This window comes from Phalaenopsis equestris, unplaced genomic scaffold, assembly GCF_001263595.1.
Source record: "Phalaenopsis equestris unplaced genomic scaffold, ASM126359v1 Scaffold233663, whole genome shotgun sequence".
In the NCBI taxonomy this organism is placed as follows: domain Eukaryota; kingdom Viridiplantae; phylum Streptophyta; class Magnoliopsida; order Asparagales; family Orchidaceae; genus Phalaenopsis; species Phalaenopsis equestris.
Window position 1 is genome coordinate 82,849 of NW_018251603.1, and position 51,138 is coordinate 133,986.

A 51,138-nucleotide genomic window follows, 5' to 3' on the forward strand; every position below is an offset into this window, starting at 1 on the left:
AATGAGAATGTAGTTCATATGATTGAGTGCAAATAAATAACGAAATATTCATTGATGGGTGTAGAGTTAGAGGACTTTAAAGTGACATATTAGTTTATTGTTTTAGTTTTATTGTTTTAGTTTCTGATACGAGAATGTTAGCCGCCATGTGGAGGCAATTGAGGGAACTCGAGAGTGAGAGCTAGTATCTTCCATCCCTACCTGGTCTTCAAGTTTATTCAAACTATAGATTAGCCAATGTTCTTTATAGCATCTTTAGTAAGGGTAAAGAATATTATTTCACAACACAATTTGCATACTTCCATAATAGAATTCATATACTTATTATTGACTCATGATAAGAAGAAAGATATTTTCATATTAAGTACTTTTCTTGTACAAAAACTTTAGGTATTATTTTAAGTTGTTACTGCTTTGTTAAAATATCAAAAATACCAAAAATATTTAAATTTTAAATTCCTGCAAAAATCATTTTTTGTTTAAGTAATTATCTTTTTAAAAATAGAAAAACTTTTTAAAAAGTGTCTATTGCATAATCTTCCCTGTGGGTTCGATATTCAAGTCTTAATCAAAAAGTCTTATATTACTTGATAACGATACGTATAGTTGCGTAGTATCTCAATATAAATATATATAAATTAAACAGTTAATTCTTATTTTTCTTCAGGATCAAGTTTTTTGTTTTGTTGCAAAATAATGAAAATATAAGTGAAAAATACCATCAAAACTATTGTTATACTGTGAATAAGCATTGTGTATGGGATCAGGTCCCCTACATAATAATAAAGCAAGATATAAACTAAGAGAAAAATGAGTCTAATTAATAAGGAGATACACTGCATACCCAACCATAGGCCCCCTCACCTTCTTGAAGACTTTCATGTTGGCAGCCTTACAAAGATTCACTAACGTGAAATTATAATCACCCACCATGGCGTTGCAAGGAACTGAGTGGGTAGCACCGTGAAAAGACAGAGGAAGATGAATAAATCAATGTCCTCATGCCCTATTTATAGTAGTCCACTGCCAAGGAATTCCAGAAAATTTATTTATTGTACCATTAAGTAATCATAAATGTTGTTGGTTATCATAAATAAGATTCCCTTATTCTTATTACAATTGTCACTTTCAAGAAGCAATAGAATAAAAAAATTAAATATGTACATGGAAAACATGTCAACATGAATCTGAGAAGAATCCAATGCTCAGAAGACGTGACATGACAATATGGGAACCACTAGGAAACTAATTGATGTGGGACTCTGACAGCTAGTTGTCGACTCAAAGAAGTTGACTTAAGAAGTTACAACCCACAAAGAGATAAATTGATCTGTATCAGAAGTCGTGCAAATGAAGCCAGTAAGCTTCTCTAGTAACTCAAGTTCACTGGTGATGTATATACATCCACCAGGCAATTTCTCTGGAAGGTAGGTCATCAGCATCCAACTAACTTCATAATAGCGACCAACAAACTACACCCATGTCGCTTGTTAGTCAGATGGTCCCTCTAAAATAGATGACCGACAAGATTGGTCGCCTCATCCATGTCATCCAACTCAACAAGTTGTAGACACCCAAGAGATCCCTGAATCAAAGTCAAATATCTATCCATAGAGTAGGGGTTTCTTTGTAATTTTATGAGTCATACCTCATTTGTCTATAAATAGGAGACTATTTGGAAAATAAAGGTAGCACAATCTTAGCCAAAAAGGTCGAGAATGGTCAATATACTCATTCTAACTTACTGTTTATTCTCTCTCTCTCTCTCTCTTTCTCTCTCTCTCTCTCTCTCCCCTCCCTCTATTTGGTTTTTTGCTCTTTTCCTTAGGTGTGACCCACAGAAAAAATTCGGATTCAACAATTTTATTAATGCAAACTTCATACTTGAAAATTTTTTGAAAAGTCAATTTTATCACTTCAATGAGAGAAGGCTTTTCTTTGACAGCTAATATTGCCAAGACATATGGAGAGACTGGATTCTCCCAACAATCAATTGATGATAGAGACCATGCCTATTTTTAGCCTTGACAATTCCAACTTGGTCTTCACCAACATTCACTAAATCCAACACATATCTTCTCATCTCAAATATCTCATTTAATCGTTTGATTGACACCATATATATTGTCATCTTCTTGATTTATGAACCAAAGAAAGCTATGCATAAGTATTCCAATTATTGGCATGGGGAGAAAAAGAAAGAGGATTTTCTAATCCAATTCTGATTAAAATAACTTTTTAAATATTCAGTTAATTTATTTTTATGTAAACATAGTATATGAGTAATTAACTCTTGTATTCTAATCATTGTAAAGCAAACTAAAGAGATGTAAAAATTATCTTCTCTAAATTTTGTTAGAATATTCTCACATAATTTATATTATATCTCATTTCAATTCTTGAAGTTATATATATTATATATATATATATATTACATTGTTTTAAATTTTGTTTTGCTCCAAACTAGAAAAAAAAAATCATAAATTTATTTACAAATGACCCAACAAATCGAAATATTTTAAATAACATATTTATTCCAGAGACATTTGATAACCAACCAAATTCCAATCATTTAATTTACATTGCATTATAATAGGCATACATTTTTAAACACTTTCAATCAAACAATCCATTTAACAAACTAATAAATACAAGCGGAGCATGAGATAGTCACCGCATCATTTTTCTTGAATTTCCAATCCACGCTCCATCCACCAATGCTCGAACTTCAACACCAATCCAATTTCAAATTGGAAAAACATAAAAGGAAAAAAAATCCAAATCATCCATAATACAAATTTATTGACAATTACAAATGACTAATCTGCAATGCCAATCTCTCATGCTGTTTGATTATAACAAGCCATTCTTAGAGGAAGATGAGGATCAGAGAAAGTCCCTTCAGATATTTGATCAAAAATCCATTTGTTAGCAGCTTCAGTGTAATGAACTCCATCCCAGTTGACGCGCTTAAGGGGCTCTTTGCATGAGTTTGCAAGAACAATTTCCGTTCCATTTACCACAGTTTTGGATCCACAGCCTATTGTCTTGTTGTAGTTGTAAGCTCCACCATGGCCACAACAAGCCATTAGTGGGTGCTCAAATCCTATACATGGCAAAAATAAAAATATGAAGAAAAACATGTGAAAAAATTTAAAAGGTTAAATTAAGAAGACATAAGTTTTTCAGAATGATTGGCAACAAATATATTCTATGTTTCGAGCAATAGTTAGACATGAACAAATGAAAAATATGAATTCATAAAGCTAATACAATTAATTAGGTAAGTTTAATGATGATTATGTTTTTTAATGATAAAATCATTCAAATATTTAGTATTATTGGTATATCAGTGTTATCTACATATGTTAATTTTATAACAACTAGTCAACAATCATTATCTTACGGAAAAACTATCAAAATGTTCCTTAACACTTTTTGCATATTTTTTTAGTAGGACGTGAAATTCAGCCCCAATTTAAAGTATCTGTCGTCAAATTTGGCACTTTAATAGGCTTTGGGACTAAAATAACCCAACATAAATAGTTAGGGCACTATTTAACACTTTTACTCGTTATCATATAGTAGGTTTAGATTAGTATGCTGATGAAGGCCTATACAAGGAATGGAGATAAGGATTCACCAAACCTACAGTTTATATTTTTTAACAAACTAGTTGTATTTATTTTTGATGTTCATGCATTATACTAAACCCAAATACAAGAGCCGAAGGAGATGCCTTCAAATTATAAATAAATGATTAGATATAAAATAAAAAGTTAGTCTAGGTGTGAAATAATGGCCAGACACCAAGAAAAGTACAATAGGCCTAAAAATTAATCCAAATTCAGTATAATCTGATTTGCACATAAAGGGTGAAATAAATAGCCCGCTGTATACATAAATGTAAAAAATTTACAACTACTAAACAAAAAAAAATTAATCTGACTTACCATACTTTTTTGCATAGCTAATGAGCCTGTACTTGTTGGAGTAGATATCAACATAGGTGAAAGATGCAAGAGGAAGATCCTTTCTAAGCTGTATTACAGTATCATTTAGCATTGAATTGAATAGCTGAGCCACCTCATTGAAGGGAACTCCACAGCCCTTATCATCTACCTCAGGAGCTCTCAAGGTCAGCCTATCCAAAACATAAGGAAGACAGCCAAAAGGACCTGTATTGTGGATCCAAAAGTATCTCCCACCTTGCCAATAAATACTCTACAGAAAGGAATTGATCATAAATATTCCAAAGAGATGAATTTTGTTGCTTATAAAATTGATGTGAAGTAAAATGTGGGTAAGATAATGTTTGGTTGGAAGTGAGCTAAAATGTTCTGAAAGATGGATGGTATACTTGATGTCTATCTTTGGTTGGAAGTTGTTAGAATTTAAGTTTTTATTTTTTACTCATAAAATGAATTAATAACAAAATATAATTTTTTTAAAATATAATTTCTTTTAAAAAATCAATCAAATGAGCCCATATGTTTAATTGGTTTGGTGATTGGACGTACACTGCATAATTTTCTAGGGCTTATTCAGTGCGTTGATCGTTTTCTATTATCCAACCGGAAGTTCTTTTATGGACAACATATTCTTTAGGCTGCTGTAAAATATCACAACTTTTTTTGAAGCAAAAGATCATTAACTCGCACCCAAACTATAAGTGCATGCTTTCTGAAATTTTTTCAAACAGAAAAGCAAGCAAAAAACTAATGCGAACCACCGGAGTTGCCTCATTTGTACATCTTTTATGCTAGCTTTTCAAAATTAAGTTTTGTTTTGTGCAAAAATGCACTTTATAAATCCCAATTTGCATGCGCACCCTCTCTACAGCTTCGCGGACTAAGTAAATACACTACGGAGCAGCACACTGTGCCCCTTTCATTCTAAAAAAAATAAGTCCATAACAAAAGACTTAACATTTAGGAGGTAAATACAGCATAACCTAGAGATATAACCTCTTGAAAGGATTTAAATTTCTTTGTTAGAAAGATTTCCATTGAAGGCTTGCTCCAGGGTTCGTCTCTCCCTTAAGGGAGAGAACATTAGATTAAAACTGGTAGCATGACATTTCTTATAAATTGGTCATTATAATAGTTCTTTTGGGAGATGAGAAGACAATACACTCAAAGTGCTCAATGGTTTTGGTTTGGGAATTGAAGAGTAGCCAGATCAAGAATTCAAGGTTTCATTATCCTGAGGAATCATGGATCCTAATTCACTTAAATAGAGGAGATAATCGACCAAATCTAATATAAAAATCCTTATTAGCAGTCATAGGTTACTTAATTTCATAAAAATGGGGGTGAAAGCTGACTAAGTAGCAAAGTTTAAAAAGACAAGAGTTAATATGAGAGCTTTATACTCTATCAAATGCATCAAGCAGAACTAAAAGCTTAGATGTATGACAATACACACTTTTTGGGCTGTAACTATATGATGGTAACATCTTTAAAATTAGATTAACCACTCAGGCCAAGAGCATGTGTCACATCCTTATTGGAGAAGAATTTTGAGCTTGATTTGGTTGACCATAGTGATATGGCATGACTCCTTTCAAAGCTTAGTGATATTAGAGTTAACCCAAATAATAATAAACAAATAATAATTCTTACTGAAAATACAAATAGGCGGTTATAACCAACACAATGAAATAAAAAAACAATAGACACTAGATTTTTATGCCATAGGGGAGGTGGCTGGTGGCAGTTGGGTAGGCTGGATGGTTTGGTGGCAACAAGGGGGTGATGATGGCAGCGAAGGAAAGGTGAGAAAATGTCGGAATAGTGAGAAGGCAGGCTGTTATGAGCGGTGGTAGCAAGGACGAAGGCCTGACAGCAGTAAGGCGACACGGGGAATGGTTTTAGGCTGCCGAAAAAGTATTAGAACAGCCAGGAACGACAATTTGAGGCTACGTCGGCGAGGGGGAATGACGGAAGAAGAAACAAGGAATGTGTGCACTTCGAGATAGCAAAAGAATGGTTGTCCTGGCGGTGCGGTAGCATGAAGGTTGACTAGACAACGATGAAATGCAGGAAGAACAACAAAAGGATTGCTGTCAGGTCTGGCTGCAGCAAGGATGAATGTGTGGCAGTGGAGCGGGAGAGATATAGAGTAGGGGAAGGCTAAATCACTACCTCTAGAGCGAGATACAGTTGGAGTATACTCAATCCTTGGAAAGTAATCACCACCTTGGAACTAGATATAGTCGGAGCACCACTCTCCCATTGATTTAACCCTAGAAGAGAAAATAAGGATACTGATAGTTGTACTAAAAAAAACACAATAAAAGTTGAAACCTAAGAACAACAAAAACACATAGATAGCACTGGGGTAATTAGAAGGAATGTGTGGCAGTGAAACGGGAGAGATGTGGAGGAGTTGAGAAAGGCTAAATCACTACCTCGAGAGCGAGATACAGTCGAAGTACTCTCGATCCTTGGAAAGTAATCACCACTTTGGAACGAGATATAGTCGGGGCACTACTCTCCCATTGATATAACCCTAGAAGAGAAAATAATGATACTGATAGTTGTCCTGAAAAAAAACACAATAAAAGTGGAAACCTAAGAACAACAAAAACACATAAATAGCACTAGCGTAATTAGGAGTGCACACCAATCCAGAAGTAGTGACGCTTTCCCGAATCTGGTCCAGAGGAAGTGAAGTTTCCCACACCGAGCCCAAAAGAAACAACATGTTCGACCTCATCATTCAAAGCTTCTGTCTCTTCATAGTATGGAATTAGATCAGGCACGTTGAAAGTGGCAGAGCTATTGCAATCTCACGATAAGTCAATCCTCTCTCTGTCATTTCAAAGCACATCGTGTAGAATAAGTATCCATCAACTTTTGGCGCAATTGGAGCTGGCACTATATATAAATGAGTATTCTCACAAATTAAGTCTACAACCAATATATCAGTAAATTGCTTCTCCCACCTCTAGTACTATGGTGGGTGCATATGATAAACAAAGATGTAATGTGGAACCAATTATAGGATGAAATTTGTGGTTGTCTGGGCAACTCTTAATAGTAACCACTCGAAAGGGACCTCTTCTTCTCTGGTAAGACCTGGATGCCATTGTAGGACGTTTTTTCTCACAAAGCTCCTAAGGCGATTCGCAATGTAGTGGTCCATACATCCTATTTGATCACATATCGGGGGGTACACTGCTGAATTGACTTTAATACCCAGATAACTCTAATAGTCTTCCCGAAATAGTACACAGGGTTCCATCTTTGACATGTTGGACTACTTTTAGAGACAACCACGCAATACGTGAACTGTCATACAGGATGTCTGGCAATTACATCAATAACAATAAGAGAACAAATATTATTATTGAAAAATAAAATGGGCGGTTACAACACACAAAGAATTGGAAAAACAATAGACACAACACTCAACTAAATTTGTATTCCATAGGGAAGGTGATCGGTTAGCGGTTGGGAAAGCTGCATGGTGGTGCTGTAGCAAGGGGTTGATGATGGCAGCAAAAGAAAGGTGAGAAACTGTCGGAACAACAAGAAGGCTGGCTATTATGGATGGCAGCAAGGATGAGTGACTGGGAAACGGTAAGGCGGCACAGGAAACGGTATTGGGCGGCCGGAACAGTAAAAAAACAGCTAAGAACAACTGTTCGAGGCTGCAGCAAAGAATGAGAATGACGGAAACAGTGTCGGGGAATGCGTGAAACTTCTAATTCCATTGAGGTTGAACTATGTTTTGGGGAGTTAAGGGATAGGTTATGATTTCTTCGATTGAATTGAGGTAGAATTGAGTTTGATTAGCCATTTTATCATTCCAAGAAGTTGTTTTAATATGTTAATGATGGTGAAACTTCTCATGAGCTAGGCATTTCATGCGATGTTCAATGTCTTACATAATAACATTTTCAATTTTCTTCGTTTGTGGGGCATGTTAGAGGTGCCTTGGTGCTAGTATACTTTGTTTCATCGCCCGTTAGAAGCTTTCCAAGCCATGAATTAGTTTTTAGTTTTTTTTTTCTTTTTTTTCTTTTTTTTTAGCGTCATTAGAGACGTTCATACTAATCTGGAAGGTTTATTTTTTTTGTATCAACGTATCATGGTAACATTTTTTTATTCATATTTTCATTTTATGAAATTGGTTATCTTTAGAGATAGGAACGAGTTCAGTCCATTTTGCCCCATTAGTGATCAAAGGATTGTTAATGGAGTTACAGAAACATATTAGCTTAGAGGTCTCTGCATTCTCATGAATCTTGACATGACTTCATCGTTGACCTAGGTTAGGAGGTGGTTTGAAACTTAAAACAGCTTATGGTCAACGGTGTGGTGGGTGATGAGCAACGCTAGGACATTTTTTGAAGATCAATATGCACCACTTAAATAACTACTTCTCAAGGCAATAATAACTTTATTCTCCATCAAGGGTTGATCATGTTTAGATTATAAAGACCTCAAGTCATATTGTCCATGTAGAAAACAATATATGTTTTAGGTTAAAACTACCCTGGACATTGGTAACTTAAGGTCAGAACTACAACATCACTTAGCTTAGGGGTCTCCATGCATATTACTATGGCCATAAGGTGTATTATGCTTCTTGACGATGAAAGCACTTCACAGAAGCATTAAAATGGTAAAATATGAGGTAATCTCAAGTCATACTGTACATGTATAAAACTATATATGTTATAGGTTAAAACTATCCTGAACATCCGTAACTTTATGTCAGAACTACATCACTTAGCTTAAGGATCTCCATGTATATTACTATGTTCATAAGATGTACTATGCTTCTTGATGATGGAAGCACTTAAGAGAAGCATTTTACCAAGGGTATTTCAGTCAAGAAACCTTTTTAACCTTCTCCCTGTAGGGATTTCCTCCTAAGTCATTGTGCTACATATTTTGACAAGGCTTTATTGTGGAGGTGGAATTGTCTTTCGCTTGAACTTAAGAGGCCTAGTTTTGCAGAGAGAGGGTGGGGAGGCTCCTTTGAATTGGATAATCTGTGGAAGTCAAAATTGGGTTTGGGTCAAGTTGAAATTAGGTAATCAGACAAAAATTAGTCTGCTCAAAACTTCAAGACGACATGTGAAATAGTTATGGGTTTGTTAACTTAGCTGAGGCCTACTAAGACTCAGTGGAGGTTCATTAAGCTGTTTAATAAAAAATTACAAAAAATTTTGCTATTTTGTGAAAGTCAATTTTAGAGTTGGCAAGGATCTGTTGAGTTAGCAATGTCTCACTAGCCTAATCGAGATGGTTCACTAACATCATCTCTTACTGATTGCATCGTGGCCAACTTCCATGCTTTTACAAACTTAAGCCAACACTTGGTTGATCAAGAATCATTCTAGCAAAGCTGTTTGGTATATTAGTGTATTTGGTAGGTTTGTTAGATTATTGTTTGGCTAAGTAGGCTTGTTGACCCTTTGAGTTAAAAGTTTATGAGGAAATAACCTGTGACACGTTTTGTGTTTTTCCCTAACTACTCTCACCCAAAAGCATCAATGTGGAATCCCTTTAGGCAACACTATATTGATTTAAACCCAGTTTATGGAGCTCATTTGTAATTAAAATGTTTTAAGCAGGTAAGAAATTAGAGAATGATGGTTACATTTTATATAAAATAGCAAGTGTAAAACAGAAATACATTAGTAGCAAATCAGTGAGTTTAACTACAAAGGCTTCATTTTACACTAAATAAAATCTTATTGTATCAAACTTCACCATTTTCATTGGATTAATTTCCTTGAATAAAAAAGCAATCAAATGTCAAAAAATGATTATTTCATTCACTTAAAAACCATGAGAAAATAAGGTCATTATAAAAGAAAATTTTAAACTTAAAATTTCAAGTTGAGTGCTAATTCATTCAACCAAATCATAGAAATTTAGCAAAATTTTTTATGCAGGGAATCTCCTGCTTATGAAGAGGATGCGGGATCGCGCAATCTCATGACCACGCACGTGCCAGACTCATTCAAATAGCCCAGAGACAAACTGAGCGGCCCTGTTTCGATCCCTTTTCAAATTTTAGCAAGTTTCCTCGTTTGTTTTATTCAATGGAGTCCTTTCCTATAAATGTGTTTTATTAGGGTTAGAATGCAGTTTTCTGTGTTTTCTTTTAGGACAGCCGCTAATGTCTAAGATTTTCCCTTCTAGGGATGTGTCCAAAGGCGAGAAAGTGCTTCGACTGTAACTCGGCCAAGGTGGTGATCTCCTTCTAAGAGATAAAGTGGTGCTTCGGCTGCAGCTCATTTGCGAAAGGGTATTCATCCTTCCCTAACACCTCCACAATTATTCCAGTCGCCTCCATTTCCTTTCCCTCCCTCCTCTTCGCTTTCCCTAGTCCCAACCCTCCACCTTCGCCAGCGCCACAGTTTTCTCCCTCGCCTGGCGGTTTTAGCTGCTATCCAGCTCTCTGTACTTGCTACAGCCTCTAAGGACAGCTGCTTTCTTGTCTATTCCCTGCAGCCTCGCCACCCAGCCACCTCTTTCAGTCATTCCACCCACCCCCTTCGCTGCTACAATCCTCAGACAAACCTCCCTTCTCAGTCCTGCAATCCAATGCCTTCCCCCTTCACTGCCCTTCGATGTCCCAACTCTGCACTTTGCTGCCCCCTCGCTGTCTATTTCCTGCAGCCTCGCCACCTAGCCAGATCTTTCAGTCATTCCAGCCAGCCCCCTCACTTCTACAGTCCTCAGACTGACCTCTTTTTTCTGTCCCACGGTCCAATGCCCTTCCTCATCACTACCCCTCACTGTCCCAACTCTCCATTTTTCTGCCCCTCGCTGTCTCAACTCTCCACTTTGTTGCCTCTGCCATTCCAAGCACTCCACTTCGCTTCTGATGCAATGCCAGCCCTCCTTTTGTTGTTCCAGCAACCCACAACGCATGTCAGCCTCCTACCGCCACTCCCACACCACCTAGCTGATCTCCGCCACAGATCGAGCCCTAATGTGCATTTGTGTCGTGTTTGGTATCATTTTCCTTTCAAGTGTGTTTATTTGTAACTACCTATTTGCTTTTAGATAATATTTATTTTTTCTATTATGGTTTGAGTTCATTCTAGTATCATTTGGTATCAAAGTTAACCTAAACCTAGTCTTATTATAGCGTTTATAGCATCTACCATGCCCAAACCTATCTCCACCCTCTCCACATTTTTTTCCGCATCCAATATTACCATTACACACCTCCTTGCAAATACCCACCCCAAACCCTAATCATGCCTTCGAGGAGAAAAGCGTCAGACGCCGATCAGGAGTTTATCATAGAAGAGATACATCGACAACTCCATTGAGTGTTACAATGACCAGATGAAATTGGGAAAGAAGATCATTCAGAGTGGTCACACAAGTTCCATTCAATCCCCGAGATGAAGAATCAACATCTCGAAGATTTACCATGAAATATTGGAGAAGCCAGAATGTTAAAGTCAAGGTGAATCTACCTTATTATGGTCAATTGGATTCGAACTAGGTCGTCTAGTTGCTTCAGACTGTGGAACTTTTCATTGAGTACCAGGACATCTCATCGGACGAAATGGTGAAACGAACCGCCAACAAGTTAAAGAAGAGTGCATTATTTTGGTGGCAAAAATTTGAAGCACCTACGCCAGTGCAAGGAAAAAGATAAGACCATTACTTGGTCCAAGATGAAATGGGAGATGCAACATCAGTACCTACCAGCTCATTATAGACATGATGTGTAAACCCTAGCTTCAAAAATGGAGAGAGAGCATTATCAAATGACCACCACATCTTGCAACTTAGTTCAACCCCAGCATCTTACAACAAGAGTACTCAAAGGAACATCCAAGCAAACCACACCAAAGAAACCTCTAGATCAGAGAGGAGAACAGGTGGAAGTAATCCGCAATCCCAAATCTTCACACTAGGATGTATTTCAAGTGCCTAAATTTGTGCATACCGAATAAGATTGCACATCCAGAAGAACGATCTATTTCATGGATCAGAGAGTATTAGAAGAAATAAACTGTGATCCGAATAAAGATGAAGATTTCAATGAGGATCCTCAGCTTCCAGCCGATGAGAAAGAGACGGCAGAGATTCCAATTGAACCCAAGAGAGATACTTTGGCAGAGTTGACAGTAGCTATCCTAGAAGGTAGTTAGTCTAAGATAATGGGCATCATATAAAGTATGAGATTGTGGTGCCTTGAGCTACTGTTTTGCTGACGATGAGAAGATCACCAACAACATTAAATGTGCAAATGGAAAATGAGTTTGAGGAGCCAATATTAGACATAGAACAACCATAGATAGTACAAATTCAGACATTTTAGATCTATATATTACTTCCTGAAATGCCCCTGTTTAGAAAGGTTTAGTATCTCCGAGAAGAGACATTTTTGTGCCACTTCTAGAAGCTCATAGAGAGTCGTTGGGGTATTAAATTTATATCAACAGCATACCCACCGACAAATGATCAGACATGAGAGATGACTTGTATTATAAATTGCCTTAGAAGCTTAGCAGGAAGGAAAATTCTACAGTCGAATGCATACCCATTAAAAGAAGACGAAGAAGAGGTTTTTTAGAGTTGTTGAAATTCAGTGTGGTTCAGTCTATCATAGATTTTATTTTAGAGTTGATCCCTTCTGATAGACTTGTCCATCAGATGAATTCAACAGAGTACAAGAAGTGAGAGATGAAGGTTATAGATGTAAGGGCCCGAGAATAACCTTGCGAGAATCTACAACTATATGCCGCTCCATCTCAGTTTGTGCCAAAATGTAATAGATTTTTTTTCTATCAGAATGTGCTTTGGAATGATAACACATGCAGAAGTGATTTACCAGGAAGTTACAATAGCTCCATCACCTTCAACGTGGCCGATTTGACGCCATACCATGAGAAGTTAGAAGCTTCGACATATGAGGTCGAAGCTCTCCCAACCTCGGGAAACTGAAGTTGGGCACTTCCCGCTTACGAAACGAACATGGAATAGTGTGATCCCATGACCGTGAGCATACCCCATCCACGCAAATAGTCTAAAGGCAAACCAAGTGGCTTTGTTTTACTTTCCAATTTATAGCAAGTTTTCCCCTTTCCTTTCATTTTCATATAGTGCTTTCCTCTATAAGAGTTGTGTTATGGCTTGATTGCAGTTTCCTTGGTGTTTTCATTCAGGACAAGCACTGACGTCCAGGGCTTTGCCTTCTAAGGTTGCATCAAAAGGCGAGAAGGTGCTCCAGCTATAACTGTCCTAGGTGGTGATTTCCTTCATAGGAATTGAGTAGCGTTGCGGCTGCCTCTCATTCCCGATGAGGTATTTATCCTTCCCCAACACTTTCACAACCTTTCCAATCGCCACCATCGCCTTCCCCTCCCTCCTATTAACTTCCCTCGCAGTACCAACTATTCATCTTCACCACCGCTAATGTTCCCTCCCTCGCCTAGCTGTTTCTGCCGCTGTACAGCCCTTCGTATTTGCTGCAGCCACCCAGGATAGCAGCCATGCTGTCTTTTCCCTGCAAGCCGTCACCCAACAACCTCTTTCAGTCATTCTAGCCATCCGCCTTGCGGCCTCAGTCACCAAACAGCTCTCCCTTTTCTGTCCCGCAGTCCATACCCTTCCCCTTCGCTGCCCTTCGCTGTCCTGACCCACCACTTCACTCCCGCTGCCATTCTAGGCCTTCAGCTTCACAGCTAATGCAATTCCAGCCCCTCATTTTGCAGTTCCAGCATCCCAAAGCCCATTTCAGCCTCTAAACACCACTCCCCAACCACCAAGCCAATCTCCACCACCGGATTGAGCTCTAATGTGTGTTTATGTCGTTTGTTGTAATTTCCCTTTCAAGTATGTTTAGTTGTAATCACCTATTTGCTTTTAGTAATACAGTTTGTTTTCTCTATTGTGTTTTAGGATAACTCCGATATCAATTGCTCATATTGTAAAATATAAATTTTTTATTTCAATTTATAAGAGCATCCAAAATCAATCCAAACCTTTATTGCAATAGTGAACTGATCGAGAATGTCAGGAATATTTGCTTTAACTTCCTCAGTTGTCATTCCAAGGAAATAGCCTGCTGTGAGATCATTCTGACCAATGTCAAAAGTGTAAAGCGCCTTCGAGAAAAAATCTTCACTAGGCAACAAATCTCCAAAAATTCCCCCTGTATGTTTTTGAAATTGCAAATTTACAAGAACCAATAATAAATTGATTGTGATGGGAAACATAGAACTTTAATAAATACAAAATGGATAATGCTTACCTTGTGAATAGAAAAATTGGGATCTGGACTTGAACTGAGTAAACTGCCAGGTTTGAACATCCAAGGAGAAGGGACTATAGCCACTTTGAAAAAGTGTTGTATTTTGTCTCCTTATTGTTGAACCAGCAGTAGCAAAATTGGCTCCATGTGAGAAATTAGTCCCAATTGAGTTAAGATAAGCACTTAATAAAGGAAGGCCGAGGCTTTCAGCTGAGAAATTTTATATAATATATTGATTAAATGGTTGTTCTCAAATATATAAAGCTTCTACATAAAAGTCTGGCCACTGATTTCAGAAACTAAGGTGCAGACTAGCAGAGCTCGTGCGGGGTCAATCTTTATTAGGTTCAGTTTGTTAGGAAAACACACAAAGATTCATTGTAATTCAGCTTATTTGCTTAGTGAGTCAAACACAAGATAATCGCAAAAAACAAGAATAATTAAAATAAAGATGGCAAACATGTACGGATATATTATATAGATAACTTTCCTTCACCTAAAAGGAGAATCATTATTCTCACTTTTTAGCTTTAATGTTATAATGTTCAAACAAAACATCAAAACTGCTTAATTTTGTTAACGTCATTAAAAGTAGAGAGATGCATGATTCAAAATCCTTTAAATTTGCTTGATGGCTAATCAAACGCTTCAAAATTATTTCAGCTTATAGTTTTGGTTGTACAAGAAGGCCATTTCATGTCAATAGGTAGAGACTGTCAAATAATTTAGAATTAAAGATATGGCCAATAAATGATACTTAAGGTGTATTCGGTGATTTCGATAATTTGATTGGTGAAATACATTAGTAAAATTAGACTTTTAAATGACTTTCTATTTTTTGACATTATTCTTGGTTGATTCATCTTTTAACTAATATATAAATGATGAAAAACAATAACTTTCAAATCATAGGCCACAAACAATACTGTGAAGTTAAGATTGAATATTGTTAAAAATGGCAGAAGCAAAAAGGAAAAAAAAAAAATAATAATTTAAGTTGAATGAGCATATTTGCTTAAAAAAGAAAATCAACTATTTCTTGCATATATATTTTATATTTTAGCTCTTTAATTCTAATCTATTTAAAATTTATAATTGATAGTGAAGGATGTGTGAGATGAAATAACGCTTCTTCTAATGGATGATGGTATAATTCTCTCTCTTATATTGATATACTAACATCATCACGAATCTATTAATGTTAGGATCAAAGCGCCCAACAGAGTGCTCCAACCTAGCACCACATCCTTTTCTAGATATAGTGATTGGACGTTCTACGCCTTGAATGGGTGCAGTTGCGCCGTGGTCTGTTCATTTTCATATTTGAAAACAGAGACACTGGAAAATTGAAGCTTGGAATGGGCGATCTAGTGCTCAAAAGAACGACTCAAGACGGAGCGTGTAGAAAGACGACGCCCAGGAGTGGCACTCCAGTGCCAAGGGCAGTTTCTCTTCTGATTGAGATTTAAGTACTCGACTTATATATGAGGAAGGTATCTCTCTCGGTATTGTGTAATAAGAGTGGGATTGAGCTAGCGATGCTGCAAGTTATGTGTTATAAATTTTTGCAATCTACTCTTGCGCGATCAAGAGAGGAGCATTCACGAGTTTTAGGCTTGTAGAGAGGAACTCTGAGTGTGATGTAATATGTATATTTCTCCTCATTTCATAGTTGAATCGTTGGTTTAGTTTGACTTCTTAATTATTTCTTGCTCTTAGGTGTTTTTACATTAAACGATTGTTCACATGCATAGCACTCAAAAAATTGCTATTTACAAATCTAGCACTCTCTTTAATCCGTTTTTCAAATTCTCAAATATTAAAATTCATGATAAAGCTTCACCCCACATTTTCTTTTTTTATCAAATTATCAATGGTTTGATCGTGGCATGCATAAATACATCCATTCGGTAGTTCAAAAATATTACCTAGGTGCTAGATTTTGTAAGTAGCAATATTTCAGATGCTATTTATGTATTTATCCACATTAAATCTTCTATGCTTTTCTAGATTTCCTATGTTATAGGCTTCCATTCAACATTTGTTCCAGATCTCTCGAATCGTTGTGTTTTTCCACGATGTGATTTGATTGTGAATCAATTGAATCCAATCTCTCCATCCCAAGAAATGGTATCAAAGCAGGGTTTTCTGAAGATCTTTGAATCGAGTGAAGCAATGGTCGATGAAGTGAAGTACAATATGGAAAGGTTCAATGGTTTCAACTTTTTGTTATGGAAAATGTAAGTTGAAGATTTATTATATACAAAAAATGTAACTGACGCTGGTGGAAGGAATCATCAAAAAGCCTAAATTAATGACAATAGAAGAATAGAAAGTGCTTGATCGAACAACAGTAGGTTTGATCCATTTTTCAATTTTCTGAAATGTTGCTTTCAATACTGTCAATGAGAAAACTACGGTGGATTTAATGGCCGCACTGAAAAAGATGTACGAGAAACCTTCTGCTTCAAAAAAGATTTTTATGATGAAGAGATTATTCAACATGAAGATTATGAAAAGGGAATTTGGTGGTTGGACATTTGAATAATTTCAACATGATGACAAACCAATTGTGTTTCGAGGGCATTAAATTAGATGATGAGGTCAGAGCATTACTAATTCTATCTTCATTGTCTAACAACTAGAATTGACTAGTTATTAAAGTGATTAACTCTTCAGGCAAAATGATGTAAGACTTTGATCACATCGTTAGGTTAGGGGTGAATGAAGAGTTTGCAAGAAGGCAAATGGTGAAACTTCAAATATTATGTTGATGTTGAAAACTAGGTAAGGAAATCAAGACAGAACTATATGCAAAGAAAGATTAAAGTTAAGGAGAGAAAAGTCCAGGTTAGAAAGAAGAAATGGCATAGGTGAATGTTGAAATCGCAAGAAGAAATGTCATTTTAAGAACTGTAAATTTCCGAAGAAGATTGGTGGTGGAGGTCAAGACAAAATCTCTCTACAAATGTTTCCATAGTCAAAATACAACTTGAAACCCTAATTTTATTCATAGACAGAAACTTGGATAATAGATTTAGGTGTGTCTTTTTATGCTTGCAAAGAGGTTTAAGAACTACACTCAAATGGATATAAGAAATGTGCATTTGGGAGATAACAAGACTTGCAATATTGAAGGAAAGAGAGAAAGAGTGATGTTAATATCACTTTGTCAAATGAAATAATCTGGAAGCTTGGTGAATTTAAACATATTTCATGTTTGAAAAGAAATGTTGATGTGAATGTTCGATTGTTCAACAAACTAAAGATGTTTAATTATTCAATATATATTCATATTGATGTAGGATATATAAGTTTGACTAAAAATTTATCAAATGCACATTCGTTAGATATGATTCAAATGCATTTGGGTACAAATTTTAGGACTATCAGAATCAGAAGTTCATCTGTATCAGAGATGTGATATTCAATAAAATGAAAATGTATAAGAGCTAGTACAAAACTCAAAATTATCAATCAGCTACTTTTGAAGAGTCCGCCAAATATGTTGAGAAAAAAAATAATGGTGATTAGGAAGATGAAGAAAGGAGATGTGCTCAATCTAATGAAACACTAAAAGTTTCCAGATACTTACTCTTAATGTTAAAAGGCTCAATAGAGTGACACAATCGATACAAAAGTAGTCTCATTCATTCTACTATCTTTTGCTAACAAATGGTGAAGAAATAGATTACTATGAAGAAACAACTCGAGCTATAGATTCAAATGCGTGAGAGTTTGTTATGGATGACCAAATGCACTCATTGAGGTCAAATCGGACTTGGGGTTTGGAAGAATTGCCAGATGGCAAAAGGACACTACACAACAACAGATCTACAAGCTGAAAGAAAAGTTAGATGGTAGCAGATGCTTCAAGGAAAGACTTGTTGTGAAAGGGTTTCAACAGAAGAAAAGAGTGGACTGTATTGAGATATTTTCTTCCATAGTGAAGATGATAAGCATCAGAGTTATGTTGAGCTTGATAACAAAGAAAAATTTGGATAAATGTAAAGATGACCTTTTTATTTGGTGATGTGAATGAGGAACTATATATAGTGCAACCACAATGTTATGAGGTTCTGAAGAAAGAAGTCATTGTCTGCGGTTTGAAGAAAAGCCTTTGTTGTTTGAAGTAGGCCACAAGGTAGTGATACAAGAAGTTTCACAAGTTCATGTCAGACAGTGGGTACATGAAATGTAGTGCATATCATTGTGGCTTCATTAAAAAAAATTGATAATTGATATATCTATTTCTTTTATATGTGGGTGACATGCTGATTTTCAAAGCAGATAAAAGAAGATCAAAGACTTGAATAAGCAATTGTTAATGAAATTTAAGATGAAAGATTTATGCTAAATCAAGAAGATCCTTGGGATGAGAATTACATAAGGGTGTGAGTTAAGCCGACTCGTGAGCCGGCTCGATAAGTGGCTCATGAACTAAACTCCATGAGCTAACAAGCCAAGATCAAGCCAGCCCCGACTCGACTCATTAGCTCGTGAGTCATCTAATTTAAACAAAAAAATTACTATAAAATATACTCAAAATATATTAAATTTCAAGATTTAATCTTTAAGGTATTAAAAATATTAAAAAAATAATATTTTGTGTTGTACATTAGGAGATTTCTTATTGTTTATCTCCTAACTGAGTAACTATTCATTCTATTTGTCACATTATTATAAAACTAGCTTAAATTATTATTACTTTCTCTCTTTAATATCAAACAAGTCGGGTCATAAGCCGGCTTGAACTTGTAGAATTAAGCTCAAGCTCGATAAAATTAGTCAAACTCAAGCAAAAGGTGGCTCGAGCTTGACTCGACTGATTTACACCCGTAGAATTAGCAGGACAGAAGTGCAGGTACAGTGAAGTTATCTCAGAGAGGGTATATTTATAAAGCCCTGCGAAGGTTTAACATGAACGAGATAAAACCAGTGTGCACATTTTTATGTAGTCACTTCAAACTGAAAGAAAAGTCAGATAGCAGCAAACGCAACAAAGCAAAATTTATTGTGAAGGCGCGTTAGCAAAATAAAAGAGCGGACTACACTAAAATTTTTTTTTCTGTAATGAAGATGACAACCATCAGAGTTATGTTGTGCTTAGTAGCAAAAGAAGATCAACATCTGGAGCAGATGAATGTAAGGATTATCTTCTTATATGGGGGTCTGGAAGATGAAGTATATATGGTGCAACCACAATGTTAGGATGTTCAAGAAAAAAAGACATGGTTTGCAGGTTGAAAAAGAACCTTTATGCTTTGAAACAAACCTCAAGATAGTGGCACAACAGGTTTGACAGGTTCATCTCAAATAGTCGGTACATGAAGTGTCAGGCATACCACTGTTGCTTCATTAAAAATTTTGACAATTAATATATCTTACTACTTTTGTATGTGGATGATATACTACTTGTCGAAGAAGATATGAAAAAGATCAGAGACTTAAATAAGCAATTGTCAAAAGAGTTTGAGAAAATGATTTAGGTCAAACAAAAAAGATCCTCGATATGAGAATCAACAAGGATAGAAGTGCTGATACAGTGAAGTTATCTTAAGTAAAGTATGTTGAGAAGGTTCTACAAAAGTTCAACATTAGTGAGACAAAGCCAGTGTGCACCTTCTTATGTTATCAATTCAAGCTATCTAAGGAACTATAATCTAAGCCTGAAGCAAGCAAACAAGATGGGAAGAACCCCCCATGCTTTAGTTTTTGGAAGTTTGATATATGCAATGATTCGTATAAGATTAGATATTGCATATATAATGAGAGTGATTTGTAGGTATATAGCTAATCCATGCAAACATCATTACAAAGCGGTCAAGCATATTCTCATCTTTTTAGAAAAACAATAACAAAGTACTTTATTTTGAAAGTGCAGCGGCTAATCTACAGGGTGATCTACAAGCATATGTACATTCAAATCTGGTAGAGGATAAAAATTGTTTAAGTACAACAAAGTGTATCTTTAATTTGAGGAACAAATCAGTGCGTTGGGTTTAGGCTGTAGAAGATTGTTTTACTTTCAACTATAAAAGTCAAGTATATTGCTATCACTGAAGCTAGCAAGGAGATAATTTGGCAGCAGAGCTTTATGACAGAATTAAGAAAAGAGCAAAAGATTAAAAAGTTTCGTAGTGATAGTATGAGTGTTATTCTTATAACTAAGAATATTATTTTTCATATCAGGGAAAAATATATTCATCTAAGGTATCACTTTATTTATTATCTTTAAGAAGATGAATGATTCTTGGAGAATATATACACAGTTTAGAATCTTATAGATATATTAACTAAAATGGTGGCTATTAAAAAACTAAAACTATGCTTGGCTTCGTTGGGAGTTCAGGAAGAATTAGACTATAGGTGAGTCACACTACAAAACTAACAAGATGGTACAAATATAGAGGTGTACATATGGAGGGGATTAATTGGGTGCAATTGCCTCCAAGTGAAAGATTATTGTGTGTTGAGCCTGATTGGGCTTGGAGAAGTGCCATGCGACAAAATCCAACATGCAAGGGGGACGAACCTGCGCCTGGCAGAGTGCACCCCAGTTCTAAAGTGGGCAGTCCAACGCCCAAGGTGTGCATCAGCATCCAAGGGAGTGCTCCAACCAAACATCAAATCCTTTTCTGGACAGAGTGATTGGAAGTCCTGCACCCTAAATAGGTGCAGCTATATCGCGATATGTTCGTTTCTAAGTTTTGAAACAGATCCATCAAAAACTCGATGCTAAAGACAAGCAATCAAATGCCCTGAAGAATGGCCAAATAGAGCGCATGAGAAGGCAACGCTCGAGAGTGACGCTCCAATGTCATTAGTGGTTTCTCTCTTGATAAAAATTTAAGTCCTCAACTTCTATATGAGGAATGTATCTCTCTGGTAGTGTGTATAGCAGCAGTGAGTTTTGTGTTGGATTTCTACAACTTATTCTTGTACGCGAGAGAGGAGAAACGTTTATGAGTTTTAGGCTAACAGAGAGGAGCTCTGAGTGTGGAATAATTTGTATATTTCTCTTCATTTGATAATGAAAATTTTTATGTGCTGTGGCTTCATAGTTTTTTTCCCATTCTAGGGTTTTTCCACTTTCAATCTTATGTGTTTTTCTGGATTTCTTATGTTGTGCACTTATTTTAAATTTTTGTTTTGGATCTCTTTAATCAGTGTGTTATTTTGTGGCGTTATTTGGTTGTGAATCCATTAAATCTGGTTTCTCCATCCCAAAATTGTCATCCCATGAAAATTGTGTACGATTGATTACTTCTTAGCATCCATAGTTGCTTGAAACTTGTCAAAACTAAACATCTGAATTGCATGATATCCATTATACCTCGATAAATGTCAATGCTCGACAGCTATCATCCCTATTTTTTACCTCTATTTGATATCCACAATATTTGTTCATAATTCTTGGATATTTTCATCATTAGACATTCATCATTGCCCAGCCACTGCCATACTTATACTCTCATTGACACTCAATGTCCATAATCACATGATGTTTGTCATCCCTCGATGTGAAATTAAAGATGCCAATTTCATTTAATATTAATGATTCCAAAGAATTATCTAGTATTAGCCCTTAATTGATGAAGCATAATCCAATATTAAATTTTTTTAATCACTTGCAACAAAAAAGTAATAAATTAAACATCATGAAAGAGTAAATAGTTGTTAAAAAGAATGAAAATATCATTAATAGACAAAAGAAAGATACATAGTCCATATATATGTAAGGAATATGGACATAAAGTAAAAAAAAAAAAGTGAAATAATAAGTGAAATATCAGTCATATGTGTTTCTCTCCTTTTATGCAAGAATCAACCTTATCTACTTTATTTATTGAATTATTTGTCCCAAATATGCAATTTTGAATGACTCTAAAACAATATTTTGAAAACTCTAGATTGGTCATCAGCATTGTTCGACAACCAGTCCTTATCAATCCAAACAATCCATGTCACTAACGACATAATAATTTTATTGTATGAGTGTAAAAAGAATAAAAAACCCCAAGGATAGCCAAAATTTTTCTAGGAAAAAGAATTAACAAATGAAAAACATTATGAACAATTCCATCCTATCTTCAAACAAATATGTAGGATTTTAAGCAATAAGTACACCTTTAATCACATTATAATCACATTAAGATCAAGAGCAATTTAACAACCTAAGAATAAAGGAGTTAAAAAAAGGGCCAGACAATTTAAGGAGAGTAAATAGTAGAAAGAGAATGGATGGATGTATCCAAAATACACACACTTCGCTATCCTCTTTATATGCTAAAAATATGGTGTGTACAACCATCAAAATACTTGATAAGACTAACTTGAGGGGTCACCATTTGTGCATGCTTTGATAGATTTTCAATTTGGTAAGACCGTAATCCTTGGATATTATTAGGGAAGACAAGAAAGGGGGATCAAATTTAGGCTTCATACACCAATGATCAAAAGCATTTTAAACTCAGAGGCTTAAGCCTATGGGTGAGTTTCAAACTTTGAGCATTTTCAAATTAACATATTTTTCATTTATCCAAGGTGAATAAATCCAAAGTTTACATGACTTAACAATCTCCCGTCACATGAGAGTTCATCAAATCAATCCTCACTTAGAGGTGAAACTTTTGAACATTATCAACAATCATGCCTCATGAGCCCACTCAATAATAGAGATATTATAAGAGTCACTTGTGTTTGAACTTCACAAAATTATGATAGAAGGCTAAAAATCTTTGCAATCCACAGATCACATGAACCAATTTATCATTATCAAACCTAAAATTTAATAGGAGGCTAAGCTCAAGGGGACTAAAGTTAAACTATATACTTTAACTGAAAATTTTAATCATATGTGAAAGCCAATCACTTGACATTTCTATATCAAAATAATTTTTTGACCATATCATGTGAAACCAAACCAATAGTATTGCATGCCATAACAAATATATTATTTGAGATACTATGTATCTAGGACTCTCTAAATTAATTGCCCTACTAACTCAAAACTTATTTTTACTTAGCTTGTGTACGACGAATATGCTTAGTATCATCATATATGATATAACACCATAAATAACTTGGTATGGATCCTAAGAGGTTGATATATATGTATGTATGTATGAATGTGTGTGCAATGGTGGGACTTGGGAGAGGCTGGGGGAGGCATTTGACACCCTAGATTTTACTAAACTAAAATGAACTCGCTTTTTTCATGTTGATAAATGACAATTCAAGGATCCCAACAACTTCTAAAACAAGAAAAGAAATACACTACATAAAAGAACTAACTACTAAACTACATTTTCCATTAATTTAATACAAGATATTAAATAATACAGTATCCTATTCTTATTCAACTTTCAAAAAGATCTTGCTGTCAAGATCAAAAGTCATAGAAATAAAGTAAAGAGAGCGCGGTAACAAAACCAATGAACGATGCTGCACGCGATTCTAGATAAAAAACAAATTAGCTGTAACGTGACTGATAGACTTTAAGAAATCTGCATCTTTGCAAGTTCTTGATGTGCAAAAAAATTCGTGGAGGAGAAGGTCAGAATCTTGGAATTAAAGATTGCAAATGTGTTGTGAGCAACAGGAAATCTTGAAGCATATGCATTGTTTATGTGATAGAATGCATATGCTGGGGCAATCGGAGGCCAATATTGGCTCATGCTGATGGTTCCTCGTGGCTTTAATTATATGAATGGGAGATTCTTCTCCTGAAGCTTGGTGGCGGGAGATATCCTTCTCCTGAATATTGATGACGGGAGAGATGCTTCTCCTGATTCTTCGTGCGAGCGTTGTCGGAGAAAGATCGTTAGGATCTTGCAGATCAGAAACGTGATAGTGACAAAAAGGGCAGTTCACGCGTATGGTGGACGGTGCGGCGAGATCTGTGATCGTGAGCCAGCAAGTCTGGCGTGGGAACGAGCTTCGATTTGTACATCAAAAATAGGACAGTGGGGAATCGGGGATATGGGCGAAATTAGAATGGGGATGGCTCTTGGACTGAGCGTACAACAATGGCGAACGGGGGGAATAGATCAAGGATCTCGGACATCAGATGCGACTGTGGACGGAGCGGGAAGATGACTACGGTCTAACGGTCACGCAAGTATGGAATAATTTTTCCTATGGGAAGAGCAAGAAACCACCGTCAGGGTGTTTGGTATCTAGGAGTATCTCTGTACTTGTGTACTGCATATTATGTTATTCAAAAGGTACAATTACATTAAATTTAGGTTATAGGAGAATTATAAAGGTATAATCTAAATGTAGGATATAAATGGATCGAACAAGAACAAACAGAGCTTGTGTTCGTATTCGGTTCGTTTGAAATTTAATTTATTTAAAATAAGTTCATGTTCGAAATTGTTCGTGAAGTCACTGTTCGTGTTCGTTTCTTAACGAACGCGGGGCCGACCACAAGCTGGTCCCGAACGACGAGCCAGTTTGACATCCCTAATAATCATATATATAAATAATATATTATTATAATTATATAACTTATATTATATAAATATATATAATATCTATATTAGTTTAATACTAATATAGTATATTAATATTATTAATTTATTATATATTATAATTTATAAATTATTTTTTTAAAATGTCATAAATTATATAATTATATATATATATATAATTATTTTAAATTGATTCGTTTAACTAACTGAATGAAAAAATTTTGTTCACGTTCGTCTCAATTACTTAACAAATAGAACACGAACTCATTGACGAACCGAACACGAACTGTTCGCGAACAGCGAGCTTTTTTGACAGCCCTACCTAAGTGCAACATACTTAAACCCGTATAATAGCCTAATATGTATGCAACTCTACGTACGTCTTACGTACGCAAATATTGCCCCGCTCCTAGAATTTATGGCATGGATTCCCAAACACAATAATATTTATAAGTCAAAATTTTAACTTCGAATCACGTTAATTCCGAATTTAATAAACCTTATTAAATGAATTTAATAAATTCAGATTTACTATTCGTGCTAATGCTAAGTTCTCCATGCAGCCAAACGCCCCTATGACATCCTCTTTAATATTAATAAGCTTCTTTAATGTTAACAAACAATAATGTGAGGAAATTGGCAACTCATAAAATAAGAAAACAAATATAATTATCTAAAAATAACTAACTTTCAGTTACATTTTTTATTCCATCCCTTAATATATTTAAAATAGTGCTATTTATAAAATATAAGTAATAGGATAAAATAACAAGAGTACCAATCTATTAACTAATTATACAAATTACACTAATTAACTTAATATAACATATTAAGTAATATAGTATCCTATCATGAACTCTTTAACAAAATACAGTACACTAAAAATTTTACCCCCCCTAAACTTAATAATAATTTATGTCAAATAAACAATTTACTTATATTTTTAATTAGATAATTATATTTTTAATAATCTTAAAAATTTTGAGAGGTGGAAATTTTTTAATTAAATATGCATCATTCTTTAATTTTTTATTTCGACATCTTTCTTTTTAAATTTCCATTATGTGTGGTAAAAAGATGAAATACATGTATTTTAATATATCCACATAGGATTTTGTATATTTAATGTTATATCTTTAAATTTGTATTTTACATCTTTATAGAATAATAAGTAATATATCAATAGATATATTAGATTTTATTTTCTAAAGCCTGTGAATTTATGTTTAATATTAGCACAAAGTCATATGAGACTACAAGCCCGTTTGGGGCAGCTTAATGGGAGCGGTGGCGTTTTGAAAATGCCGCAATGGTGTTTAGATGTCGCGTTCGCTCGAGCGTTTTATTACCCCTGAAACGCGGCATTAAGGCAAATAGGTGTAGGGTAAATAATCGGACCTCCATTCGCGTCCTGCGTTCAGTTCGTGTGTTAGGGTGAAAAAGACGCCCCGTGCCCCTCTTCGGTCCCCCTTGCTCTCGCCTTCTTCCTCGTGAACGTTGAGAAATTTGGCAAGAAATCCACTCTCTGCTCTCCCACTTGTCGCCCTCATAATGAAGCCCTACTTTCCCGTCTGGTATGCACCATCGTTTTCGATCCTTCTCTGATTTTGCTAGATCTTGTTAGACCCCTGATTAGTGCCTCGTTGCATCTTGTTTGGATGCACCGTTGCTGGTTTCAGAGGTTTTTATGGAATTTTGGATGGGTGGTTTTGCTAGATCTGAACTTTGGAGACAGTTTTGTTTCAAAGCTTTTCGAGCCTCCAGATCTGAAATGTGGATGCGGTTATTATTTTAATTTTGCTTTCGAGCCTTCTCTGTTCATGTGTGATGCAGTTTTTCTTTCAATTTTTGCTAGATTTGAAATTTAGATGAAAGTTTGGGCATTACATTTCTCGTTAAAATGGTTCTTATTGAATGAATTTTGGATGGGTGTTTTGAACGAAATTTTGGATGGGTGTCATTATGGAATTTCATTGAAATGGTTTATCCTCAACATTAACAGAGTCTGGGCATTACATTTTTTAGACATTGCATATTCTGCATTAATGGAATTTGGGAAAAATGCAATTTTTATGGAGTATGTGTGTTTTGATTCCCATGGCTTGGGTCACAGTAGAGTGGTTTTGCTTTTTCTGTTGGTCAATCTCTTAATATCTAGAAGGGCTCCCAAGTGAAGCAACAACATTAGCCTTTTGAATTTCAATTAAATTGGTGAGATATGTAGCTTCATAGGCCACAATAACTAAAAAAGTGTGCATGGGGTGGCTAAATGGAGATGCAATTATTTACCCTGCTTCTTCTATCACCCGTTATTGGCAAACTACCATTCTTCTATGTTTCTGTCGTGGCAAACAATATTGAGTTAGATTTACTAATCACGGTTTTTGTTTCACTGTTTAGTAGATATTTTGTTTAGTAGATATTTTGATTCATATTTTGATTCATTAAAATAGTTGTGGCATTAGATAGAAAATGTTGATACAATTTTTGTTTCGTTAAAATGGCTGTGGAGAAGAAACAATAATTGCAATGTAAATAATATTCATTGTTTAGCAAATGATGGGAATACTATTCATTATTTATGCCATTTACGGGGTTTTCAAGCTTGGATTGCAATGCAATGCAATGCAAGTTGTGCCTGTCTTCAAACTTGAGATGTAAATATTGTTATGATTGTTTAGAGCATCGGATTGTATATTTTTACGGTGTCTTCAAGCTTCCTCTGAGGTTGAGGGTAGAGAGGATATATACTATATATATTTTAGAGCTACGAGTTGTGTCTGTCTTTAGAGCTACGGTTTACAACACATTATGGTGATGATGATGACTGTCGATATGAGCATCTTAGATAATCATAACTTCGGTGGAATTGGATTCCACGACATGTATGAGAAGTTGCATATCAAATATATGATGTGTATTGTTTACTTGTTACACATGTACTTTATTTGTAGTGTTCTCCATTCAGAATCATAGCTATGTACTTTTACATAATTGGATAATAAAACACATTCGATGTCTTACTGTAGATGTAGGTCTTTGACTGAACTACATATTTCCTTTGTGTTATTATTATTTTTTTTTTAGCAAATTTGGACACTGTTGTTGGTTCATTTTATGGATGTTGGTTTATTGATTCATGTTTTTCTTATAATGGCATAGACATCTTTCAACTCTTGTTGGTTAGTTTGGACAATTTTTTTATGCTTGTTGAGTTACAATATGAATTTCTTTATACAATATGCAATTCTTCATATAGTTCCATAATTGTTAAGACAAATGAAGGTGGTCCCTCAGCGATGTGGGATAAGGAAGTTAGAATTATTTTCTACAACCTCTGCATCACTAAGATTGAGATCGGGAATAGACCAACGACCTATTTCAACAAGGAGGTTGGCTGAATATAGCTAAAAGGTTTACGGAACTGACTGGAAGAGATTATGACAGGCTGAAGTTTAAAAATAAATGGGATCAACTGAAGAAAGACTAGAAAATTTGGAAGGAGCAAACATATATCCACGGGGTTGGGTTGGGATCCAATTAAACGAACAATTTATGCTTCAGATGAATGGTGGGCTGAGAAATTAGAGGTAAAATTCTTATTAATTACTTGTCAATTACATTTATTTTCAATTAAAATGATTACCCCCTATACCCCCACTGCATTTTATTGTTATAGGCAATGCTGAAAGCAAAAAAATACTAGCAGATTGGAACTGATCCAGATCTTGAAGATAAAGTTGACATAATGTTTAAGAGGGTGGTGGCAATTGAAAATCATGCATTGAGTCCTAGTAAGATGTGATTTGCAGGAATACCCGATGATTTTCCACCAGAGCTGGTGGCAGTTGAACAAGAAATACACAGCGTTAAACAGAGGGAGATGGGGGAATCAAGCTCACAGATGAAAAGCCGCATGCTAGAAAGAAGAAATAAAGAAAATGATATTTTTGTGAGAACTTCATTGGACAGACTCATAGATGTTTTTGGAGCACCATCGCCTGCTCCACTACCTGACAACACTATCTTCGGTTGTCTTCGCACTTTGAAAATCATCCCTGAAGTTGTAGCGGATAAGCACTTTCATGCAATATGTATGAAAAAACTTGAGGATCCAACACGTAGGCACATATTTATGGCGATGGAACCAGAGTTGCGAGTCAAATATTTACGTTTTATTGTGAATGATTGAGATCTTTATGTGTTTTCAAGAAATGTTTATGTACTATTCAAAGTTATGAACTCATCTGTTATTTGGAATTGTGTTTCTTTTTTAAAATTTACTTTTAGTAGAGCTCTACATTAGCTCTACTTTTTATTCTTAATAACTGAGTGTTCTCATTATTTATTACTTGCTTGCTGGATTGATTAATAATTGATGAAATAACCGAGATCTTTCTTCCTTTAGGATGGACCCACAACATGAGCGTCGTAAGCGAATGACATGGGTTGCAGCTATTGTCATATTACTGTTGGAGTATTACCGATCAAGCAGTGTTCGTATAACTCGAATGACTTCCAGCTTTGTTGGGGATAAATGGGTTGGTGAAATGCTTTCTGGACATCCAATTAGGTTCAGTAACATATTTCGAATGAGAGTACCAATGAGTATCAATCTTTCTGGATCTCTTGCACGAGTTATCCCTCAATCACAGACTCCAAGGTTCTTCGAGAACAACTAGAAGGGAGGTATTGGCTATAACGCTATATTCTGTCACAGAATGAATCAATTAGGGGTGCTTTGGAGAGATTTAAGCATTCATCGGAGACAATAAGCCTTTATTTTTCCAAAGGCATATAAGCACTAATTAGCTTAGTCGCTAAAATCATCAGGTCAGAGGATCCATCATTTGTTAATACTTCAGAACAAGTCGCAGTCGATCCCCGTTACATGTTTTACTTTAAGGTAACCATTCTTTTATTTACTTTGATAACAACATATAAATATTTCCTAACCTTGCAAGCAGAACTAGATAGGTGCAATTGACGGTACTCACGTTGATGCCCGAATACCCAGCCAGGACAAGATGGCTTACATTGGTCGAAGTGGTTCTACTACTCAAAATGTCATGGCGGTATGTGACTTCAACATGTGTTTCACATATTTTATGACGGGTTGGGAAGAGAGTGCATATGATAGTCGAATTTTTGCCTATGCTATGAGAAATAGATCTCAAGGTTTTCCTCATCTGCCTTCAGATATGTTTTGATTTATAAAATTCCAAGTTATAAGTATTTATTGCAAACAACAATATCTTTCATAATTGGAAAATATTATTTGATTGATATTGGATACCCTATGCAGAGGGGCTATCTAAAGCCATATCCAGACATTAGGTATCATATTCCTGATTTTGAGCGAGCAAGTGACACTATCTGTGGTAGGGAAGAAATGTTTAACAAACGCCACTTCTCTTTACGTGGGATAATTGAAAGAATGTTTGGGGTTTGGAAGAAGAAATAGGTCATCCTACGTGATATGTCGTCATATCCATTTCAATATCCATTTCAGAAGCAGGAGCATATTGTGGTGGCAACAATGACACTTCATAACTTCATATGGCGACACCCTTCACGTTCAAATACGGACTTTAGTATGGCTAATAACGAAGACCTAACTGTCTATGAAGAACCATCAGAAATCATGACAGGGCCTTCAGTTCCTGAGGATGAAAATGAATCTAATGAATTTGAAGTTCATGACGCGGAGGGTGTGGCTGAGATGACTACTCTGAGGGAGTATATAATAGATGCTATATATGAAAGTTAATCCAGCAAGTCTTTCTTTTCTTCTTATATATGTAAATCCATCTTTATGTGGATTTTATTTTTTTGGGAATAAGTTCTGACATTCATTTTTTTTTATTTTTCTCGCAGTTAATTTTTTTTATTTTTCTCGCAGTTATACAAACATGACTTCTAGGATATCAGTTACAGACAGATGTATTTTGTGTTATTATGGACTACAGTCTCCGTTGCTCACGTCGCGTCGTCTCATAGCTTTGGGAGGCAGTTCTAAGGTTGTGCCAAGGGTGTTTCAGCTCGTTGCGGTTTCTTTCGGTGGGCTGACAACCCCACCTATTACACTGCTAGCAGCCATGGGGAATCCGATGTTTTCCCATGTTGATAGTGCAGCTGAGGATAGGCGTTGAGGATAGGCGTAGCCAGAGGCTGAGGATAGGCGTAGCCAGAGTTTGAAATTAAATATTTTAATATTTCTCATTGTAGTTGTACTGTCTTTTACCTTTTTTTTATTTTTTTTGTATTCACGAGAGTGTGAGAACTGTATGTCATTTTTTGGAACTGATCTGTATGTTGCTGCACTACATGCTTCTGTACTACCAATAAGTTATTCTGAATAAGCTGCCCCAAAAAGTTTTACCAGACAGAGGCAGAAATGTCATTTAACCACTAATAAGCTAATATGAATACTGATCTGTATGTTGCTGCACTACATGCTTCTGTACTACCAATAAGTTATTCTGAATAAGCTGCCCCAAAAAGTTTTACCAGACAGAGGCAGAAATGTCATTTAACCACTAATAAGCTAATATGAATAAGTTGTCCCAAACAACAAGCCAGATTATTCTGATAATCTATAGATTATCAGAATAATCTGTTTATCAGCAAATTATAAATAATCAACAGCTGTCCCAAACAGATCCTACATTAAAATAAGGCCCAGAAACACGTGCTCTTTGCTTCCAGAAAAATCAACGTACCCATTAGGTCAGTTTTAGTGTATAATTATGCGCATTACTCGAAAATGTAATAACTCGATTTTGCTCAGAGTAAAATAAGCCTTCTATGTCAAAAATCATTAATTTCAAATTAATTACTCTAAAAAATCAGTTTGGTATATATATATATATATATTGATTAATAAATAAATGTTTATTACATAAAATTTAAACTTTTTGCTCAAACCAGCTCTCTTGACTCAAGATTAATATTGTTTATTGGACTTATAAATCAACTTTGTAAAATTAGTAATTTTTTTTTTTCTAATTGATGTTATCGCAAACAGGAATTCATATCACCTCTATTTGTACCAAAAGAGTCCAGACCAGTTTAGGAAGATTTCAACTAGTATACTATCTCTAACACAGAAATAGTTGATACCGCTGTATTTGAGCACCACTATCTTGACCAGATTTTCTAAACAAAAAACAGACCAAGATTAAATTCATCAATCAAAATAGATTACCCGATAAAAAATAAAATAGACTAAATGTGAATCTTATTAGAATTCGAGTTCAACGAAAAATGTGATATGTATATTTTTTAAATTAAACTTTATAGTTTAAAATTAAATTTATGCGGGCTCTACAAATTTACAAACGAAAAAATATAATAAAATTCTTAAAAATTGAAAAATTCACGTAGAATTTTAATAAGTCACAGGATCCTACTGCCCAGTCTAGTCAAAAATCTTGTATACTTTTCACCCTTTAGCACCCCAACTTCAATCCCCCCTTAAATTCCCTTTAGCACCTACAAATATCGGTCGCCCACCAAAAAATTACAAAAAGAGTAAGAAAATTAATTAAAAAAAGAGGGAAATACGAACCGATAAAGTCGACAATGAGGCGGCCGTCGGAATAACGTCCCGAGGGCCGGCCAAAGAAGGTCTCGCCGTTGGGCGCAGGAGCCGGACCGAAGGCGGCGGAGAGGCCGCCGGTGTCGGAGTTTGAATCTCCGAAATTAAAGATAGCCGGGAATGCACACGCCTTCAGCGACGTTGCCGCAGCAGCTGGTGAGCTGGTGAGCAAGAGGATCGGTAGCAGCACAATCTCAACAGAGAAGATGGTGTAGCCGATTCTGTAGCGATAAATCATTGCTGCTATTTTTTTTGTCGTTGAGGGAGGGAGAGGACGCCAATGGCAGCTGCTTTTGCTGGGGCATTCATTGGAGCTGCGTGGGTTTTTAAGGAGGTTTAAAATTTTTCTTAAGATACCATTTTCTCAAAAAAACTATAAAACAATTATTATATTCTTATGGAAGAATCCAAACGAAAATTAAAATTTTGATTTCCTAAATATAAATCTTAATGGAATTTTTTAATTTCTCTCTCTCCCTTTCTCCTGCTGTTTGTGTCTCTCTTTATATGTGTGTGTGTGCGCGCGCGCGTGTGTGTGTATATATATATGCATATCTGTGTGCGCATAATATTTTTTTATTTGGACAGTTAAAATTAGAAGGGTACATTGTCATTCACTACAACTAACTCTATATAATTTTGACAATTTAAGAAGACATGTTCCAACATATTAGCGACCGTGGCAATTGATATGAAATCACAATAATCTAAATGACATAGAATATAACATCAATAGTACAAAATTTTGGGATACTTGAGGCCATGAACTAACTTGTTTAAAGAAACCTAACTGATTATCCATCACTCACATATGCGAGTTGTGTGCATCAGGAATTATGAAAGATCTCAATGGCATATTCACAAGCACCCCAATGAGGGATTTTAATTGTGGTGTTGTGCATTTAATTTGATGTTTGTCAGTTTGTAACATTTAAACTTATAGGCTTACTTCAATCTTTATAGACATTAGTTTTATAAGACATTTATGTTAAATGATTACTTACTATGACATAAATATTAAAAAAAAATGGTTAAATTTCATTATCAGTTTATATCATCATAATATTGATTAAACTTATTGAATTTGTGCCAATGAGATCAATAAAATTATATGTTTGAGTCATAATCACATATATTACCAAAATTGGGCACAATTACTTGTGCATAATTGGTTACCCAAGGCACCGCTCAATTTAGGGTAGGGATCATCTAATAAATTCATGATCATGAGAGGATGTAATATAGTCCATTGATTGTTAATAAGAATAAATTTTAATTCATATACTTTAAATATGGATTAGAATACTTACTTAAAATTCATAAATAATTATTGATACTATTTATTTTAGATATTTCAAACTTTTTTTTCTGTATAAAAAATTTATAGCTCTAACTATTCTTTAAAATTATCATCATTCACTTTATAGACACTTATGTTACCTTCTTATGCCAACGTGATCAACACTTTTAGATCATGTTATCACCACCTCTTGAAGTATGTTAATTTTGACTGACCTTCTCATCAATATAAACTTCATAGATTGTATTGGTCATCACCAGTTGATGTAGCACAAGAAGCATCAACAAGATGGACATGACCAACAACAAAAGCACAAAAACATATAAATAGTCACTATTAGACAAAGGCATAGAAAAGTGGCCAATTGAAGATGCCAATTTAAGTTTTGTTTTTTTATTTATTCTATTTTTCTATAAAAATTATATGAAGGGTAATGTTTTATTTGAATACTTAAAACCTTAAAAATAAAATTTTAAATTTCGAATAATGAATTTTTTGAAATCAAAACTTGAATTATAATTTAAAAAACTTAAAGCGTATGAAATTTTTTTTGAGGGGATGGCTTTTATAAAGAGTTAATAGTTTGAATACGCTAGCCATGAAAAAGAAAGGAAGTTCTAACCCCTTTATAACTACTTTAACCATCTTAAAGCTTGTGAGGGTTAACCCTATATCCTACATCTCTTTATGTTAAATTATAATAGTGTAAAACATTAAAGTATCAGTTTTAATAGGGTGCTAGAAATGTAAATAGTACAGGTACAAGTAGTTACAAGTGGTGAGGAGTAGTATATCTAAAAATCAACAAGTATATCATAGAAAGTGTAACTTAAAATAATACTCTAACAAATAGGCAATATAAACTAAACTAGAGCAAAAGTAACTTTTATGCAACAAGATAAAAAGTGCAGCTGCAACAATCTCACATAGATATATACAAGAAGTAACTAAATAGAGAAAGTCTCCATGTAAGATCTATAACAAAAAAGTAAACTTTACCTAGTGATCCTCCTCGTCCTCCTCGTCATCATCATGAATGTCCTCATCCATCAACTTATGACGTTCTTATGGAAAAAATCGAGGATAAGTTGGAAACTCAACTGAATGATCACCCTTCAAAAATTTCACTAATGAATCATCATAAGTCACATCGTAGTCACTCTTCATCTGCAGGTATTGTTCTACCTGATCATATTTATCTTCCATGTCTTGCATTTGACACTGTATCAAGAACAACTCGAAGTAGTGTTCCAAGTATCTCTCACTCATCACATCCCAAAAATTAGGAGGTGGAAAAATAGTACTGGAGGCAGAAGGTCTAGAGGAAGAAGTAGATGGAATGTTAGAAGTTATAACTCTAGATCTTCCATAAATATCCACATTAGCTATTCCAATAGGCTTTAGTGGCTTTAATTGTTCCTCCCAAGTCTCATATTTTACTCTAGAGTCCTTACATATAGTAAAAATAAGAAAGGAAACCCCAAACCTGTCGAAGAACTCGATCTACCAAAAGTGTAATTACCCTTGAATTTAAGAGAGCCAACATCATTGAGTTTCATCATCTGAATGCAATAGTTCAAGGTGGCTTCCTTACGAGTCACCTCGCTCAAGTGGTTCGATGGATTTAGTCAAGCAAAAATGAAGTTGTGTCATGCCTTTGATGATGAATTAAGCCAGGAAGAAGAAAAGTTTACCTTATGTTCATTCTTGATCTTCCCGACTGCACGCCCATTAGTAAGGTTTGTAATAATCTCATCAAGCTCAATCTCAGTAGGCTCAAACTCTGAATAAAATTTGTCTAGAGGAGGTAAACCATATAGCACATTAATCCACTTGGAGTGAACTAAACTCCACTCCCTCTAACAAATACCTCATGGTTGAAAGCCTCGAGTAAATTTGCATAGAATTCCCTCATGACAGAAATAACTTCTACAACAGTGAAGTAGCAAAATACGACCAATCAACGAGCAGCAATTAGGTGTTGTACTGCTCCACCAGGACTTGGAAAGCTCCGCTCTGCCATGAACTTTTGTGAAACTAACAAGCCATTGTATTTGTTCCGAGCCTTGCTATTCACAAATTTGGCGGTATCAAAAATTTCCCTCCCCTTTCCTCTCTTAATTTTAGGATCCGTGCTTCAAAGCTAAAAAAATTCCAAATAAATCATATATATAAGTTTTAAAGGCTCCTAAAAGTATTTTTCAAGAAAATGAAGCTTTCATCCATGGATTTTTCACCACAAATTCCAAAATTAGCAATTTTTTATCTCCACTCAATGTTGAAGAAATCCATGTTAAGAAAAAAAATTTCAACGCCAAAATATAGATCTAACCTGAGAAGATGAAATTCACTGTTTTTGGCCTCTAAAAGTTGAAGAATCTCGAACTAGGGGAAGCCCCTAAGTGTCACTTTCAAAAATTAGAGGAAGTTGAAGAAGAAGGGAGGTATTAAATGGTGATGGGTCAGCTTAAATTCTGATTTTTACCCTTATTGACTGGTTTAGTCGGTCTGGCGCCTAGTTGCCATATTCTAGAACCTAGGAGCCTTGCTGTGCAGATAGCTTGTGCTTAGAAGCCAGACCCAAATTTTTGAAAAATTCACTTTTAAGTGTGGCACAACAAACCTAAGGCCTCCAAATCGAAATTTACATTAATTTAACCATACCTTATTTATTGACTATCCCCCCAGCATCTTCCAACTTATATTTACTCCATTATAACTTCAGAACTCAATTCATTCCAACATTAAAACACACTAGAATTTTCACAAACTTAACACATTTTCATTACTAACAAACAAGTTTTAATACATCTGACATATCAAAGCAGTACAATAGATCAAACTGACAGTAATACAAATACTAAACTTCTCGTAGTACCGAACACCCCTTCGACTAGGGTCAACACATTAATTGCAATCACATACATATTTTACACATAAAATCCTCAGAAGCCCTTCCAATGATCAATGATTGTTGCCACCATTATCCACCACCTTTTTTATTGATATAAAGTTACAATTGTACAAGTGGTAGAAGGGAGCACGAGGATATTCTAAGGCAGTGACTCATTGTTCCACTGGTTATCAAGATACATATTTACTTGATAGTTTTGATAACCAGCCAAATAGTTCAATTGGTGTTTCATCTACAAGTACAAATGCTTGTACTATTGTACATGTCACATAGCTTGTTGGGTAAAATTCCTAACCCCTCTTCAATCTTCATTAGTTTGTCAATGATCCACTCTAAACTTAGTATTAGAATTCCATTGAAGTAAGGTTGAGCATCCCTAGACACTATCTTCTTCTCACTTGCACCACCGTTGCTTCCACTCTCCATTTGGGCAAGAAACATCAACTAAGAACTCAACTCCTCTCCAATTCTTCTTCTCTTAAACCAAAGTTCAAGGTTCTGACTTCAAGGACCGAGATTTTGAAGTTTTAATAGAAAATTTTAGGATAAAACCATTGTTGTTGGCTTTACCCACAAAATACAATGGTGGTGCCTAGGCACCAGATTATGCTGCTTAGGCCTCAGGCTTACCAAATTTTAATGCGTAGGAGCCAGTTTTGGCTCTTAGGCATCAAGTTTGGGGCTTAGGTACCAAGGTTGGCGTTTAGGTGATAGGTTTGACGCTAAGACGCTAGTGCTTAGTTAAACAATGTTTTGCCTTACGTCAAATTTTTTACGTCCTAATCTCGTTTAAGTCATCAAATTAGTGTATTTGTGCCTCCTCACATCTAGTAAGCCTCAATACTACATCATATAGTCCATAAAAACAAAAATCATAAATTAATCTACATAGATAACTATGTGTTGCCTTCCACAAAAATCATGATTTAACGTCGTTAGCCCGACATATCCAATGTTTTACTTAGGTTTACCAACATCAGGATCTATTCATGCAAAGGTTTGTTTTCATAAATGTAAGGTTTCAGGCAATGCTTGTTTACTTTATTTATTCATTCAGTCTTAGGATCTTTAATATCCACATCACCAAAATGATAGGTTTTTACCAAAATAAATGGCCTTGACCACCTGTATAACAAAACTTCTTGTCTAGTCTTGAAATCTTTTCTTAAATTCCTTCAATCATGCCAATTTTTCATCTTTTCCTTATAAATTTTATCATTCTCATAAGATTCATTTCTACTTTACACGAGATTGGTTGGCACAATTTTTAGGGGGTCGTCCTGTAGAAGCTGTCGGTCGCCGGAATCGGAATCTCATTGCCCGCTTCAGAGAGACATTTTAATTTACACACATATATATATATATATATATTTCCCTCAAGGATAAACTAGTGTCTCCCTACATGTTGAGTAAAGGGAAGGTTACAAAATCAAGATCAGCAGGGTAGGCATGTTGATTCAATACAAGAATCAACAGTCCTTTAAAATACACAAAACAACAAATTGCCTTTTGAGGCAGCAAGGTAAAGCTAAAAAGAGGCTTAAGGGAATCCCCAAAAACAAAGGGGGAGCACACTAGAGAAGGGGAGAAAAGGGACAACAAATAAAGCAAAACAATCAGCATGGTCTTGATGTAATTCTGAAAAGTGGGATCTCTATCAAATCTTTCCTCACCAAGTGTGAACATGGGGGATACATAAATCATCCCCATGCAGTAGATAAGCTAAAACAGGAGGTGGGATATTTGCCACAATTACTTGTTCAGAGTATCTACCAGAAGAGTCCAAGAGATGTGCAGGTCCATTGTCTTTCCTGTTAATGTGCTGAAATTTCACTATGTAGCTACCAAAAGCCATCTGCATTTTCCTTATCCATCTTCCAATGTGCCAAGGGGGGTCCCCCTCTTGCTGCAAAAACTTGATGCAAATGCTAGAGTCAGTTTCAATGATTAGTGGCCCAATATTACAATGGACAACAATTTTAATAGCCCAATAAATTGTTATTATTTCAGTCTCTAATGCATCTAAGACCCAAGTTGGTGGGAAGAAATGAAGAACATATTGTCCTAGGGAGTTTCTGAAAACTCCACCACAGCCAGCAGATCCTTTGAAAAAGCTGCCATCAATTTTTGCTTTCATCCAGCCATCAAGAGGAGGAGCCCACTCAATCAATGAGAACTTGAAACTATATTGGTTAGCACCTTGAGGTACCCACTGCCTGAAAATATTAGGGAAATTGTGGTATTTAATGATTTTCTGTAAGATTTTCTGTAAGTGATTTTCTGTAAGTTGGATGTGCAATGAGTAGTAACATCTTTAGCAAGAGGTGTTGAATCCTCAAATTTAACATGATTCCTGCACATCCAGATAAACCAAGCCACAACATAAGGGATAACCTGTAATTTAGCCTGTTTCCACTCTTCCCAGTAGCTGTAGAAGTTATTCCAGCTGAGATTAATTGTATCAGTTTTTACAGTGATCAATAGCTTAGTCCAAACTTTTTGAGAGAAACCACATTTAAAGAAGAGGTGATCCAAAGTCTCCTCCTCCTCATGGCACAAAATAAGCGAGAAGGTCCCCTCAGCCCTTTCATTTTTAAGATATCATCAGTTGGGAGCATAAACTGCCATAATAACTGCCATAACCATAATCTCCAGCTGAAGAAGGACATAGAAGTAGTCAGGTGTTTCCCTCGAATCTCAGTACCCCAGTGAACAAAAGGCCATTGAAAGAAGGCTTGATAGATATAAGAAGCAACTTTCTGGGAATTGGCTTTTTTAATAACAATTTTGTCTCTTTGTTCAGAATAGATAGGTGTTTGTTAGACAAGTTGCAGCTGCACAATGTTTATAATGTTAGACAGAAGTGTGGAATTCCACTAATTTTCAATCCAGTAATCCTTAACCATATCATGTACATTTGAGTTTGAGATAGAGCCTTGAATTTTTTTACCATTCCAGGTCCACCTATCAAACCAAAAATTAATTTAACCTTCCCCCAACTCCCAGATGAAAGTCTCCTCAGCTTGCTCTCTTACCTCTAATAATTTACCCCAAAGTCTAGAATCCCCCAACTTTTTGTTAACAAGGCTTGGGTGAACAATTCTACAATATTTCCCTTTCATGAAAATAGCCTAAAGGCTATCTTGAGCTCTAAATTTAATCCAGAGTTTGCGTAAATTAATGAAACTCAAGTGTTGAAAATCTTTAAATCCCAAACCTCCAGCACAGTAAGGTTTACATAGCCTTTGCCAAGGAAGCCAATGTACTTGTTTCTTGTGTCCAGCCCATAAGAACTTATTAAAAATTCTCCCCAGCAGTTGCTGAGTTTCTTTCTTTATTGTAAACATTTGTAGAGCATATGAAGGGAGAGCAGTAAGGATGATTTTTAGTAGAATGATCCTCCCTCCATTGGATAAAGAAGAGTTGGTCCAGTATTGAAGTTGGTTTCTAATCTTATCAATGACTTCATTGAATTGTATCTATTTGTTTCTGCCCTTAAGCAAAAGAACACCCAGGTATTTGATAGGCAAAGAGGACAAGCTAAAACCATTATAGCTAGCCATCCAGAGTTTTATCTATTGAGATAAGTTAGTGCTAGAAAAAAATTAGCATTTAGGTATATTTAACTCCATACCTGAGGTAAGCTGGAAATGTAGCAGGGCCTTATATAGCAGTTTAGTGGCATTCTTAGTGGCCTTAAAAAATATAATCACATCATCTGCATAAGCCAGATGGCTGATACACACATTTGATCTGTGCTGAAAGGACAAATGGGGGGAGCTTGAGAACATTTGATTCAATAGTCTAGAGAAATAATCCATAGCCGAAATGAAAATTGTAGGGGACGAGTGGTCCCCTTGTTTGATCCTTCTTGAAGCAGAAAAGAAGCCATGGCATGAACCATTAATAAGTACAGAGTGGTTATTGCAAAGAAACCAACTTTTAATCCGCAGGATGAAACCCTCAGCAAAGCCCCTAGCAGCTAGAGTTTCTAAGATGTAATTCCAGTTTATAGTGTCATAAGCCTTCTCGATATCTAACTTATAGATAACATTACCTCCCCTACATTTCCTGTCCAAATCAAGCAGCATCTCTTGAGCAAGCAAAATGTTATCAGTGATGGATCTTCCTTTAACAAAGGAAGTCTGGTTAGAATAAATTAGTTGTTGAAGATGTGACTAAATTCTGAAGACCAGTATTTTGCTTATTACCTTGGTAATAACATTAGTTAAACTAATGGGCCTGAAATCTCCCCATTTGTCTCTGATATGCTTTTAGGAATCAAAGTGATAGTTGAGGAGGTAAAGTATTTGGGTGGATTGATTCCTCTGAAAATTCTTGTACAATAGAGATAAATTCTTCATTAACCACAAGCCAACAACTTTTGTAAAACTTTGCAGTGAAGCCATATGGGCCAGCAGTTTTGTCATCATCTATAAAATCAAGAGCTGCTCTAATTTCAACTTCAGAGGGGATTTGATCCAGGGTAAACCTACTAACATAGTCAGTACAATCAACAAATAATTTAGCATCAACATTGGTTCTAGTTGGGGGATGAGAGTTAAAAAGTTGTTGAAATAACTTGACAGCATCAAGAGCAATGTCTTCAGCCTCAGTTAACCTCATCCCTTCAAAGTTTGTAATTTCCAGAATCATTTTACATTTTCTCTAATTTATGCAAGCATGAAAGAAGCTAGAAGTTTTGTCCCCCTCAGTGAACTTGGTAATAACAGCTTTCTGCTTCAAGAAGGCTTCATAATAAGTGATATGAGCAAGAAGTTTTTCATTAGCTTTGTGAAGATCTCTCTCAGATTTTAAACCCTTATGGAAATCTTCCTCAATACTGATCACCTGATTCTGTGCAGTTTTTAAGTTCTCATTAATATTACCAAAATTGTTCCAATTCCAGCTCTTTAAATGGGTGTCCACCTTCTTTTGTAATTTCCTCAGATTTATCCATGGACCATAATCTTCATTGATGGTCCAAGCATTTGTAACTTCCTTGATGAAATTAGGATGAAGAGTCCACATGTTTTGAAATCTAAAGGGGGAGCCACTAGGTTTCACAACATTTTGAATAGAGCAAAGAATGGGTCTATGGTCTGACCCAGACATGACAAGGTGGGTGATGATTGTATAAGGGAAGGTTTGAAGCCACTTGGATTTTCCCAACATTCTATCAAGTCTTTCCCATAAAACCTTTCTTCTCCAAGTGTATTTAGGACCCTAAAAACCCAAATCAAATAATTGAGCATCTATAAGGAATTCATTGAACTTCAGCATAGAGGCTTGAAATGGAGGCCTGCCTCCTTTCTTTTCATCAGGTGAAGTAATACAATTGAAATCCCCCCCCCCAACAATCCAAAAGGAGTTTATGGACTGGCTGATGTTGGAAAGCTCTATCCACAACAACTCTTTATTCCTTGGAAGATAGTTGGCTTAAACAAAGGTGGCATAACCCACCTGAGCTCCAACTATAAATTGGATATGTAAATATTGAGGGCTATTTAGAACAACATTCTATTGTAATTCAGTTCTAGCAAACAACCAAATATTATTATTATGGTTAGAAAAATGAGAAAACTTGGGAAATTTTTTGATAATATTAGAATAGTTCTTAGAAACCATGGGTTTCAAAAGAGCAAAGCACCATATCTTATGTGTTTTCGAAAGGTGTACCAGCCTTGTGAGAGAGTTAGGGTGTGCAACACCTTTAATGTTCCAACATAAAAATTTAATCATTGTGAAAGGGTTCTCCCTTTCCTTTTAGTTATCTGATTGGAATCTATTAGCTGCTTAGTTCCTTCCAAGAAGGGAGCATCCTGTAGTAGCTTCAATTCCATCTTCCCCTTCTTCTTCCTGTTATTCTTTTGAACTTGCCATTCCTCAGTAAGCACCTCAACTATTAATTCCACAATAGAATTTTGAACTTTGTGGGGACTGATATCCATTTTACTTCTTCCAATGTCTCCTTACCTGCCCTCCCCCACCTGTTCCTGAACAATCATGGCAGGAGTATTTGTTTCAGTGACCTCTTCTAGAATACTTGAAAGCTTAGGATAGACTTCCACATCAGCTTCACTGCTGACTTGAGGTGCTTCCTGTTCATTAGTTTTTCTGATATCATTTCCCAAAGCTTCAACAGATTCTCTCTAAGTAGGCATACTTTGAGGAGCTATTTTTCTAGATGGTGGATGCAATCTATAGCATTTTTCCACATTATGCCCAAACATCCTGCAGTGAGGGCAGATAGTGGTTTTTGTTCCATAATAATACTTTGCCAAAACCCTTCCTCAGGGTTTCCAATCAAGACTCTCTTTATTTCTGGCAATGTGATATCTCTTTCTACCAGCACTCTTGCACCAGCTGGTCTAGCCAAATTGTAGTTTGGGGCATCAACTTTTAAAGGGCATCCAAGCACCCTTCCAATGTTGAACCGAACATTTTGGTGGTAATATTGAATAGGGAGGTTAGGAAATTTAAAAAAAAAATTGTACAATTGGGGGTTCTTTGCTTGGATCAAATCCAGGTGTCCATTTTAATAGTTTCATTGGTGTTTCAGCAAAAAAGGAGAGTTTGTTTGGCAAAAACCTTAGCATAATTCTCCTCATTGGACATTTTGATTAATAGATGTCTTCCATCCATTAAACCCAGCTGCCAAGCACCAGTGAGTTGGAGTTCCTCAAAATATTTCTTGACAAAATCCATTTTTGGATGGGCAAAATTGAAATTTGCCAATCAAGGTAAACTTAATTGATTCATTCAGAGTTTGCATCTCCCCAGGGGTAAAAAGCACAATAGGTTCACCCTCTTTGATTCCAATAGGAGAAATATAAAGGCAGAAAGTCTTGCCAATTGCAACATCATGCAGAACTTGGGGGAAAACCAGATGGTCAAAATTTTAAGGCAGATCTTGCCCTCTGCCAGCTACTCCAGCATAAGTAGCTTGGGTCCACTGAGCATTTACTTCCATATTAATGGGACTGAACTCCATTTATGTAGCTTCAACACAAAGCAAGGAACAACCACTCAATGGAATAGTAAGAGTCCCACCCAGCAGTCACAAACCACTAAATGGAACAGTAAAAGTCCCACCCAGCAGTAGTCAGACAAAGCAATCACTACGAGTCTAACCAGTGGAACCCAAGCCACGAGAAAACCTAAGCATAGTTAAAACAAAAATCTAGTCTTCCTTCCACTGTTAGGTTCCACAGCTAAGGGAGCAGCAGAGAGAAGCTCAATGAAACAGTAAAACCAAAAACAACCACAAGAGAACCTCCACCCCCACCAGAGAAAGAGCCAGCAGAGAGGTAACCACCACAAACCACCACCTTCAAATTCCTCAGCATCCAGCAGTCACCAATCTTCATTTTTCAGAAACCCTAGTAGAGCACCACAAACTCCAGCCACCAAACATGATGCTATATATATATATATAACTGATCCTATATGTTTTAAAGTTTAGATGAAAGAGCGCTACACCTCAAGCTATGTATCTATCTCGAAAGATAAACATATAACTTGATAGTGAGGCTCAGTCAAATAAAATAAGAAATGTATGACATTTTTTTGGTTTGCAAAATCATTCTATTTATAAGCCGATAAGTTCTCCTATTTAATATGAAAAATTAAATAGGGTTTATATTAAGTTGTGTTCTTGAAAGTTTCCTGTAAAGGCAAGCCCTTAGTAAAGGCAAGCCCTTATAGGCAAGCCCTTATAGTTAATTACATCTTAGATAACCAAAGTTACCTAAGAAAATTCTCGATAAAGATCAAGGGATATTGTCTTCAAAGAGGTCAAAGGATTAGGACTTTTTAATGAGATGAGATAAAGAGATGTGAAATGGGAATGACTGAAATTTGGAACATTTATTATTGGAATCCAAAGGAAGAAGAAATAGGGGATGTCACAGATCCTGAGGAGAACCTCGGTGACTTCCCAAGTTATCCTATGACTTGGTTTCAATTTAGAAGAAAAATATTTAAATGTCTCATCTTACAAATTTTATTAATTAGGGCTTACATTTATGTGAAATGATCACACAAATAGCCTGAAAGATATGAGAATTTAGGTGGTAACGAACGACAACCTCGGAATCCTAAAGCGCTTAAGGCTTATATTGTATAGCAGAGCTACACAAAGGCCTAAAGAAGTGAGGATTTATGTCGCACTAGGCGGACAACCTCAAAATCCTATGTTCAAGCGGTTTAATTCTAAGGAATGGTTTAGCTGGTGTAGACATGTTTTGTTGTTGAAGATGATCGTGTTGCCCACAATGCTAGCTCCAAGCTCCTCATCGAGGAAAGATTAAGTTTTCTGATGTGTCAAGTCAAGATATCAAATCAAATGTTTTATAAGGTCATGGTTATTTAAATATTATGGGGAATGTTAAAGTTGATTAGAGCGACACCAATTGGGATCCCACGGTTCCCTCCTCCGGCACCACTATTTTCTTTCTGATTCACTTAGTCCAATTGAATTTACTAAACCTAATTTAATGAGTTCTGTACTTACATTTACACCTTGGAAAATCTTGCTAGCAACCTTAGGTTACCTCCTCCATTAGATTACCGATTATCCGATAGAGACGTTTTAATTTAGTTACAATGTTTGTTTTATTTTCTTTATGCTTAAATTTTGAGTTGTCTTATATTTTGACTTTTGCGACAGTAAATTTTTTCTTATTAGAATTTTTTTTAGTTTTGTTTTGGTTTCATTTTTGTGACTATCCTAAAAGTTTCAGTTTTGACATGTAAGGTGACCTTGTTGTTTAACATGCATGTCTACAAGCAGAAAATAAGAGATATAAAAAGGTAAATAAAAGTAAATTGTAGTGCAATAACTTAAAAGCGTACCTGTCGATTCTTCCTACTCCACATGAAAGGTTAGCTTTGGCAACATGTATATAATTTTACAAGGAATTCAAATTGTAGGAGTAGATAAAGGTATAACTACCAAACCCCAAGTTATGACTTTATTGAGTCTCATTGAGTCCCGGAAGAGCTTAATGGATGATTTTAGAACAAAATATAGCAAGTTCAATTCACCCTTCAAAATATTCAAGATATTTCATAGTGCTCAGGACATGACCCTAAATCACTTTGAAGATTTCTTGAAATATTTTGAATTCATTTTGAACTTATCATATCGTTTTATTAATCATCCAAGGTTAAGCTAATGTTATCCTATTGCTCAAGGAAACTTGATGTTTTATTTATCCCAAAATTAGGACACTCAATTAATCAGATGATATTTCATTTAAGAGTTATGTGGGCGGATGCCTCTAAGGCAAATCTGAGTCATTAAGGGTTTTGGTATCAAAAGTTAAAATTGGGCTTATAGTGTAAAAAATTATTAATCATTTAATCATGTTATCTTCTAAATCTAATCAAAAGAGTTCAAATGTCAAGCCTAGACCACTAGCAAGCCTTGAATAATCACAATAGGTGGAATGGTAACTAGTAGAATTTTTTATTTAAATGACATGCATTCTTATTGAAAGATCACATTTTTATCAATTATGGGTTTAAAATTAATGAAATATTATCTTTCTAACTCAAACCCATCACTTGATAATCATTTAATTTTGATTGACTTCCAAATCATGATAATTAAGGAGATTAGAATTTTGTCCTTATCATGGAAAACGTGGCATGTGACTTCCTACCTTTTAACCCCATTGTATTTTAATCGTCCAAACAAGTTAATCAAGACCAAAATTACACATCATCCATTTGGTTAATCCTAAATCTTGAATGAGGCACCAAAAACCTAAAGTTACTCATGTGCCTTTGGGGCTCTTTGACCAGAGGAAAATATGTTGAGATTTTCATACCTATTTTATACCATTTTTGATGATATTGCACTTTAAAGAAAGGTATTTTTAATGTTTTGTTGCGGGAATGATGAATTAGGGTCATTGGAGCAAAAAGATGCAATAAGGAATGAATTTGGAGCGAAAATGACCAAAATGTGAAGAATTGAACTAGGGCACCGACGGCGCTATCGACCCTGCCGACGGTGAGATTTTGCCGAGACTTCAGAATTACATTATTAAAAAAGTCCACCGACAGTGAGCTCGACGGTTATGCTTAATCAGGCTTTAGATAAGGCCAAATTTTGAAGGGATGCTTAGGCAACTCTTGGGAAAGCTTATCCACAACTTTAAAAGACTATTTTGGCCAAAAAATGAGAGAGGCTAGAAGTCCTGGAGTGTTCCTGGAGGTTAGAAAGGTTCCAATAGTGAGTAAAAATTGTGAGGAATTCTTCGAGAGATTGTAAGAGTGGAGGGAAAGTGAGAGATTTCTTCCTCCTTGCTGCTTGGAAGAGGAATTCAGTGTGTTGTAAAGAAAGGAAGAGATTCAGAGGAACTTCGAGGAGTTTTCTTGAGGAGAAATTAAAGATAAGTTATTTACTTGTTGTAGTTTGTATGATTTTAATTTTATATATGAATTTTGAGTTTTGTTGTGTTTTCCCCATGAGATCTGAGTAGTTTTCTCTATCTTTCTCCTTGTCTTGAGATTTGTGAAATGATGATTTGAATTGGTGAAGCCATGAAATTGTTTAAGAAATTGTGATGATATTTTCACTTTGATCTTTATTTACCTTCAATCTGACCAATTGATTTGTTAAAATATGTTGAGTTTTACTACTAAAGTGAAGTTTACATCCAAGATTCAGGGAAGTCAAAGCCCTTGGAAGTTGGGTGCAAATAAATAGGGAAATAATATTATAGGGTGTATAATTGAAAATTTTAGAGTGACAGACTAAAATAGCCAATTCGGTCCTATCGTTTGGGTGCTGAAGTGTATATATTAGCCCTTAGGTGAGGGGAACGTGGGAGCTCCAAAGTGCGAGCCAGTATCCTTCCCCCAGCCTAGCGTAGATTCAGTAAACAAGCGTAGGATTAATCAATGTTCTTTATGCCTGGACCAAAGGGTAAAGCATAGGTATGCTCCTATTTGGCACCTATTCTATTTGGCACAATATAATTTGAACTGATTCACTTTATCCATTCACTATAATTTCTTGACAAGGAGAAGGATGCGTTATTATATATTGAATATCACATTTAAACCTTTATTATTATCATTAGTTATTTAATAGTTATTAAAATTGCGTAATTTTTTCAATTGCCTATTAGTGACAAATAAGCAAATTAAACTTCATTGTTGTGATTAAAGTATTGCTTTTTTAAAATCTTAGTTCGTAGTTCTAAACTTACTCCCTGTGGGATCAATATCTAGGACTCCATTAGAGCCCTATATTACTTGAGCGATACATATACTTGCGTTGAGAAGTATGACTTTACAATTATTTAATATTTATTTCGTCCATATTTATCAAATCTATAACTGTTATTAAGTATTTGGTACAGTTGCTGAGGAAGCAAATCTTTTAGCAGCAGTAATAAATACTTATATTTTTAAGCATATATAAAGTCGCGGTCAAGTTTTTGGCGTCGTTGTCGGGGGAGTGAGTAACAAAAATTACAATTAGAGTAACAGACAAATTAGGATTATTAGAAAATTTTTACTTGAATTGTTGCTAATGACTTTGGATATCACAGTGATGAGAGAGAGAGGTCGAAAATTCTCCCAACTAATCTTATCATTGCCTTTAGGGATAAGAATAATAAGAGCAGAGGTGAAATATTTACCAGGGTTGTATCCTAAAAAGAAATAAATAATTTTAGCAAAATGGCTTGCAATTTAAATAAATCTAGAAATGAAAATGAGCATCATCAGAGACCTTTAAGAGATTATGCTAATCCTACAACAAATGAAATTCATTTGTGTGTACAAAACCCTATTGTAGCTACCAATTAATTTGAGCTTAGACTTGTTATTATCCAAATGATACAAAATAATCAGTTTGGGGAACACTAACTGAAGATGCTAACTTACACCTTGCTAGTTTTTTAGAACTTTGTGCTACTTTTAAATATGACAGTCTCAAATGATGTTGTTAGACTTAGACTTTTTCCTTTTTCACTGATGGATAAGGCTAAAATCTGGTTAAATTTGTTATCATCAGGATCTATTAGAACTTGGGGAGAACTTTCACAGAAATTTCTATCCAAATATTTCCCTCCATCCAAAACTTCATTCATTACCAGATTGATTGATAATTCAAACTTTTTATAATGGATTAGTGGGATCTCTTAGATCGATTATAGATGCTGCGGCCGGTGGTTCGTTAATGTCAAAACCTTTTGATGAGGCTTATTCATTAATAGAAGAGATGGCTATCAACAATTTTCAATGTCCCTCTGAATGGGTATATCCTAGAAGTGTAGCTAGCATCCATGATTCTGATGCAATATCTATGTTAGTTTCGCAGTTTGCTGCAATATCAAAGAAATTAGATCATTATGGGATGAATTATTCTCTGACACCTCCTATGATGAAAGAGAATTCATCTGGGAAATTTGTGGATGTATACCTTCATATGAGACTTTAAATGTTATTAATAGACCCAACAACCCTTATTCAAACTATTATAACCCAGGTTGGAAGAATCATCCAAATTTTAATTGGAATAAAAATTCTTCTACAAATCAACAATGGGCAAACAACCCAGTGAATCCATTAGGAAATTCATTCAACCAAGAAAATGTTAACTATAGACCTTCTTATCCTATAGGATTTAACAATAACACTCAAATTAAGGAGAAGAAGTTGTCTATGAAAGAGCTGATATTAATCATGGGTCAATAATTGCAGAATCAAAGAAATCAATTACAAATTCAAGAAAATCAATTACAAAATCAAGGAATTGCTATTAAGAATATTGAAAATCAATTAGGGCATATCGCTACTACGCTTAGTAACCGAACATTGGGAACTTTTCCTAGTACTGTGAAACCAAATCCTAAAGATCAAGGAAAAGAATAAATCAAGGCCATACAATTACGAAGTGAAAAAGGAATTGGAGACAAGAGTGCAAAAAGAAACAGAAACTGAAAAAGAGAAAGTGGATACCCAAAAAGAAAAGGATCATGAGTACCCAGATTTAGAGTATCCATTTACACCAACGAAAATTACTGTAGAGAAACATCCACCATTGTTTCCTCAAAGTTGAAGCAACACAAAAAAAATAAAATTTTTTTCTAAATTTTTAGAAATTCTTAAGAAGTTAACAGTAAGTATTCCCTTCATAAATGCTTTAGAGCAAATGCCCAATTATGTGAAATTTATGAAAGATATTTTGAACAAGAAAAGGAAGTTCACAGATAAAAAAACTGTTGCACTTAGCGAAGAGTGTAGTGCAATTATTCAGAAAAAGCTTCCTGAAAAATTAAAAGATCGTGACAGTTTCACTATACCATGTGTTATTGGTGAAAAATTTTATGGAAGAGCTTTATGTGATTTGGGAGCCAGCATTAATCTTATGCCTCTATCAATTTTCAAAAGATTAGGATTAGGAGAAGTCTCACCTACTTCTGTAACTCTACAGTTAGCAGATCGTTCAGTTACATATCCTAAGGGAGTTATCTTGTGGATTTCATTGTTTTAGATATGGAGGAAGATAAAGAAATACCTATCATTTTAGGGAGACCATTTTTAGCTACTGGAAAATCTATGATAGATGTTCAAAAAGGAGAATTAACTGTGAGAGTTAATGATCAAGAAGTGACCTTTAACATTGCAAAATCTATGAAATACCCTACTGTTAAAAGAGATAATGAATGCTTTCAAATGAAAATTAGTGAACATCTATTGAAAGAACATTTTAAAGAACATTTTGAAGAGAAAGAATAATTTGAAGAGAGTGATGAAGTTATTTTGGAAGAAATAGAAAATGAACAATTAGATTATGTTCAGGAAAGATTTGAGATGTTGGATATTACGGAAAATGCTGATAAGAATCTATTTCCGTCAATTATAAAACCACCTAAACTTGAGTTGAAAGTATTGCCCAACCACTTAAAGTATTTGTTTTTGGGAGACTCATCTACATTACCAGTTATTATATCTTCAGAATTAAATGATCTGCAAGAGCAAAGATTGTTAGATACATTGAAAAAATATAAGAAACCTTTTGGTTGGACCTTAGCTAATATTAAGGGAACCAGTCCTTCAATCTGTATGGATAGAATTATATTAGATGAACAATATAAACCAAGAGTTGATCCATAAAGGAGCTTAAATCCAATGATGAAAGAAGTAGTTAAGAAGGAAATTTTGAAATGGTTAGACACCGGAATTATATATCCTATTTCAGATAGTGCCAGATAGTGCCCTATTTCAGATAGTGCGTGGGTAAGTCCAATTCATTGTGTTCCTAAGAAAGGAGGAGTGACTGTTGAAATAAAAGAAAATAATGAATTAATACTTATTAGACAATTTACCGGATGACGTATTTGCATTGATTATAGAAAATTAAACACTGCCACCAGGAAAGATCACTTCCCTTTACCCTTTTTAGATCAAATAGTAGATAGACTTGCTGGGCACAAATATTTTTGTTTTTTAGATGGATATACCGGTTGCCATTAAATACCTATTGCTCCTGAGGATCAAGAAAAGACAACATTTACTAGTCTTTTTGGAGCTTTTGCTTTTCGAAGAATGCCTTTTGGATTATGTAATGCAC

The 51,138-nt window shown here is 35.3% G+C and overlaps 1 protein-coding gene across 1 annotated transcript; it reads right to left on the bottom strand.

Annotated features, from left to right (window-relative positions):
• Positions 1–2,531: 2,531 nt before the first annotated feature.
• On the bottom strand, positions 2,532–32,659 carry LOC110038735 (GDSL esterase/lipase At3g26430). The gene is made up of 5 exons (XM_020743628.1): positions 32,296–32,659; positions 14,248–14,457; positions 13,979–14,148; positions 3,954–4,224; positions 2,532–3,106 (listed from the first exon to the last, which is right to left on the bottom strand). Exons 1-5 carry the CDS (start codon positions 32,561–32,563, stop codon positions 2,841–2,843), a joined length of 1,185 nt encoding a protein of 394 aa, XP_020599287.1. The 5' UTR covers positions 32,564–32,659; the 3' UTR covers positions 2,532–2,840.
• Between the last annotated feature and the right edge of the window lie 18,479 nt (positions 32,660–51,138).

What these genes read in the sequence shown, in the direction of transcription:
- LOC110038735 (XM_020743628.1), bottom strand. Translation starts at nt 32,563, where the DNA reads ATGATTTATCGCTACAGAATCGGCTACACCATCTTCTCTGTTGAGATT. An exon ending in AGTTCACTATTGCAATAAAG is followed by an intron (nt 4,225 to 13,978) that starts GTTTGGATTGAT and finishes TCCTTTCTGTAG; the next exon opens with AGTATTTATTGGCAAGGTGG. An exon ending in TAGCTATGCAAAAAAGTATG is followed by an intron (nt 3,107 to 3,953) that starts GTAAGTCAGATT and finishes TGCCATGTATAG; the next exon opens with GATTTGAGCACCCACTAATG.